Here is a 56,319-nt window from a genome sequence, read left to right on the forward strand (position 1 = left end):
GCCCACCACCCCTTGGCTAGTGAGGAAGCCCAACCATAGCATCTAGGCTCTGGTGGAGGTAATCTCCTCCCCAGAAGGGCCAGACGATTACTCACAGTAGGAGCAGCTGCTGACACCTCGCATGGGGGTGCGGTGTCAAGGCCCACGATCCCTGGCCGAAGACCACGAATATCATGATACCCGCTAGAACCGGGAGTCTTGTGATGAGAGGTATATCCACACGGAACTCGCTCAGCATCCTTAGTAAGATCCCAGGACATCTGTCGCCCCACGGCCTGTCCCCTCAAATGAGTGAAAGAATATTGGCGAGGAATGGAGGGAATGTACAAGAGAGCTCCTTCATCAAGATTCAGCCAGTGTTCCTCGGTAAGGGTCAGCGTAGCAGGGTCCTCGACGTGATCTCCGAACAAGAAACTCGGCTTCCTTAAAGCCTGAGTAGAGGTGGAATCCGCGGTAAAGGAGGCATCCGTAATAAGCTGGCGCAAGCAATGACGCCCTCCTTCCCGTATCAGACGACAAGATTCATCGGAACGATCTCTGTCAAACTGAGGGAGTGGACTGACGGCCTGCCGGATGGAAGCTGAAGAGAAGACCTCCCGGCTACAACCAGTATTGGCATGAGGAGGAAGACTGCTCGAGGGGAACTCGACTGTAACAAAACACAAGAACGGAGTCAGAAAATCCATCTCACAAGAGAGCGAACTAAGTCATCCACGGGGGCAATTGGAGTGACGATTTTGAGTGTCCCACACTGAAAGAACGGTATGCGTCATCACGTAAACAACGTGGTAACATATACCGACCTACAAAGTGTAAGACAACACAATATCGCCCCAATATACCGAAAGACTTGAATTGGCCAGGCAAAACAAGTCCTGAAACCTCATGTCGGTTCTTCCCGAATGACCCGCGAAGGGGCCAAGCGAGGATACAGCAGAGCCACCAAGTCTGAAACCTCGACCCCCGCGAAGGAGGATGTCGGTTCTTCCCGAATGACCCGCGAAGGGGCCAAGCGAGGATACAACAGAGCCACAAGTCCTGAAACCTCGACCCCCGCGAAGGAGGATGTCGGTTCTTCCCGAATGACCCGCGAAGGGGCCAAGCGAGGATACAGCAGAGCCACCAAGTCTGAAACCTCGACCCCCGCGAAGGAGGATGTCGGTTCTTCCCGAATGACCCGCGAAGGGGCCAAGCGAGGATATAGCAGAACCAACAAGTCCGAAACCTTAACCTCCGCGAGAGAGGTATCGGTTCTTCCTTAATGACCCGCTAAGAGGTCAATCAGGGATACAGAAAATGTAAATTCTCACCCCCAAAGGAAAAGTCCGCTAGGAAAGATGTCGTGGGAACCTCTTCCTCGCTGTGCTGCGAACGAGAACGACTCCTACGAGGTCGAGGTCGGCATGGAGACATCGAAAATCTGCAATAAAAAAAAGCAGCAAGTCAGGTACAATCTAAAAATGAATACACGAAATTTAAAAAGAAAATTGAGAACTTGAACTTAAATCCTATGAGTAAATAGGATCTTATAGTTGAAGTCCAATTAAACCTACAAATTTCGTGCACGCAAACATATCTGATCATATAGCACCCCCCGGTACCCCACAATTTTGGTTAAATTTTGCAAATAAACCCTTTTGCAGAATTTAGCCAATTTTGCATAAAAACCCCTCCACAAATTTTGGTTTGGTCTCCACATGCCTTTATCAAAATTTTGATCATGAATTTGTGGTCTAAACTCCTTGGATTTCAGCCATAAATTCGCTGCCTTTTTGCAAATAAGCCCCTCTAAGACATTTATGGGCTGTTTTGCAAATTAACCCCTCAACAACTCTTGCATAAAGCACCCTTCACTTTTCTTGATCAAATGGACATGAATCCAAGCCTCAAAATTTTAGTTCCATCTTTGCATAAAAGTCCCCACGAATTTCAGTCCCATTTTGCAAATAAGCCCCCCCAAATTCCAACCCATATTTGCACTATTCAGCCCCAAAAGTTCAGTCCCTCTTTTTACACATAAACCCTCAAAAGTCCAGTCCTATTTTTGTACAAAAACCCCCAAAAATTTCAGCCCTAATTTCGGCCAGAAAAAAAAAACCCTCAAATTAGCAAACTAGGGTTTTGGATTTTGAATAATTCAAGAGGGGAAATCAAATTGAAGTTATGAAAAAAAAAAAAATCTTACCAAAGCTTGAAGAATCTTTGAAGAGGAGACTTTGTTGAAGATCCTCCAAACCCAACTTTCCTTGCTTGAAGCTTTGAAGAGGATGAGAGCTTGGAAGGAGGAATATGAAAGCTACTTTTGAAACCAAAAGCAAAAAAAAAAAAAGGCGGAACTTTCAAAACCGAAAAAAAAAATGAGGGGGAACTGTAGGAAACAGACAAAACCGAAAAAAATAAAAAAATAAAAAAAATAAAATAAAATATATAATAAAAGAAAGAAGGAGATCGGTTTCTTTTGATTGTAAGTGGATTTTTGTTTTAGTTGAACCGGACCCAAGGTGGACCGAACCCACATGAACCGGATCGGTCTGAACCGAACCCAAACCCAATTTGTTGATTCATACGCGTGTGGGCCGCGATTTGTTGATTTATACGCGTGTGGGCCGCGAAATGTGGGCTCGCGTGTGTGAAGGGGTCCGGGGATAATTCATGTGCATTTTGAACCTCTTTTCGGATATTTTTGATATATTCGACGCCTGTATTTATACTCCAATGAGAATACGAGTTTAAACTGTTTCTCATAGTTGACAGGAAGTTCCTGGAAAATATTATGTATAATATTTTTAAGAATAACCCGTCAACCTCCGATGGGTACACGAGGCTAAACTAATTCCCAAAACTCCCAGGAGCACACGAGTATAAACTGGTTCTCCTCATGTTGGTTCGAAACCCTCGGGTCAACGCCGGTCAACGCGTAGCCCCAGGTCAACGCCAGTCAACGCGTTGCGACCAAAGTCAACGTTTGACGATTCAAAACCCTTGGGTCAACGCCGGTCAACGCGTAACCCTAGGTCAACGCCAGTCAGCGCGTTGCAACAAAAGTCAACGTTCGACGATTCGAAACCCTCGGGTCAACGCCGGTCAACGCGTAGCCCCGGGTCAGCGCCGGTCAACGCGTAACCCTAGGTCAACCCCACTCAACGGGTTGTGAGCAAAGTCAATGTTTGACGATTCAAAACCCTAAGGGTCAACGCCGGTCTACGCGTAACCCTAGGTCAACGCCAGTCAACGCGTTGCAACAAAAGTCAACGTTTGAGGATCCGAAATCCACACAAGTCAACGTTCGACGATCCAAAACCCCAGGGTCAACGTCGGTCAACGCGTAACCCTAGGTCAACGACAGTCAACGCGTTGCAACCAAAGTCAACGGTCGAGGATTCGAAATCCACACAAGTCAACGTTTGACGATTCGAAACCCTAGGGTCAACGCCGGTCAACGCGTAGCCCTAGGTCAGCGCCAGTCAACGCGTTGCAACCAAAGTCAACGTTTGACGATTCGAAACCCTTGGGTCCACGCCGGTCAACGCGTAACCCTAGGTCAACGCCAGTCAACGTGTTGCAACCAAAGTCAACGTTTGACGATTCGAAACCCTAGGGTCCACGCCGATCAACGCGTAACCCTAGGTCAACGCCAGTCAACGCGTTGCAACCAAAGTCAACGGTCGAGGATTCGAAATCCACACAAGTCAACGTTTGACGATTCGAAACCCTAGGGTCCACGCCGGTCAACGCGTAACCCTAGGTCAACGCCAGTCAACACGTTGCAACCAGAGTCAACATACTGTGATCCGAAACCCTAAGTCAACACAATGTGACGGATGTAGTTCAAAGTTGATCCGAAACCCTAAGCCAGCACGATGTGGCGGAGGTAGTTCAAAGTCAACTCAATGACACGAGCCAAACTCAATCCATCAGCTGCAGACTCGAGACTCCGACGACGGCCAAGCGATAAACGCAGTGCCGAAAGAACTTCGGCTATTCGTCAAAGCATCGAATAGATCGAAAATCGAAGGAGCCAAGAGTTGAAGCTAACTACAGGTCCTTACGCCGACTGAAGGCTAGACCAATCACATCCAAAGTATTCCAGCCTCTTCTATAAAAGAAACGAGTCCGGAACGCTTTGGAGGGGGTATCTGTAGGCATCGAAAATTGCATATAGGTCTCCACGAACGGTTCAGTGTTAGAGAGCGATAATCGACCTACGTGAGCTGATAGGACTTCGGAACAACGAAGCCCCGGGCCAATCGGGAACCCGGCGATGTTCACAAAAAAAGGACAACGCCCTTCGAGTCTCGTTCATTCCACAAGCAATCCAACCAATGGAGCTGATAGAACTCTTCGTCCGGCTTCCAACGCACTTCGAATCACTAAAATCCGAGTTCGGACGAAGAATTTACGGCGAAAACAATCGAATGCACCTCAACGGACGTCTCAGGAATTCCAAAACACCCCCAGGGGTGTCTCAGAAATTCCGAGACACCCCAGGGGTGTCTCGGAAATTCCGAGACACCGACACCCCAGAGGTGTCTCCAGAATGTGGAGACACCCCAGAGGTGTCTCCAGAATTCGGAGACACCCCAGAGGTGTCTCCAGAATTCGGAGACACCCCAGAGGTGTCTCCAGAATGTGGAGACACCCCAGAGGTGTCTCCAGAATTCGGAGACACCCCAGAGGTGTCTCCAGAATGTGGAGACACCCCAGAGGTGTCTCCAGAATGTGGAGACACCCCAGAGGTGTCTCCAGAATGTGGAGACACCCCAGAGGTGTCTCCAGAATTCGGAGACACCCCAGAGGTGTCTCCAGAATGTGGAGACACCCCAGAGGTGTCTCCAGAATTCGGAGACACCCCAGAGGTGTCTCCAGAATGTGGAGACACCCCAGAGGTGTCTCCAGAATTCGGAGACACCCCAAAGGTGTCTCCAAAATTCGGAGACACCCCAGAGGTATCTTGGAATTGTGGAGACACCCTAGGGGTGTCTAGGCTTTTCCTAGACACCCTACACCCCTCTTGCCTATAAATAGTGACCCTTGGCCTCACTTTTTGCAGATCTGGAATTTTGGAGAGAAAGAGGCGAAGCCCTGCTGCAGTGAAGAGTGATCGAGCACTTCAGGGGAATTCTTCATCAGATCTTCATCACCCGTGTGTCCGTTCCTTAGTATTAGCCCTTGGCGTTAATACTAAGAAGAGCTAATATCTCGCTTTAGCCGAGATAGACGCTTCAAAGCTTCTAGATCTCTCGCGGATCGACGAAGCTCTGTCCGATTTTTCTGGATCAGAAGTTCCTAGATCCCCTCGCGGATTGACGAAGCTCTGTCCGATTGATCCGGACCAGATCTGATTGCCAGGTAGTCCACGGATATCAACGTCCCCGTCACAGGCCAAAGACCCACGCAAGCAAGAGACCGCAAAACAGCATCTTGTGTTTATTTTCGAAAAGTTGTAATTTTTATTCTTTGTTATTTGAATTCATTTGTAACGATTGAAGTGTAATGATAGAAGTGTAAAACGTTAGGGGAGTTTTTATGAGATACTATAGTTGAGAGGTGTTTTCTAAAATTGCACCAAAATTAAGAGGGGTTATCTATAACACCCCCCCCCCCCCCCAAAAAAAAAAAATAATAATAATAAGGGCCTTTGTTAAATTGAATCAGTTGAGTAGGTTTTTTAAGACAATCCCCAAAGTTGAGAGAGTTTTTTAAAAAAATTAACTCTTCTTTTAAATATGACTTATTTATAATTTGTCCCTCAATTTTTTAATAATTTAATATTAGTCCCTAAAATTATAAGCAATTTCAAAATTTTGAGGGACTAGCGTATAATCATTGGATATTTAAAATCACGGAACTAATATCTAAATAACCTTTACATATTTACTCCTATAGGCATTCTATTAAATATCGGCCGATATATTGCTATATTAGGCAATACATCGGGTTAAAGACTTTATTTCGGTAAGAGTTTATATTTTTTAGGTGATTTTATTGATATATCAACCATTATTGAAAATATGGCTAATATATCCCTTTGAAAATATCAAGAAAATTATGACTTTTTTAATTTGATTGTGGGCTCGGGTTTGGATCTGTTTGAGAAGCAAAATCGGAACCTAAAAAACCCACAAAGGCCACAATTCTTCTCCAAAATCTCTCCAGTCTTGGCTCTCCCAAAACTTAAGCATATATCTTGATGCAAATTCTTATGGTTAAAATTTATTAATATGTTTACATATTATATATTACAATATCATGTTATGTATGGATATTATCTCATATAACACCCAGTATTATATACATATCCCTAATTTTTGCAATCCGATATCGTGAATTCTATTTGTTCAATATTTATCTGATATCCAATAATTTGTAGTAGTCCTTTGAAAGCCTCTTCTAATATTTTCTAAGCGAAGTATATAATTTTAGGAAATAATATAAATTCTTGAGATTCGTTCAAAATATGATGCTTTAATTTTTCCACATCTCCTCTACTATATAAATATAACCTAGCATCTGGCCTCATATTGTATGATGAATATTATTTATCAATATGATCATATGCTATTGTTTATGGATAACAAATCTTTTATAGGCTTAACTGAACTTAAATACCTTATAGTTTACAAAAATTATACTTACATACCTCCACTTGTATATTGTTGTACTTTTTTTATTTTAGATAACGTATCTTGCTACACTTAAATATCCTAATGTTTTTAGGAATTTCTTGTTGCACTTTTTTTTATTTTAGATAACGTATCTTGCTACACTTAAATATCATAATGTTTTCAAAAATTTTATGTTTGTACTTTCTGTCTTGTTACCTAAACATAAGAATACTCTTTGTAATTTTCCTATATGACTTCATGGTATAATTTTAGAACAATTATATGTTTTCTACTCTTTCCATAAATACGTTATTAACATGTAATTATCTATTAATATATTATTATACATTAATAATAATTGATATGATGTAGAGTTTTACAATAACGTTGGAGGTTTTAAAGACCAAATTATACAAACTCAAAGTGAGATATAAAATAATTAATTGACAATAATAATTAATTTAGTTTAATTAGTATCAGAATGTAATATATATAAAAAATGGGGGTAATGTAGTCATCGGAAGTTTTTTCATAACTCCCTCTTTTAAAGGGAGTATGATATGATTAATCATTGGTCATTTATCCATAAAAATGAACAAATATGAGTTAGAACTATGGGCTGCAAAACGAATCAGACACGGATCTACATGATACTTACTAGTACCCGTTTTTAGTCATGAATATGAATACTAACTCAAACATGTCTTAGTAATGAAATCTCATGTTTGTATCTATCAAAATTTGATATGGCGACAGATTAAATCAGAGAATTATGGCACTGTGTGTGGGGGTGGGGGGAGGGGTATGGGAGGCGGGGGGATAGTCAAAATTATAATTCCCCCCCAAAAAAAAACTATTAATCTAATCGTCAAAACAATTGCAACTGCATAAGATCAATATATATTTAGATATTTTCAATACATATATTTTCGAAAGGATTTAGATTCTCTCCACTACAAAGAGAGACTGCTACATTAATCTCAATCATCAATTATATAGCAAATGATTGTGATTATTCTTGTTGTGTGCAAAATATGTAAGAATGAAAGAAATTCATACGGTATGATAAATGTTAAATTTAGAAATCATTATAATTTTGATCATCTTCGTCTTCTTCATATTTTATCTTGAGAATAAAGAGATTGTTTTATTAATAGTAAACTTTATATAGTTTTGCTTAAAATAATCATTTACATTGGAGCCTTTAAAAAAGGGGGAGAAAGATATCATAATTGTTTATGTGATCTAGAATGAATATTCACAAGCATCCACTAAGTAGTCAACAATTATGATTTAAAGCTGCAGTCTCTCTGCTTCTTTCTGATAGCAAGAGAATTCAAATCCCAATATATTATAGATTTAGATCTTCTTTAATGCTGAAATGTAGTAGAGAATTCAATACTTCTCACTTAAACTATTGATTATTTAGTGGATGGTTGTGGAAGATTGTGATTTATTCTGAATATATAAACACGTAATCATATCCTCATAAATTATACACATTTCTATTTTACATTCATGAAGACAAATCACGACCACATATTATACAGTCGGTGGCTAGAGTTAAAAATAGTAATCTCCCTATTACTTATTGGAAGTGGAGAGGATCAGAAATTGTGCATTATAGTTGTCACGTGGAAAGATATGTAATAGTATGTTAACCAAATGATCAATTGTTTAATACTGAACCAAATGATCAATTGCTTAATATCTGAAAATTAGAACTCTTGGTCATCATCACAAGTAGAAAATCAAGCATCCTAGACGGAATTTTCCGTCTAGGATAGCTAGATTTCCATCTAAATTGGTTATCCTAGATGGTATTCCATCTAGGATGTTAGTTTAGTTTGTTGCCGTCGAGAATGCATCATCCTAGACAGAATTTTCGTCTAGGATAGATAGTATCATAGACGGAATAAAATATCGTCTAGAATAGTTCTAGACAAAAAAAAAAAAAAACAACCGTCTAGGATTATCCTAGACAAAATTTCCATCTATGATACTATCCTAGACAGAATTTCAGTCTAGGATGCTACAATAGGGTTTTTTTCAGAATCTACTTTGAGTGAATGTACACAATATTGAACAACACCAAATTATATTCACATCCAACACAATCTAATTATATTCTAATATCAAATCCAATTATATTCAAATAATACATTCACCAAAATACTAGAGAGATACATAAATTATTTACAAACTTTTACATAAATTATTTACAAGGGATGTCAGTGCATCGACAAACAGGTCTACTAGAGGCATGCCACCTGTTAAAACCACGGTCCCATCAGAAAATATTACTGCAATATTACATGGTGACTTGAATGCTCCAACAAGGTAATTCTAGTACAGACAAAGGAATAGTGCAAATGGAAACAAAATGAGCTATAAAAACAAAACAAAAGAAGAAATTAGAATCCAGAATGATCTGTTGTGACATTAAACAGTAAAATAAGCGGGCATCCAAATGCACATAAAAATTAGTGCTAAGGGTGTGATAATAAATCATAAGGATTTGCTAGAAAAAATAAACTTTAATTAACATGAAAATAGAATAATAAATCATAAGGATTTGCTAGCAAAAATAAACTTTAATTAACATGAAAATAGAATAATAAATCATAAGGATTTGCTAGCAAAAATAAACTTTAACATAAAAATACCTTACACCGGCTGTGTCCATTGCGTGACCAACAATCATCGAATCCCAAGCAACAACGTCCTTCTCAGGCATATTATCAAATGCCAAGCACACATCGTGCAAGCTGCCACACTTATAAAATATACTAGTTTTTACACACGTGCAATGCACGTGATTTAATACCATGAGTATTTTTGGCAGTTTGTGCTCATTTTTTTCTTTAAACTCTTACATCCCGATTATTTTTTTATGTTTGTTTAAATGGGATACACCCAATTTAAATTTTCATGTTGATATTTGAATTGACAAAAAACAAATATAATTTAAAAATAATTTAAATTTTCATATTATTTTTGACCGATATGAAACTAAGCTTTATTTGAGAAAGTATAGCATTGCAAAGTGAAAAATATTAAAATAGTGTTATACAAGGAAGGTGAATATTTAAAACCAATATGGCAAAATGATTGATTTAAAGTATGTTAAAACGATGCAAAAGAGAATATGAAGTTTATTCCTAATCATTGATAGACTTCATAAAAAAATATAAATTAAAGATTAATGCTAACTCTAGTATACTTTTATATGATAAAAACATCCACATAAGAATATAAAAGTACTGAAAAAAATTCATGAAACTCCCTTCTAAAGATTCCTAATTTCACTCAAAATAATTAAACTATTCTATAAAATATTCATAAAATATTGTTTTTATTTCTTCTATTTTATTTTTTATTGAGTTAAGATCAATCCTTCTTCAGGTTTATCATTTATCATTTCTCGGACAATTCTAGAGTATTGTCTTCATCATCTACATCAATTGTGACATCAGGCTAATTTTGTATTTTTTATGCTATTATCTTTCCTAGGCTCGTTAATTTTTTATCATCTCATTTAACTTTACAAAGAAGTCAAATGTACTTATGATGTTCAACACAAACTGCTCAAAATATAGACTTTGATTTTTTTCTATTTCAATGAGAATAAATATTAATTTCATATATATAAAATTCTTCGTGTTCCTAATTTATTACTTAAATAAATTAGAAGTTATCTCTTTATTTTCCTCTAAAATGAATTCTTCTGATGTGCATCCAATAAGAATTTCTGTTATTTTAATAATATTACCTTTGCTCTATCCCTGTCATTTTCCATAAAGATCTAAACTAAATACCTGCATGATTCATTACTAATTTCTCTTAGATTATAATATTAACATTAATATTTAATTTGAAGAACACAGTATGGAATTTATGAATACTTACTAATTTTTCTTATGTCTTTCATGGAGATTTTTTCTTTGATTAGGATAAAGTTAATAAATTATTTTTTAATGTAACTCATTCAGTGCTTTATTAATAGATATGTCTTATGTTAATGCCAATTCAAGTGATTCATTGACGTTTTCTGAATTTTAGATTTATTTCCATCACTTTCCCATTTGCAATGGAAATAACTCAATTCTTTTAAAGTTATCTCTAAATATTCTAATACTTTCTCCATATGTAATTTCTTGTATTCTTTTACCCTATAAATATTATTAACGTCAAAGATTAAAGTTTCTAAATTAAAATCAATTAATGAGAAGGTATAATATTATAGTGTTTTATCATTTCTATGGATTTAAACATCTATCAATTAATGTTACGAATGTATTTTGGCTACCCCAACTTATTACTAAAATTATGAAATTACTTTAATTTATATGGTGCCGATAATTTTTAATCTATAATATTTTTAAAAATTTTATTCATTAACCGGATGTTTTTAATTAATTCTTATTGTTTTTGTTTACCAGTATCAACTTAGACTATTCTTAGATCCTGAAAATGGATAGTAAATCCCTAAATTAGAAATTTTAATGTAAATATATATATATATATATATATATATATTGGTAAAATTTTCTAAAAATTTTGAAAATTTAGAGTTTTTTTTACGATTTTTAAATTTTGAAGGAGTTTTTTAAAAATTTTGAGGTTAATTTTGGCAAATTTTAAATTTTTAGGTGTCTAAGGGTAATATCTTGAATTCATCTTATTTTATTTACAAATTTTAGAATTTTAGGGTGGTTTTTTTTAATTTGAACTTTTGAAGGTGTTTCTATAATTTTTGAGATATTGATGGTGTTAATTAAAAAATTTAAATTTAAATGTCAAAAATTTTAGGTGTATCATGGTAATCTCTTGAATTCAATATGTATTGTTTGTAAGTTTTAAAATTTTGAATTTTAATGTGCTTGTCTGTAATTTAAACTTTTGAGGGTGTTTCTATAATTTTTGAGACATTGAGGTGTTAACTGTAAAATTTAAATTTTTTACAAACTGATGTTAATTTTTTAATTTCATGTTTTTTATTTTAAGTTTTGAGACATTTGGATGAGTTTATAATTTTGAACTTTTCAGGGTCTTTTCTGCAATTTTAAAACTTTTTATGGTTTTTTGCAATACTTCATGTATTATAATATGTTATCTACTTGTAATTTCTTTATCTTAACAAACTAATTTTATTTTTATGTTTTATATATTTTATTAATATTAGTTTTTTTAAATTGTTAAGCTAAACATGGTTCACATAGGATTAGGATAAGATATGATTATGATTAGGATAGATTAAGATATAAATAAAATATTCAAAATAGTGAAGGGTAATATTGACCATTGAAAATTAGAATTTGATTATAGATAAGGTAGTTTAAACTATAAAATGGTATATTTGTCTAAAAAAGATTTTCCGAACTCGTGCTTTTAAAGGGAGTATGATCGATCAACGTCGTGCCTACTCTCACACTAAACCCAATATTTCTCCTATGATTCTCAACATAAGAATGCACCCACTTCCCGGCTCCAACGACCCCAACTGCGCCACAGCAAACAGCACTGTGACGGCTGTAACCTCATCCGCATTAAAGCCGGACCTCAATAGCACATAATATACTACTTGTTATCATTAAAATCATGAGAAATGAACCAATTCTCTGATAACTCTAATCGTCAATTGAACCAATTCACAGATAATTTCTAGATTTCTTTAATGACCCTTCCCCTCAGCGTCTCCTTTCCCAACATCTCCATTCCCCCCTCAGCGTCTCCTCACCTAGCTGTTTCTCCTACTTATCCAATGCAGATAAGGCACTGAAAGTTGTTGAGAAAACAATACCAAGATTCAACTTCAAGCGTGGCAACCAAACTAAAGTTTGAATATGCTAGAGATAGATAATGCGAGCAGTTATCCCAACTCGATATAAAGTTTGCATTCAATCATCTAAAAGAAGAGGTTATACAACTTTAGACCTCTCCTTCCATAACATAACCTGACAAAAATTATGACCTAGAGTTAGAATCCACTAGATACATAAGAAAAATGGTCAAAATCAAACATTGAGTAGTCATTTTTGAAAGAATCAAAAGGAAGACATGCTTATATGATTAATATAAAAGTACAAAAAGAATCAGTTCGGCCTGTTTGCATGGACTAAATTATTACTAATTTTTCCCATCATTTGTCATTCTGTGGTGATCCCTGCAGTATACATATGTATGTATAAAAAATGACAGGCTAACAATATTCTATATCAGTGAATCTAAACTCTTCATCTCTAACGCTATTCTAGGTTGGTTAATTAAGAATATTCTCACAAATGGAAACCACAGTAAAGACTGAAGATCATCATAAACATATATAGTTAAGTGTACTACATGAAATTTGCCAAAATACAGTTCATAAATTAAAGCATACGACATGAATTGGAGCATTTGTCCTATCCATATATGTGTATTTATCAAATAACATATAATTGTGTGTATTTTATTTTGCAAGATACTAGAATGGTATAAATTGAAAATAGTGGTTGTAGTGAATGTAATTGGTAATATAAACGAAGAATTAAGTACACTTGTTCATTAGAGACGGTGCGCTGAATTGTACTGCAAACATACTAATAATAACATAATAAAAATTTCAAACTATTGTATATGTTTCCAACAATATTTAATATAATAGAAATGCAAAAAGTAGAAGTAATAAATTTTTATATTACAATCAATTTAAATAATGAAAGCCTAACAAGAAACTTACATAGCCTCAACTTCGGATGCTTTACTTCAATCACCTTCGCTTCAGTTAACAATAGAAGCTTCAAATATAATTCAGTAAAGTTTGTCATTAGATATTGACCGATAATATGATATCGGACAGCTAAATTAAACTCCAACATCATCAACTATAGCACTAAAATTTTCAATTATTTACCATAATTCAGAGGATAAAGATTACTAAACAAATATATATATTACATGATTGAGAACATTAAATACAACAGAAATGTTACTGGGAATAGCAATCTCGCTCGTGCTCCGCGTACCCCATCGATCATCGCGTCCCAACAGACGCAATCTCGCCCGATCGTTCGCTCAAACATCTGTCGCGCGCTCTCCAAATCGCCGGGTTTCGCATAGTAGGTGATCATTACCATGGCGGTGATGACCATCCCGACCGACTCCTGGGGCATGGAGTCGAAGACCGCGCGCGCGGAAGGGACCCCCTTGGCGCGGGTGTACATGTTGAGGAGGGAGGTGGAGACGAAGGGATTGGGGGTTGGGGGGGGTTTCCCTGAAAATTTCGACTTTGGGGATGAACTTCGTGTTGAGGATTTGGGGGGGGGGGGGGGAGTTCCTGAAAATTTCGACTTTGGGGGATGAAATTCGATTTTAGGGATGAAAATTTCGATTTTGGGTGGAAAGGAGGGCGGCTGGGTTTTGATGGGTTAATTTTTTTTAAAAAAAATGGGCCAAGTATCCTAGGCGAAAATTTTCATCTAGGATATTTGACCAATTTTTAAAAAAAATAAATATAAAAGAATCGTCTATTTTGCTATCGTAGACAGAAATTTCCGTTTAGAATGTTTTAGCCTAGACGGAAATTTTCCGTCTAGTTTAATAGCAAACTAGACAGAAATTTTCTGTCTAGTTTAATAGCAAACTAGACAAAAAAAATTCTATCTAGAATATTCCGTTTAGAATACGTGATTTTCTACTAGTGCATAAATGTCAAATTATTTAGGTATTTCCACAATGCACGAATTAATTTTTAAAACGTGGTGAGAGATTTTATGTTCTGCTGGCGTTTCTAAAAACTAAAGACAGATCTCCACTAAAATTTGAGATAATTTGTTCATGTCTAAAACTATGAATATTTGTCAAATTAATTGATAAAGAAGTGCCCTGTGGCCCCATATCCTAATTAACTATAATCTGCCGTGGATTTTAAGATATGAGAAAAAAATTAGCTGGAATAAGAGGAGGGGGGAAAAGTAAGATTATTATTCTTAAACGATCCAAAATTTTAACCCTACGGTTAAAATTTCCCACCCAGCACCTTTACCACACTCATTCCCTTCACGCTCACGCCGCATTTTACCTTCCACCTTCTCCCCCCATCCGTACAGCACACTCCCGCGCGTGCCTCCTTCGGGAAAACACACGCCGTACTCAAAATTCCCAACCCACCCTTCAAACTCTACCTTATCAACCGCCTAATAACCACAAACTCAACGTAAATCAGTAGCAAATTCAAGGGCAAATCAGTCCAAAGAACCATTTCAAAAATTATGCTCCCGCTAATCTCGACACTAACTCAGTCTCTATAAATCCTACTAACTAGATCCCTAATCACAACCCCTAACCGAACGATGTCCCCCAAAATATCCACTCTCATCACCACCACTCTCCTCCTCCTCATCTCCACCGCCGCCGCCCGAAGCCCTCCGGCTCAAACTCATCGCAATCGCCGGTATCTTGGTAGCAAGCATGATCGGCGTCTGCCTACCGCTATTCTCCCGCTCAGTGCCGGCCCTGAGGCCCGGCGCCAACATTTTCGTGCTCGTCAAGGCGTTCGCCTCCGGCGTGATTCTTGCTACGGGGTACATGCACGTGTTGCCCGACTCGTTCGATGATCTGCATTCGCCGTGCTTGCCTGAGAACCCCTGGAGGAAGTTCCCGTTCACGACTTTTGCCGCGATGCTCTCCGCGTTGGTCACGTTGATGATCGATTCGCTTATGATGGCGAGGTTCAATATAAGGCATAGCTGCGGACCTGCGTCGGTTGTGGATCACGAGAGTCAGAAGAGTAAAGAGATTGTCGCGGCGAACGGAGGTGGTAAGGATTTGGCACAGGATCCGACGATCGCTAGGCATCGGATTGTAGCGCAGGTGAGCCAACATTTCTGATATTTTTGTTGTAATTTTGGAAGCTTTTTCATTTTCGTTTTTTTTTTTAAAATTTTGTGGTTGAATTTTTTTAGGTTTTGGAAATGGGAATTGTGGTTCATTCTGTGGTGATTGGGTTGTCAATGGGGGCTAGGTTTTGGAAATGGGAATTGTGGTTCATTCTGTGGTGATTGGGTTGTCAATGGGGGCATCTCAGAGTCCTTGTACGATTAGGCCTTTGGTGGCTGCGCTTTGTTTTCATCAGCTCTTTGAAGGAATGGGTCTCGGTGGTTGCATCCTACAGGTAAGGCTATCTTTAATTTTAATTTCATCTACGTATTTTACTAGGCAGTTATTTTTATAGCATGTACAGTTTGTTCAATCTTTTCAAGTTTATTGGGAAAGTTTTGAAATGGTTAGTACTGGCTACTATTGATTAAAAGTATTTTGATCATATCCTCATTAATTACCATCTTGAAACCACAAGCTGATCATAATAAAACTAACAGCAGACCTGGCATTAATAACACACTTTAATGCTATACCGAGGTTAAATATAACGCGTGATTTTCTATGGACGTCATTCATAGCCAGCTTACTTATAGAAATCGTACTATATATACTCTAAATTATATGTTACAGTATTAGTTTGTTCAATTACTGACACAAACTGTGCGCGATGTTTTAATTACAGGCGGAGTACGGGTTAAAGATGAAATCAATCCTGGCCTTCTTCTTCGCGACTACAACCCCATTCGGCATTGCGCTTGGAATAGCACTGACGAACGTGTACAGCGACAGCAGCCCGACAGCCCTCATCGTCGAGGGATTGCTGAACGCGTGCTCGGCTGGGCTGCTGAATTACATGGCGCTTGTTGATCTCTTAGCTGCAGATTTCATGGGTCCTAAACTTCAGAGCAGCATCGGGCTCCAGTTGTGGTCGTTTGCGGCAGTGCTCTTTGGCGCTGGAGGCATGTCTCTCATGGCTAAATGGGCCTAATATAAGCTAGTTAATTGAATTGTTAGGTGTATCTAGACACTGCTAAAAAACGGAGTATCTTAGACAGAAAATTCCGTCTAGAAAAGTCAATCATCATTATGACTTGTTTAGATCATGAATAGATCGAGAGATTAACATTTTTTTTCTATTTTTTGGCTAGTAAATGTAGTTTAGATTGGGATTTTTTAACGGTTAAGTGTAGCTGTGATGCAGGGATAAATTCACTTCATATTTCAATAATGATTGATTTATCATTTTGGGGTTGATTATGACTTGTTCTGAATATAGAACAGAAATAAATATGAATACATATATGTGAAGGTACAATGATATAGTTATATTTTCAATGAATTATAAATGAATACTTATTGGAAATGGCCTTTTCTATTCTAAAGAAAAGGAAACATCGTACTTCATTTCTTTATATCATATCATATCTGTTGATGCTCGTAAACAAACAGTCGATGAAGGTTTCCCGTTGTCAGATGCAGCTGCTGTCCTAGCGACGATGGGGAAGAAGGAGAGGATGAATGTTGGGGCCGACTCTTCCTTCGACTTTATGCCTGATTCTGAGCGCGCGGGGTGGACTGATAGCCTGCACATGCAAGAATCGCAGGAATACGAGACTAGTTTTTCCCGTGGTACCTCCGGCGGTCAAGTCAGCTGATGAACTTGAGGAGGGTTCATTGAGAGGCCCCTGAGCCATTGAATCCTTGCCCGGGGGTTTAGTTGCTGGAAGTACTAAAAATACAAAAGAAGGAGAAAAGCTTAGGTGCCAAAAGAAGTTGCCAACCTCCTTCGCCTTACCTTCCTTACCTCCCTTTATAGCCCACTTGCCTCCTGGAGTTTGACCCTTGGTTTTTATTGACTATGCATAGGAGGCGGTTTGAAAGGTGGATAGACAGACGGCTGAGTCATCTTTCTTCCTCCAGGTGTCGGCAGGCGACTGTGAGGGAAGTCACTCGGTGTCAGTGGAGAGAAGTCTTCTCAGTGCTCTGGGTTTGTCAGATTAGGCAGGGTGTAGGGTAGGTCGGCTGTGTGGATGTCCTTCTTTCTTCAGATGGCGACTGGCGATTGGAGGAGAAGTCACTCGTGCACAGGAAAACATTATGGCGATCTTCTGGGAAATGACTTGTAAGTCGAATAAACGGCTCGTGCTGGAGATCCTTGTCAGAGCGTATATCTTGATAGGACTGGTCAATGCTGTAGCTTTGAGTGACATTTGGAGTGATCCCGGTCGGATCTTATCCCTTTAGTCAAGACAGGTTGATCCGTGAACCATCGTTATAATTTGGTGACTCGACAGTCGAGTGGACTTCGGGTCAGGCGTGTAATCGAGTCATCTGCTCTAGGAGTCGTCTTAATTGCGAGGGAACGACTGATCTCGTTCTTCGAGTCGGCCATAATGACCTGTCGATCGGAATAAGGCTTGTCTGCTCATCTAGTCGATGAACCTAGCTCTGACTGTACTTTTGAGCCTCTAAAGTTGATTCGGACCATTGCTCGCTTGGGCTTATGCATGTATTCTTCTGATACTCCTATTTTGGTGCGATGAATGATCATAACAATATCATACTCCATTTAAAATCACGAATTCGGAAAAAATCTTTCGGTTGACAAAAATACCATTGGAATTCAAATAATAATCCATTAAGAAAGAGTAAGTTGATAAATTGATGAATTTGTATTTAATATACATAGTATGAAGATGATGATATAGATTTGTTATGGTGTCTAAGTGCGACCCTTTGCTAGCAGCGGATAGTTGTACATCTGCATGCAATGTCCTAATCAAGTTGGTGGTCGAAGACCAATAAGGATGACAACTCAGCCGACTCGCCAAGTCGACATTCCCTCGTGTCGACTCGAAAGGTAGTACTTGTCGCCCATTTTGTCGAAGACGACTCGCAATGAGCCCACTCGACCATCTACTCGACGCCTCACGAGGTCGACTCGAAAAGCGTTACTTCTCGATGAAGCTAGAGGACAACCTCAGCCTCGAGCCTCTCCCACTGACAATGTGTCAGCATCATATTTAAAGCTTGGCAGACACCATCATACCTATAGCCCCGATAGTCTTCATGACTCATCGGATCACGTTAGCACCGTCATGACTCATCGGATCACTACCCATTCAATGCCGAGGTGATCTCTCCTCCAGTCGCCAACTGACACTTGTAAAATGAGTGTTGGCATAGCCGCCAGCCCATATTTCTTCACTTCCATCCTGTGTCACAATGACGATTCTACCCTTTCAATGCTACTATAAACAAGAGGTACTATTCCTTCATTCAAAGGATCGGTAGATCTCATCTTCTCTACAATTTATATTGTACACACAAGAACTCTCAAAGTTCTTTATTTTCCCCACTCAAGCTTACCAGCTGACTTGATTGTCAGAGAAATCATGGGGGAACCAGTCCCTGTCCTCTCACGTGTTTCTACATATGCAGGTTTTTCAACAACCCAACTCAGAACTGGATATTCGGGAAATAAAGCAGCCCATCATCAACTTCAACCCCATCCAACTACAGATATAATTGATTGTGTGATCACCTAACATCAATAAGTTTAAATTAAAATGTAAACCTGAATAAAACTATTAAATACCAAATTTACAAATGTCTACAAGACGAAGGACGTATACACAAAAACCAAATAAATTAACGTGACAAATAATGTTTGTCCCAAAGATCAAACCCAAGAACAACGCAAACCCTACAAATATACATAATGTGGACAAGATATTTACAAAACCCCCTAAACAAATTAAAGAGGTAAAAGTCATTCTCAAAATTCTAAAAAAGAAAAATTAAAACAAACAATTGTGACCTGAGGATACAACGTGACGATCTCTCACCGACTAAAATTCAAGTTATTCATTGTACTGTATAATTAGTTTTAAAGTTTAATTATATTATTATTTAAAAAGAACAATATTTATTATTATTATCATCTCACATGCAATATCACATACCAATATATATAAGTCAAGAAATTACAACAATTTCCATAGCATTTTCATCTCCTTCTATAGGTATGTGCCTTTGTTATTTTCTTTTTATTAGATTATATTAGATTATTTTAAAGTAATTAATTATATTATATATTTAATACTTTTTCCATATTAAGAAATAACAATAATTTTCACAATACTTTCATCTATTTTCTTTCTAATTAGATTAGATTATTTTAAAGAAATTAATTATATGGTATGTTTGATTTTTTTAGATCAGAAATTATAAAATTTTTCATAGAACTTTCATCTCTTTTAACAGGTATATGTCTTTGTTATTTTCTTTTTATTAGATTAGATTAGATTGTTTAAAAATTATGAATTATGAAATTATAATAATTTTCACATTACTTTCATCTATTTTCTTCTTATTAGATTATTTTAAAGTAATTAATTATATTATATATTTGATCTTTTTTCCATATTATAAAGTTTAATTATACTATTATTATTTAAATAAATACTGTTTGTATAAAAGTCAAAGAGAATCTCACACATATCTTAGATCTTAATGCCATTTGTAATACTTACATATATGTATTGGTTAAAATAAATTTCATGTGTAGGCTTAACTTATATGATCGTACTTTAGCCGATTAGATAATTTAAAACTTTTTTACACCCAAACTATTCAACAAAATCAAAAGAGAATAGTAATGTTATAGCTATATATACTCACAAGACCACGAATATCTTGAAAATGAACAAAGAAAACCACAAACCATATTAAAATACTCCCACAAACCCACAGTTTTCAAAACCACTCTTCTCGATCTCCATCTATAATATATCCACATATCCAAATTACGTTTTTAGAGTTTCCCCCTCACCAACTACACTATTGATCAACTCTTCTTTTTCCTTTATACTTAAATTGTATAACATTCATTGTGATGAGGACTTACCTAGGTTCTCTGCCTTTCTTTAACGCATAATAAAAATAATAATATATGTTATAGGGTGTCCCCTATTCTCCGTAAATATGCAATCCTGCAAGCCAACACCTTTACCCACCAGGCAGACTGGCTCGGAAGATATTGTTGGTCGACTCAAGGCATCTCGACCCCTTAGCCGAGCCGACGCGATCTGCCGACTCGGAAGGCAGTGTTAGTCGGTACAAAAATCAGTATTTCAGAGATTCAACACTCCTCGAAGTCGACCTGAAGGACAGCCGAACCGTCACTCCCCCGATCGAGTCGGCATCATTCCTCAAATACGACTTCAGAGGCGGACTCAGTCGATTCTCTTCATATCAAAAGATCGCTATTCAGCATTAGCTGGAACTCCTCCTGAGGACAACCTAGAATATTACTTCTTAATATTATTTAATCTTTAATGATCATCATTATGTCCCTATCCTCAGCCGTCTGAAGGCTCGTCGGCTGTTGGCTCCCAATGTCGTTGAAGTGACCTCCCGTCACTCACAAACCTACTAGACTCGTTGGCTACTGACTCCCAATGTCACTGAAGTGACCTCTCGTCACTCACAAACCGACAAGACTCATTCGCTGCCGACTCCTAATATTACTGAAGTGACCTCCCGTCACTCACAAATCGACAAGACTCATCGGCTGCTGGCCCCCAATATCGCTGAAGTTACCTCCCATCACTCATAAACCGACACGTATAGAACAAAAGCTGACTCAACCTCCAGCTCATTCCTCACCATTGTCTTATAGTACACATATAAAGTGATCAATATGTCCTTGGCATCCTCTATAAATACAGATGTTATTCGCTATAAAAAAGGGATGGGCAAGTCGGCAGGTTCGCAATCTAAAACCCCAAAAATAAAAGCACCTATTGCATAAGGATATATACATCGTTCTTCTTTCACCCCATTCAAGTTCACCAACTGACTTGATCGTCAGAGGTACCATGAGGGAAACAAGCCCCGTCCTCTCACGATTCTTTCGTGTGCATGTTATCCATTCATCCCGAGTTCTAAGAACCAGGCATAAAGTCAAAGTAGGAAGTGGCCCCATCTCTCATCCTCTCACTCTTCGTCATCAGTGCGAAGATCTGAGCTGCATCCATCAGCGGATAGCTCTCATTAGTTGTGTGATATCAAACATCAACAATACTAGGCCTTATAGTTAGTTAATAATGAGATCCTATCATTATAAATAAATTAAGCAAAGATTAATAATTCTTAAGAATGTATTGTGTTCCCCTAGCTTCCACTGCAAACTTGTCAATTGTTTATTCCTGGCTCCAACAGATTTTTAAAATTAATCTTAAGGGTTGCTTACATTAAAAAAGTTATGTTAGAGGGTCTATATAATCTGTTTTATAGTTTAAAATTGCCAACACATTTTATCTCTGATGCATATTAAATACGAGTAATAATATCATTTGATTGATCCAAGTATATCCTAATATATTTTCTGGACTCTTGCCTCACCTTTTACTCTCTATTATACCAACATGGTATCACAATTGATATACACGATGAAGACACTATAGTAAAATTGCCCAGGAAAAAGATAAATGTGGAGAATATATAATTGATACCAGGTCAACTACATATGAAAAAGAAGGAATAAAGGATTTTATTTTTAAAAATATTTTATAGTCTAAGTTAATTTTCTGTGTAAAATTAGGAACTTTAGAAATGATTTTCATGCAAAAGTTTTAATATGCTTATGTGAATGATTTTGTCGAATAAAATTATACTAGAGTCATCATTAATCTTTAGTATTTATTTTTTTTATTTTAAGTCTATAAATAGTTAAGTTGTCTTGTAGTCTTGTGAAAAGTATGTGCTTTGTGCTGAGCTTATACAAACCATCTTAATATTAAGTATTTGGTTATATTTTTATTAACACATCAACAATATATTATTATATTTTTCCAAACTTAACACTACATTTAGTGACTAAGATAAACAAATTGGAAATCAATGATTTGATACGATAAACAAATATGTTACATGAAGTGTGATATAATTTAAAAAATAAATGTTGTGTATGCAAGTATATAAAAGTATATTGATCCTAGCTTTACACACAAATCCATTTTATAATTTTTTTTAAAAAAATGTTTAAATACAATTTATGACAAATGTAATAATCCATATTTATAGAATTTAGCTTAAAATAAATATGACTTGCTTTATAATAAGGAAATAAAAAATAAAAAATAATTTGATATTTAACCACGTGCCATTGTATGTGCACAAGAACTAGTGTGGTATAAAATTGTGACATTTCATATAATTTAACGTGAGAGAAATATCTTATATGAATAAATAGAGCATATCTTTTTCGGACAATTTCATTATGAATCGGCTAGAAGACTATTTTGGTCTCAGTACTAGGATTCCTTACTTAAATTGGTCATCATACTTATTTTTTTCTCAACTTGGTCATTGTACCCTTAAATGTTTTTTTTAAAAACTTTTTGTTAAAAATTCTGTTAAATATAACTTGAAAGGACAATGCTAACCTAACAAATGAGAAGAGATATTCCGTTGAATACTTTTTTTTATCTTCTTGTTTAATTATGTTGTGGAGGTATTAATATTTTCATAATTTTCCTTTTTTTACTCTTTTTTCCTTTCGTCTGTTTAAAAATGGAATATGATCTGAATTGGTATTAAAAAGCATCAGCAAAGCCAGCTTATTAAATAATGAAAATGATGAGCTAACGATTATGCGCGAAGACAATAAATGTTTCACATGTTTGTTTTTAGGCTAAATTTCAGAAAACCTCCTAAATTTGGATGATTATGAGATAACCTTTCTTAATTTTCAAAATATCAAAAAAAATTTAAAAAAATCCCATATTAGGAAATCCTTTTAAATTTAAGATTTTTCCAGAGAAAGCTCAGAAAAGCATAAACCAGAATTTTTATTTGCAAATTATCCCCGATGTTTATTTTATCGACCCATTCAAAAATTGCTTTGCTATGCTGTATAGGGGATTTTTCTAAAAAATCCTAAAGCTAAAAGGGGCTTTTCATATAAGCCCCAGGTTAACGGGTGGTTTCTAATATTGAGGGGGGGGGGGGGTGGTGTAGGTGGATATCTTGATAATGTCCAAATATAAGGGTGTCTTTCTAAAATTTAGCCTCATCTTTATATATATATATATATATATATATATATATATATATATATATTATATATATATATATATATATATATATATATATATATATATATATATATATATATATATATATATATATATATATATATTATATATAGGGAAAAGTGAATCTAAGGTGACACCCTAGGCTCCCATCTAAGGACGGCGGCCTAAAAATCACATCATTCTCTAATTTTTTTTACGATCCGCTCCGTTGAACTTGATTTACACGTTCTTAAACTCAAACACACTAATTTTGGCGTGAACCCGTCATTTTTGACCCTTCATCCACTCGCCGCAATTTTAACGGTTTCGAATGAATAGAACTTTTTGGACGACTCAACGAATGGTCAAAACACGACGGGTTCACCCCAAAATTAGTGTGTTTGAGTTTAAGAACGTATAGATCAAGTTCAACGGAGCGGATCGTAGAAAAATATTAGGGAATGATGTGATTTTAGGCCGCGTCCTTAGGTGGGAGCCTAGGGTGTCACCTTAGATTCACTTTTCCATATATATATATATATATATAATATATATATATATATTATATATATATATATATATATATATATATATATATATATAATGGTGTGCTAGTTTAAATTACTGATGATTGGGTCTTTTGCAATTTAATTTTTTATCTAACAAATTTTTTTCTTAATTTATTATTCTCATACTTGTATCCATGAATTTAACTTTCAATACCTGGCAAGGTATCATCCAAAATAATATTTTGACAGGGTGTCGGAATCCTATTTGAAGTTCCATGGAGCGAAAGCGAGAAGTTAAAAATTTTGTTTATAGTTGTGTATATTTGATGCAAATAGTAGGAGATTATAACATAATCTCATATATACACCGTTCACTACAGAAGGCTATAATGGTAATGTTCGAAAATAATGAATTCTATTGCCATGCCAATGAGGGTAACATGATCATAAACAAAAAAATTAACACCTAGAACTTAGTGGATGTTAAAAAGGCTTTAGTTTAAAACAAAGATACGGTACAAGTTGAGAAAAAAGTAAGTATAATATCAATTTTAGTATGGGCCTCAGTACATGCAACACCAAAATAGCCATTTAGCTTATGAATCAATGAAAGGTACTAAAAAACATTTATTTGAGCACAGAAGCTGTCAGCATTGTTTTGACACTTATATTATGTTTGTTTATTGGTATTAACTACAACAAAATCAATAAACATAAGTAACTTACGAAGTTCAAATATGTCTTTAATATTATGGCTAAGAGGATCTAGCCGAGTTGTAAGCAACTTATGAATAATGCTTTAAGGTCTCATGTTCGACTCTCTCACTCACATTAATTTAATTTACTAGATTACATGAGGCCGTGCGTTTTGGGATGTTCCTTAGCCACGTTTAGGAATTTGATGCGTATAGTCTAAAAGACCGTGGGGAAGTTCCCTCATCCAAAAAAACATGGTCTTTTTGTGTAAAAATTCCATTTACCATATGAATTTATATATGGATAACAAATTTAGGAGGCACCCATACGTTATAGAGTAGTGATAAATCTACCACTCCATGTACTATTTTGACACTATCACTCACAAAAAGTGGGGTCATAATGACTCACCACTACAATTTTTAGGTGTTGAGTCATCATGACCCCACTTTTTGTGAGTAGTAGTGTCAAAGTATTATGAGAGAATAGTACACTTAGGGAATGTTTAGCTCGTTTTATGTAATTCATGGGATTGCGACAGTAATATGAGATTGAGTGGTCCACCTTAGCTTGACACTTACAGTAAAACACCCCTAAAACACCAACTCATGATGGGAATTAATAAAAGGCTGCCAACTCAGCTTTTATCATGTCATATCACATCCTACTTTGCTAAAAAAACACTCTTTTTTAATAAATTAGTGTAACAATCTGACGCCTATAGTATTACACCACAAAAAACATGACAACCAAACAGCCCTTAGGGCATATTCAACCCAGCGTCAAAATGGTGCAAACAATGCATTTTTTGGTACTGTTCCTTCTCCAACCCTACCCCATTTCTTGCGCCATTTTGGTGCATTTGAACAGTGTTGCATCAAATATGGAGTCGTACTGTTCATCGCTTCATTACTGTTCATATTTTATTTAAATTTATAAAACAACCCCAATAATATTTAAATTTTATAATTTTACTCCAATTGTATAATTTGGACAAAATAAATTATTTTTAATTATAAAAATAATTTTAAAATTTAAAAGATATTATTATTAATTATAATATTAAAATCTAGACATTATAATTAAAAGTAGATAAAAAGGAATATGTGAAAAAAATAAAATTTGATATGTTGGGTTAATTGTTGAAATAGTTAAAAATATAGGGAATAGAAAATAATAATATAAAAGTAGATAAAAAGGAATATACTGAGAATATTCTTTTTTGGTGTAAAAAATGTTGCAGTGAGTTAAAGATGAATTAATGTTAGATGTGATTTTTGCAACATTTCGATGTAAAATTTGCACTATTTTGATGCAATGGGTTGAAGATGATCTTAACATTTTTCTACATTACAATCCACCTTAGAAGGCCTACCACAAAATTATAGTGGGACCCACACTTAACCCAAATGGGCCAAATCAATATCGATGAACCCTCACGTGTTCGTGCTTGCCCTCTCCCGATTTCTCCCCCTCTTTAGGTCGCTCCTATAAAATCCAGAAACTAAACAAGGAGCGCTTCGATCCCCCTTCGACTCCCAAAACTCAAACGAGGGCAAAGAAGAACGCCGACCGCAAAAGAAATCAAAACGCCATCGAAATCAATTAAGCGCCAAAAGAGGGGAAAAAAAAGAGAGAAGAGGAGTTTCAGAAACCCTAGCAACAGTGGCGAGGAAAAAAAGGAAATCAGTGGAGGAAATGGGGCGAAATGGGCCGAAGAAGTCAAAAGGGGGCGGCGGCCAGCAGCAGGGCTCTGTGTCGGAGGCCACCCGTATTCGAATCGGCAAGATTCTCGAGGAGTTTCGTGCTTCTGATGCCCAAGGTAATTCTAAGTTTGGTAATAGAACTTTAGTTGGAAGAATGCTTGTTTCTTGCTCTGCGTTATGGTTCCGATCGATTTTTTTTCAATTTCGGCTTAGGGTTTGTGATTTGTTCTTAATCAAGAATATAAATTTGGAGAAATGGCGCCGATTGCTATGGAAAGAATTTTGGTGGAAGTTACAGTGTAGGGTTGATTCTTGAACAGCTTGAACTTGTGGATTGTTTGCTTATAGGAAACTAGTTGACTTTACTATTTAACACGGTCATTTCTTGCCGGTGTATTTGAGAACAACCAAATTTGCTGGTTGCTTAAAATTCTTTGTTGATCTTGGTGCTGGACGCATAGGTTTCGATTTTATGTTTATAACCATATGCATTTTACATGCTTTTCTTTAACATGACTTTTTAGATGTAGAAAATGAACTCTGACACTTATTTCTAGAACAAGGAATTAATCTACACAGCGTTATTAATGAGTTGATACTAAACAGCTACAGTTCAGCTCTTAACGTAAGTATATCATTCTTAAAGGAATGTATTCATTTGGGGAACTACATCATTTTGAAAGGTGTCCAATGATCCCTATCAGTTATTGTAAATTAAATTAAAATCACAAAAACATAGCCCCAATGGCCTACATCCCATATGTTTTCTGAGTTGAGCAGCCCTAGAAATTTGATGATAATCAGCTTTGGCGAGTCTTTATGTTGTAACTCAGGAAATAAGGCACTGTTTCTTCATATGGCTCATTGTTTCTGTGACCTCAAATATAAAGTTTGTGGAAAAAAGTTGAGAACTACACTTTCTCCATCCTCAAGGAAGTGCATATTTTGCAAGCATTAGATAGCGAGGACGAGATTGCTCAGGAGCAGTGGCAGAGCCAGGATTGGGATAATATATATAAACATCAGAAAATAAAAGATTATATCAAATAGTAATTAATGAACAATAGTATAACGAATCAACAATGATGAACACAGAATAACGATTTTGGTTTAAATAATATTCTCCGTCATTAGCAAATAATGATAATTTTTCAATAATATATCACAATAATATATACATCACAACAAGAATAAATAAAGCATTACTATCAAAAAGAGAAAATGGAAAGGGGAAAGAAGAATTGAAAGAGTTACGAGTAGTTTTGGTTAAAATCTATGAGGAGAACAAGAGCAAGAGCCAAGAGGAAGTCTCCTTTTTTTTCTTTCTATCTAGCTTAAAACTTTTGATTTTAATTTTTTGTTTATTAAATATAATTTGAGTTGGGTGGGTGAGGTTTTCTTTCAAATTAGGTGGTTGGTAGGGGGCCAAAGTAACAACTACAATAGGGGGGCATATTAACAAAGTCAATATAATAGCAGTCTAACATCATTAAAAGTAAATTTTTTGGGGTGGGGGTTGGGGGGTTGTGCCCCTTGCGATTGAATGGTTTCGCCACTGCTCCAGAGAAAGGTTCCATAGACCGGCTCACATTATTGTCCTATATTCATAACCACATGCCCCATTTCTTCGTTGACTAGCCCTACTGTTAATGAATTTGTAAGTAAAATCCCCAAAGCTCACTAATCCTCCTAGACAACCTTGTAAAGAAATGGGAGCATTTGAAATTTTGAATTGAGTTCTTCCAAAGATTAAGCATCTTCCATACCCTTAAACATTTATATGAGTTTTTGAGCAATATGTTATTCAATGTGGCAATTCTTCTTCAAGAATGATGTGTTACTTCCATGCCTACATTTTTCAATTCGTAATGGTGTTCTTTCAAGTTATAACATTCATCAATGTCTCCAAACCTCATTGGATAATTTATAGCCTGTTCACCAGTCTTTACATAGCGAAGCCTTATTCATATTGCTTAAACTGCCACCTTTTTCTTTCATATATGTTCACAATTTATCATGGAGGATATCAGTTCCTGCCTCTTTTGCCAAAAGGAAATTCCTCAACTGGCAATAAAAACATAAAATATTACATCACAACACTGGAGAGTTGGTACAATGTCTTGTGGATATATATTAAAAGATATGATAAGAAATGAATGCATTCTAGAATATTAGAGTCACTCTATCAAGGAAAAAAATGAGAGAGAATCAATTAAAATGGTTAGTCATGTGCAATGGAAGCTACTAAATGGTTTAGGAGAGAGATAAGGTTGTAGTTAATGGGGGTAAAGAAGACCATAGCTTGACTGAAAAAGAACTTGGTTAAAAAAAACTAAGAAAGATGTGATAATATCTAACTTAATGGAGGAGGTGAACTATAATGGAAATGAATGGAAACATACGATTCATGCAGCCGACTCAAAAAATTTAGGATAACGACTTTGTTGTTTGTAGTAGATTGTACTTCTTTATTTGCAACAATAGGTTTTAAAGTATTGTACATATTTAGTATAGTATATTGCAATTTTTTAAAAGAATTTTTGAATAGCCTGATGGGCAATATAAATAAGGTTATTAATTATCAAACTATATGCGTATGTAAATGTGTAGATATAGGAAAAACTATTTTTAAAAGAAAACATCTAAACTAACAGGCGGTCGGTAAACAAAAAAAGGTTCTATAGAAATTGTCTTATTTATGTTCTTTTGTCGGATCTATTTCAACATTGCAAAATTATATAATAAATTAGTACCTGTGAGTTAAAATTCAAATGATAAAAGTTATGATATATTCTGTATTAAAGATATTTTTCCGTAATTCATTAATTTAATTTTAGTAACTAGAAGTAAGTTGGGACTCTTGAGTTCCAACCAGTTGGCATCATTGGATGTCACAAAGCATCTCCATCTAATTTCTTTCTTATAAAATGGATCGAAATTAGTTTGAGATATATTTCTTTCAATTGATTAAATAGTTTTTTTTGTGTGAATTTAAAAATTATTTTATTTACTACTAAGAGTACATAGATTATAGTTTTGTCAAACTGAAGAGTGAAAAGATATAAACATACAAAAGAAGCAATAAATAAATAAATAAATAAATAAAACCAATCTAGTGGACATTACTCAAATAACCTCTCGTTATGACCAACAGACCATTGCAAAAGTTTCCTTTTTCTCCCAACAATTTAGCTTTGGTCTCTAAATAACATTAGGTTATCTGAGTATGGTTGCTGAATACACTTTTTATCCATTAGGCTCTCGTCTAATTTACCATAATCTTTTCTTTTATATCTTGGGAATCTATTCGCTTAGTTTTTTTAAAAAGCTCTGTGCACTCATTAAGATTTAAGCATTGTAGCCTTATCAACATTACATTGTTGCACTGAGTTGAATAAAGTTTTATTGGGATGATTTTTATCAGGTTGTTAGTCTGGGATTACTCAAGTTCATTTTGACAATACATAATTTACCATGTGAAATTTACATTTGCAGATAGCATTCTGTTTCTTGACAAATAGCTATACAAACTATTGCTAAAGTCTTTAAACACATGCTTTTATGACACTTATTTATTTAGTTATATTCTCTAAATTTCAGTCCACACATTTGAGCCTGGGATGTCGAAACAAGAACGTGCTGCTGTTCACCAAATGTGCCGTAAAATGGGAATGCTATCAAAAAGTTCTGGGTAAGTTGCATATATCACTCATTGTTATTTTCTAAAAGAAAGATTTAGCATGGTGCCTGTAAGCAGCAAAGCGGTTTATGTTGACCAACAGTGAAGGCTGATCAAAAGTGAATGAAGGCAGCTGGAATGTGAAGGACACCATTATAGATATGCTCATTACCTCAACGTTATTGCCTAACTTCCTAGGAGAGAGCTAGTGAGCGTATTCAGATGTATAGTCATACACATTTGAGCCTTTATCACACTTTCAAATTCTCTATTTTATTTATCTATTTAAAGCATGAAGACTGGTAAGGAGAGCGTGAAACTCTCTGATACATCTGAAATCTGAATGGTAAACAGATGTTCACATATGAAATAACGTGCTATTAGATATTTCTATTTCTGTTAGAACTTAGAATGAACTAAACTTGCAGGTTGAACTCATTTTTCTTTACAACTTTTAACTCTTTATAATCATACTATTCAATCATATCCATTTAGCTTGCTGATACGACCTGAGACCAATGTCATTAAGAGCAATATTTGAACATTATCCATAATTGTGTCAATATCTTCTACAAGAAAACAAATACAGGTGTGCTAAGAGTATGTATTGTCTACTTTATACTCGTAATAACCTATTTATGATTTAAACTTCAAATGTTACTGTGCCATACTTTTATAAGTCTTCTAAACCTTTACATCGTAGTGTATTAGCATAAATTACTTGCGATCTTATAGGTATGGGGATCGACGCTGCCTTTCTGCGTACAAGACCAAGAAGAATCAGAAAGCAAATAAAGATGAAGAAATGGCTACTTGTCTGACATTATCTGAAGAGGCAAAATATGTGCTACAAGATCTCTTCTCGTGTCACCCTCCTGATGACGGAGAATTGACTGAAGGTGCACTGGAGAATCGTAGTGAGGCAGCTAGTAGAGTACGGAAACTAGATTCTAGCTTTTGCAGGCCCAAAATGCGCAAGGGTGAAATTGCTAAGAAGGTGGAGCTGCTCGCAAAAAGAATGAATGGTGATCCCCACTTAAGAAAGGTTCTTGCTATTTAACTTTTTCAGAAACCTAAACTCTTTGTCTGTTTCTAAATTGTTAGTTACTTCCATGGTCTGTTATTTGACTATTTCTGGACAAATGGACTAGCAGATTGCGGAAAACCGAAGTAAACTTCCTATTGCATCCTTCAAGGATGTCATCACAGCGAATTTAGAAACTCATCAGGTTCTTTACTGCCTTTTGCAACTTCTCTTTCACATCCTATTTCGTGTCATTTTTTTTGTTTATTAAGGACATTTAAGTTTTTTTCCTTCTTTTGCGTTTGTGATGTTCTCTGATGTTTTAGCCTTTAGGATTATGAATCTACTTCATATATTACCAGAACTGCAATTCTAACTAGTTAATTGCAAAAAGGGCCCAGTTGCAGCCCATCCAATTGCAAGTGCCCTTGCATGTTTGCTATAATTTGACTGGTTCACATCACATAGGAGGAATTTGCACTTAGAAGTGGGGCTCTAATAGTCTTCTTCTAATGACACTGAAATAAAGCTAAATTTGCTGTTGCAACTGTGGCCTTCCTAAAAATATATTTGATTAAGTGTTGTGGGGACACCACCCATTCCCACTGCACCAATATTTTAGTATAAGTGTATGGTTACCTGTTGTTGAAACACCAAGATATTGTTGCAAATACATTTTATGCCGAGTAAGTATTTATTATTTCAACTTTAAAATGAGTGTTGGTGACACTACAGTTTGTATGGTGTGCATAATGGCACATTAGCAAATTCTAGATATAAATGATTTTCCACTCGAAGTGCACTATTTGTTTGGGGCACGTCGAGGCTTCAACAATGCACTCCAAGCATATTGAGTCTATGAGTATAGTTATTTGCAGAGGGCTGATTGCACTGTAACCAGTTGAAGTGAAACGAACTCCATCTGAATCAGATATGACTTCTACTATCTCTCTTAAGATCGTTGAAATTATTTTATTCAGATGACTTCTATAGGACCACTGTGTTCGATATAATAAATTCACATGTATTTCTTAAAATTGCTGTATAGAGAACAAGGTTACAAAAAGCGCTAGGTGGTCTAGGCAGGAGCATAGGCCTGGCCTAGGTGTTTTCATATATATTTTATTTTTTTAAGTACAATCAATGTTATATAAAAAGCGTTAGGCGTCGCTAGGTGCTAAATTGGCACCTAGCACTTAGGTGTGGGCTAGGAGGGTTTTTTTAAGAGGTGGCGGAGGAGGTTTTGCTGAAGGTCGAAGAAGTTGGATGAGGTGTGCGTAGTTGGTGGAAGCCGGAGGAGTTCAGAGGAGCTTAGAGGACATGGAGGAATTAGTTGAGGTAATCACGACCAAGACCTAAGCGGTGCAATCTGCTAAGTGATACCCACTTACCTAGGCACTCTGAAGACCTAGGTAGGAGCCTAGGTGGGCTAAGCACCTGCTTTTTGTAACATTGATAGAGAAGTATCTGAAGATCATATTTGGAACCAGATATTGCATATCTTGAGCTTTTATTTAGTCATAATGTGGGTATCAAGTGAAACGATACTATCTGAATTGAACATGAACTGAGAAGATAAGTCATTTAGCATACTAAATCATATAGAGGCTATTTGTTACATGGCCCTAAATCATATAGATCATGTCACATGCCATAACCCTTCTCAAGATTGTAGCCAGGACCTGTATCTTGCTATATTAAAACAGAATTTATGATCAAAATTCATCATGGGGTACCTTGTACATTATTGGGTACATCATAGAGGTACAATAAGCGTACATAAGTATTTAGTTTCCAAGTGTTACATATGTATGTGCTGGTATGCGATTTATTGAGGTATCCATTGGACAGATTCAGAAAGCGCTTACATGTACATATATACATCACAGTGCAAGGGCCTGTAAAAAGCATCTAAAATGGTTCCGCAAAGTTTCAAATATTTTAGATTATTTACTATGCTGTAAGCAATTTGGTTGAAATACTTTATAGATACCTTTTAAAATATGAGTAGATGATGGATATCAAGGTAAATTTCTCATGTTTTAAGGATTATTGGGTTACTGTTTGCTGATCAGTAGTATTTTATGCTCCCACTTGATCTCTGATAGTTATCTGTTGTTTTTCAATGACAGAATTCTAGTATTCTGTTTTACTGCAGCAGTCTTTTACGAAATTGAATGCTTTAATATAATTGAAGAATGACGTACTTACTAACCAAAAAAAGGAAACCTTATAATTGCAAGGCCAAGTAAAACAATAAAATATCTTTATGTATGCTCCTGCACCGAGCAGATTGCGTATGGATTTGTAGAAACTGAGGTTTTCATTTTCATGGCGTAGACCTTTGGTTATCTAATGGATTCTCTGCGATGGACTTTTAGATATTTCAGTTCATCTTGATATACTCTCCTGATCATTTTACCTATTATTGTAATTAAGAGAGGCTCTGTGGTATACTGACTGATCATGTTTCTCTGTAATGAAGTTACACATGCATGTTACCTTAGTGAAAACTCTACAAAGAAGTTACACATGCATGGACGCATTAGTCTTCTGTGAAAGAACAAAGATCTGAATTTCTTAAAAGACTCGAGTATAATTTATCTTTTGTTGTATCTTTCAAACCAGGTTGTGCTAATAGCAGGGGAGACTGGTTGCGGCAAAACTACTCAGGTTATTTGCTCTTTAAGCTCTTTTCCGATACATTTAGCATGCCCTGCATGGGATTTTATTGATATACTGCTTGGCTTTTCCATGGTTGCTCTTTTGCTTCACGTGTTTCTGTATTTTTGCTGACAACTGCGAAATTCTTAAATTTGACCTCAAGCTCGAAATAATGCTCTTGGTCAACTTATGTCTCAGGTTTCCTGTGTGTTCTCTGAGTTGATTTTATATATTACGCTTCGAGTTATTTGTGGCCTTGGACAAGTAAGAAAGCATATTAGCAATCAGTTAATCTTGAGTATGCTTCAACAGTATGAACCTGTATGACAGTTTAGTACATATTACGGTCGGTTGTTAGATGACATTAATGCATTTCCTGAAATCTGCAACTGCAGTTTTGATGTCTAATAATTTCGTGTGTGGCGCACTTTTATTCCACAACGTGCCCTAATCTATTATAAAGGAAGAGAATTGCCGTAGCGAGTTGATTACCATCATAGAACTCAACTGATCTCTATTTATTTAAACCTAAAGTGCATATTTTGGGGGCGTACATAAGGTTGACTTCAATGGTGCTGAATGGATGGATTAGTTTTTAGTCGATTTCAAAAGTATGTGGTAAAATGACTATTTTTGTTTTTTTATAAGCCTTGATGTTCTGCACACAATTCTGATCCAGAATGATGTTGAACCATGATTTCTAGCCATTGTCTTATTATGTGATATATTATGAAATATGTTTTTCTTGTCTTTGAAAGTTGTAACTGTAACAAGTGGTGTTTCTTGGAGTTCCTGAAAACTAGGCTAAATCATTTGGTTCTTGAACAGTTTTCATTCTGACGTTGGTTTAATGCTTTGAAAAATATCCACTGCATGGATGGTCGGTCATAGGTATCTGCTGCCTTTGTATGCTCGTTATTATATCCTCTGCATATTTCAGGTCCCCCAGTATATCTTGGATCATATCTGGGGTAAGGGTGAAACTTGCAAAATTGTGTGCACACAACCAAGACGTATATCTGCTATTTCAGGTACTTTATATATATATATATATATCTAACTATGTTTTTTGTTTTAACAAAATATATGCTTATGCTGGGGCTGTGGGTTTGTAGTGGCTGATCGAATCTCTTACGAGAGAGGAGAAAATGTTGGTGATACCGTCGGATATAAGGTACACTTTTTCTTCATATACTTAACACTTTTAACTTGGAATTTGTTTATGACTGATACTTGATGCCATACACCGCAACCACTGTTGCCTATTCATTATGGAAGTAACCCAGTTCCCTACATTATTTTGAAGGACAAAGTTATTAAGTTAAAATTAGATTATACTGAGTACCTTTCTCAATTTTAGCTGAACTAGTGTGCACCCCGTGCAAAGCACACCCCCCTATATTTTTAAGCACTGCATTTTGAGCTTGCCTCTCTCTAAGCTTTAATACATTTGATTTAATTATTGTATGCTTAAAATTAGAAATCATATCTACTCCTCTATACTTAAAAGAAGGATCCAAGGTTTAATACATTTGATTTGTTTTACTGTTTATGATACAATAAATTATTGTAGTATGAATAGTAAATTCAAGTATGGAGGAGATTTGATTCACTATTTATGAATTATGACTGTAGCATGAACAATAACTTGGAGTGCATGATCCACGGTTTATGCTACAATATTTACTGTAGTATTGCTGTAGCATGAACAATGAATCTTTGAATTCTCCTTTTAAGCATGGAGGAGTAGATGTGATACATGGAGTTATCATGCTTATGCTTTTCACTTGCGAAACAAGACAATCTTTGTTCGAAAATATGCCATGCAGATTAGTGTGATTATTACATTGTGTTCCTCGATTTTAATACATGGAAGTGATCGATTGAAATGGACCCTCACAATAAATATCATGAAACTAAGCTTTGTAGGGGAGTTGGCTAACAGAATAATGTCTGAGTTTAGCATCTTTTATCTGAGCATGCTATTCCCAGTGGTTTGCAGTTAGCATGTCAATAGTAACCCTATTCTCTTTAATTTTCAGATACGTCTGGAGTCTAAAGGAGGAAAACAATCGTCAATTATGTTTTGCACAAATGGGGTCCTTTTGAGGTTGTTAATTAGCCGAGGCACAAATGCAACGAATGGAGAAACTGCAACCAAGCCGCTTACGGATGGACTTCAGGGAATAACCCATGTTATTGTGGTATGTGTTGTCTTTGTGGAATGTGTTGTCTTTTAGCCTGCATGCCACTTTCTGATTTCATTTTATACTAACCTGACTTGGACAGTTGGAATAATCCATATCACTGTTATATGTTTTAATATTTGAAATTATTGAAATTAGTTCTGTAACCTTCTCTGCCCATTTATTTGGTGAAGTTGTGCTGTTTCAAAGTCTTGGTTGCAATCCTCATAGTCACGCCCAGGACCTGCGGGCTCATTGGCGCGATGCAAGCCATGGGGCCCACCGAGTGTAATGCATTGTTTGACTCAATCCACAGCCAAAATCGACTAGCCAGTGTTACACTTGAGTTTTAAGCTTACCTATTTAAGCTACTTAATTATTCACTCATTTCCCAATGTGAGAGTAAATGAGGGTCTCACAATCACCCCACCTTACGTGAGCGACGTCCTCATCACGACATGACAATCAACACATCCTAACACCACCCACCAGGTGGTGTGGACTCTAGAGATGGCTCCTATGGGCTCTAGAGGTGGCTCCCACCGTGCTCATGCAATATAACACTTAGCCTCACATTGCACTTAGCTCCATGCTTCCGGCTGACAAGTGACAATTGCTCTACTCCCCTCAACGAAGAAAAAACTTCTTATCAAAACCTTCTTCCCCACCCCAAATGCTCCAATAGAACGAAGTGGTCAAAACGAAATCGATGATGAGACTGTTCCAGCGGAGCTGATCTTCCCTGCTTGCTTGATATTGAATGTCATTGATGCGGCCTGTTTTTCTCTTTCAAAACCTGCTCCCATGGGGCTACCCATGTATGTGCACAGCCTATCTTCCGCCTGATTCTGCTATCCTGACTGCGTACCCTCTCATATGAGACCTGTTTCATTATGGATTGCTCGCTAGCAGACTGCCGCTGTGGACCTCTTGCCTGGTTCTGAAGATCAGGATCAGGAACTAAGATGCTTCCTTCTAGCTGTCTGATGCCCCCTCTCTCATGGTTGCCTATTGGGCCTCTCCTTTCGAGGATGGACATTCTGCTACAGTGATTGCCCATATAATTCTGACGGAAGTGATCCCCAATTCAAAAGCATTGATGGTCACCTTGGCTGACCTCATTGACCCTTGATGATGGCACCTGGTATAGTAGGTCTCCTTTGATACCATTTGTCACGCCCCGGACTTGCGGGTCCATTGGCGCGGTACAAGCCGTGGGACATACCGAGTGTAACATGTTATTTGGCTCTATCCACTGCCAAAATCGATTAGCCGATGTTACACTTGAGTTTTGGACTTACCTATTTAAGCTACTTAATTTTTCATTCATTTCCTGACGTGGGACTAAATGGGGGTCTTACACATAATTTGTTGAAGGATCATATCTGAAGAAATGTGACAGATTCAAATGAGGAAAGTACTTAGATTCGGCATAAAAGATGGTATAACTGATTTTCTGAAGAAGCAATCACAACTTAACTCCATATGTGAGTAGTTAGCACCCAAGTGCATTTATGTTATATTTTAAGTAAAAGGATATATTCTGAAAGGTTTTTCACACAATCCACACCCAAACCCCTCCTTGCATCACCTGTAAAACACGGAGATATACACCAGGGAAAAAAGTTTCACCCTAGTTGTCATTTCTTGTTCTCTGCTGTTCTTCTTATTCTTTGGTGATGGCTGGCCATTCTCCTTATTATTTGATGATGGCTGGCCAAATAAATTGCTACTCTATCCAATAAAGCTGAATTATTGATGATAGGATTAAGATATTCCTTTCCAAGATTTGTTGGGCTTCCAAATCCTCTCTTTTTGTATTCACAGATAATCTAGCATTATGTACAATTAGATTATGATCGAAACTCCAATGTGGTCTTTGAAGCAGGAAGTTGTTTGTAATGCTGCAGGAGCCCATGTTTTTCAATTTTGAGCTTCAGCGGCGCTTTAAGGAGAGTACAACTTTTTCTATTTGTTACTCGCTCATTAGTTTTTCCAAAATGGCAAAAAAATTGCATTAAAAAGCACGGAAGCACCGACTGTCTTGCAAGTTGTGGTAACTTTTTGCAGATATTATTCCACTGTTAGAAGTTTGCTGGATTATTCAGTTGGTAAATCTCTTGTCTAGGAATATAGGTTCCTTTTAAATGAATGCAAATGTAGGTATTGCACTTTTGCGAGACATGTATATTCTTTTTCCTTCTGATACACAAAAGCAGCCATATCCCTAGAAAATTGTATGTTTCTTTCAGCTGCTTTTAACTGAATTACATGCTTACATCTTTCAATTGAGGGTAATATGTACTATTTTTACAGGATGAAATTCATGAAAGGGACAGATTTTCTGATTTCATGCTTGCAATTTTCAGGTACATAACTTTTATTGTTTCATCAATTTGTGAAGCAGTCTGCTTTTATTGTTTCATCAATTTGTGAAGCAGTCTGCATCATTCACATAACGGTTTTCATGCCACAAAATAGAACCTAATGTATTATCATCTGTTTATTCATCCTTTGTGATGATTAAGTCTATGCAACTTGTCTCTTATGGTCTTTTGTTTTGCAGTGAAAAATAATCTACAACATCATATACTTGTATGGAGGATTGGTGGTGCAAAAAATAACATGTGTTACTAAGACACCTTTTTTGTAGTTTAAGGTCCTTGCATGCTTCTTTTCCCCCTATAGTGACAGAAATGAAAATAATTCACATGGGATTTTTATCCAAGTTTCTAGAATTGCGGGTCTATCAAACCTCTTTCTTTCCAATGACAGTTGCAATTTTTTTTCTTTTAATGCATGCACTAGAAGAATATAATGTTTCTTCTGGTATAGACTCTGATTGTCTTGACACTTCCGTGTTGACAATTTTGTAAATGTAGGAAGATGTCAATTAAGATACTAGTTTTGGAACAAGTTCTTAATCCTCATGAACTGTGATTGGCTGCAGGGATTTGCTGCCTGTATGTCCTCATGTGCGCCTGGTGAGCATGATCCTTTGGTCTTGTTAATGATAATTAATGGGAATTTTGGTTGTCATATCTAGCATTGCATACAAATTGTGGAAGTTATTAAAAATTTCTTCCTTCCTCTTTTGCTTTACTATGGCAGATTCTCATGAGTGCTACTATTGATGCTGAGCGGTTCTCTCAGTACTTTGGTGGCTGCCCTATTATTCAGGTCCCAGGATTTACCCATCCGGTAAGAACCGGAACGTTCTTCTGAAATACTTATTTATGCTCGAACAAACTTATGTTTGTCTGTGGTAACTCAGTAGACTTGTTTTGCTTTAGGTCAAATCTTTTTACTTGGAGGATGTGCTATCTATATTAAGATCAGCAGATGATAACCATGTGAATCTTGCTGACTTAAGCAGTATGGAGGACGTCACTTCGTTAACGGAAGATTACAGAGCTGCTCTCGATGAATCAATTGACTTGGCCTTATCAAGTGATGAATATGACCCTTTGCTGGAATTATTATCCTCCAAGCAAACCTTGAAAGTGTACAACTACCAGCATTCATTAACTGGTATATCACCATTGATGGTGTTTTCTGGAAAAGGTCGGGTAGGGGAAGTTTGTATGCTTCTTTCTTTCGGTGCCGACTGCTTTTTGACTGCCAAAGATGGAAGCTCGGCATTGGATTGGGCTCAGAGAGAAAATCAACAGCAGGTTTATGATATAATAAAAAAGCATTTAGAGAAAGACTCATCAAAATTAGCTGAAGAGGAGGAGTTACTTGAGGAATACCTATCAAGTATCAATCCGGAACTTATTGACACTGTACTCATAGAACGCATAGTTAAGAGAATATGTACTGACTCTAAGGAAGGGGCTATTTTAGTGTTTCTTTCTGGATGGGACGATATAAATCAAACAAGAGAGAGGTTACTTGGTTCACCTTTTTTTGCAGATAGCTCAAAGTTTATTATATTTTCTCTCCATTCTATGATTCCATCTTCTGAGCAGAAGAAGGTCTTCAAACGTCCACCTTCTGGTGTTAGAAAAATTATCCTTTCGACCAACATTGCTGAGACTGCTGTTACAATTGATGACGTTGTGTATGTTATAGATAGTGGTAGGATGAAGGAGAAAAGTTATGATCCTTATAGCAATGTATCTACTCTTCATTCCTCTTGGGTTTCAAAGGCTAGTGCAAGACAGCGTGAGGGCCGTGCTGGCCGTTGTCAACCAGGAACTTGTTACCATCTCTATTCAAAAAGCCGAGCAGCATCTTTGCCAGACTACCAGGTTCCTGAAATAAAGAGGATACCTATTGAGGAACTCTGTTTGCAGGCATGTTTTCACTTGATTCCTTTCTAAATCTTTATTACGTTAAACAGTTTTGCCTAACTCTTTCCTCTTGCAGGTGAAGTTGCTCGACCCCCAACGTCAAATAGCAGACTTTCTGCAGAAAACTTTGGATCCTCCAGTTTATGAAACTGTACGGAATGGAATCATTGTTCTTCAGGACATTGGTGCTTTAACTCTAGATGAAAAACTTACAGAACTTGGGGAGAAACTGGGTGCACTTCCAGTTCATCCATCGACCAGCAAGATGCTTCTGTTTTCAATCTTGATGAACTGTCTTGAACCTGCATTAACTCTAGCATGTGCAGCTGATCACAGGGAACCATTTGTTCTGCCCATGGCCCCAGAAGAGAAGAAGAAAGCTGCCGCTGCAAAAGTTGAATTAGCTTCCTTATATGGCGGCTATAGTGATCAGCTAGCAGTTGTTGCAGCTTTCGAGTGTTGGAAGCGAGCCAAAGATAGGGGCCAAGAGTCTCATTTCTGTACTAGGTACTTTGTTTCATCCAACACTATGGACATGCTGTTTCACATGCGTAAGCAGCTCCACACTGAACTGGTTAGGGTTGGATTTATTCCAGAGGACACTTCCGGTTGTAGCTTGAATGCTCAGGATGCAGGTATAATGCGGGCGGTACTCACAGCTGGTACTTATCCAATGGTTGGAAAACTGCTCCCACGTTGCAAACAGAATAAAAGGGCTGTGGTGGAGACTGCTAGCGGTGCTAAAGTTCGCTTGCACCCTCATTCCTCGAATTTCAGTTTATCTTTCAATAAATCTGGTGGCAACCCGCTTATCATCTATGATGAGGTGACTCGTGGAGATGGAGGGATGTACATCAGAAATTGCTCATTGGTTGGGCCATATCCATTGTTGTTGCTCGCAATGGAGTTGGCAGTTGCCCCTGCCACCGTGAATGATGAAGACAGTGATGAAGATCTGGAAGCTTCTAGTGACGAGGAAGACAAAATGGAAAATAATGCATACTCTGGGGAGCAGGGAGGGGAGATTATGTCTTCTCCTGACAACACTGTTTCAGTTGTAGTTGATCGGTGGCTTAAGTTCGAGTCAACTGCCCTTGATGTTGCTCAGATTTACTGCTTACGAGAGCGTCTCTCTGCTGCAATGCTATTTAAAGTAAGAATTACTTTTTTGCTAATTACTTGCATCGTAGAGAGATAATATATCCCCATCTGATTCACTTTTTTGCATTTTCTTGAGACAACATTTGTGGGTGAGTGGGTGTGTGTGTGTGGGGGGTGGGGGAGGGGGTGGAATTTCCTACCCATTGTGTTGTCCGCAGTGCACATTAATCTGAACTCATCTTTATAACTTCCACACTTGGTCCTTTTAGGCTTTATGATAATTGTTGTTGGTTACATATGAAACAAATTTTGTTTGTGAAGGTCTAACTTTAATGGATGGCAAATTCCATGGAGTCTAAATCTCCACTAGCCAATCTATGATCTAACTGTAGGTTATGAGATCCAACTGAAAGCACCCTAGAGGGGGGTGAATAGGGTGAATGCTAATCTAATCTGATTTAATACCAATTTAAAACTAATTAACAATAATATCCTAGCAAGTATGATATTCAAAAGACTATATGCAATGATATGTAAACTAATGGCAAATAAACACGAGCAATGTCAATATAGAATGAATAAACAATGAGCACAAATAAATACGCCAATGCAAACACAAACACAAAGAAATGATCACGGAGTTCGGTCCTTCCGACCTACGTCTCCGCTCTCCACTCCCGGGGAGAATCCACTACACAACCGGGTTTTCGACGCTTACCCAAAAAACGTTTACAACAACACAATCTCGGTTTTCTAGCTCACCGAAAAATTTCACAACTCACACTCTAGCAATCACACTTTACACCTTCTAAGTGTTGGTCTCTAGCCCGTGTCCTTCTTCAAGTGTTCGGATTTCCGACATCTCTTTAGGCTTAACTACCGACGCCACTCTTCTTGGAACCGACCCCGTCTCTCACCACATTTCTCTCGGTGTACATATGTATTACAAAGTGATCTACACAATAAAGGCTCAAATACAAATAATTTGTTCTCTACAATAGATGAGAACACAATGAAGCCCAACTCAATGTTACAATCTCTCAACACTCAAATATACTATGTATGAAAACACTAAAAACTCAAGTGAGTGTGTAACAAAGAGAAAATTAATATAAACTCAATGTAAAATCTAGCTTATGGAAATTATAATCAAAATAATAAATAGCTAGAATTTGAGTTTAAGGAAACTTCTCTATGATGACAAGAGAGAGAGATTGAGATGAAGTTCAAACAACAAGGATGATCTCCTCTAGCTCTTATGAAAATCTCTTCACAAAATCAAACTTAAAACAAGGCTCTAAACACCTTTAAACAAACTAAACAAAACTTTAAACTCTTTGGAAACTCTCTTAAACTTGTTTAAAACATTCTCTTGATTACCCTCAGAAGTTAGAGGGTATAGAGTATATACAGGATCATAGAACAACCCCAAAATTAAGAGAAAATCAAGAAAGACAAAAAAAAATGGAAACCTAAAAAGCTGGAAAAACCAATGTTGAAAATAACGCGCCATATAACGCAAAATAGCGTTTAGCGTGACGTAGCGGGAGGATAACGCTACATAGCGTTCTGAAATAGCGTAGATGAAGAATAACACACGCTATTTAGGCCGTAACGCACGTAACGTAGCGTTTTTGCGTAACGTTTCTTAACCCGCATTATTTGATTAATGGCTAGGATTTATTAAAAAAAAAACAATGGCTGTGATTGACTTGAAATTCAACAAAACCCTAAAAAAAATTGAGAAGCCGTCGCTCAGAATCTAACCTCAGTCCTCGTCGTCGCCTCAGGTCCTCGTCTTCACCGTCACGTCCTCGTCTTCGTCGTCTCAGGTCCTCGTCTTCACCGTCACGTCCTCGTCTCCGTCGTCGTCGTCTCCCACCGAGATTAGGACCTTCGTCGTCGTCTCCCGCCGACCTTAGGGCCTTCGTCATCTTCTTCTTCTCCGGTCCTCGTCTTCACCTTTACGTCCTCGTCTTCGTCGCCCGACTGGAACTTTGTCGTCCTCGTCGTCTTCGGTCGAGCTTAGGAGTTAACGTCCTCGTCTTCGTCGCCCGACTGGAACTTTGTCGTCCTCGTCGTCTTCGGTCGAGCTTAGGAGTTAGGGCATTCGTCGTCGTCGAATTTTGGGGCTTCGCCGAGCTTAGGGCGTCTTCGGTGAGTTTTAAATCTTCACGAATTTTTTGATTTTGATCTCTTGATATTTCTGGTTTTTAACTTTGAATTTTTCTCCCACTTTAATTAAAAGTCTACGGTAGCTTTATAACATGTGGCTGACGAAAAGTTTCTTGAAAAGTAACCAAAATTATTTAACTTTGAACCTGATGTTTGATTAACACTTTAACTTTATTTTGGTGGCCTAAATTATTTGTTGCTGTCTATTCTACTGTTTAACTTTATTAAAATGAGCCTATGAGGGATTGATTTAGTATTTTAGTAGTATGAGCCTATGAGCCTATGAGGAGGACGACTTAGTATTTTAGTAGTATGAGCCTATGAGGGATTGATTTAGTGGAGGATGACTCATTTTGTAGGATTTATTAAAACTTAATGACTTAGAAATGCTTGTTTTGTTAAAATGTCTATGATTTGGTTTCGAACTTGAAGTATTTTATGCTTTTGGATTGATTGTTAAGGCAAACATGATTGATTTTGTTGTGAAATTGTGATGATATATTGATTTGTGAAATTAAAAATTGCAATGATTATTCATATTTTTTTATTTTGAATGTTATATATCTATAAATTATTTAAATAATAATAAATTATTTAACCTACGTTACGCTATACGTTATCGCTATTGTAACCTAACCGGAGGTAAGCGTTACGCTATGCGTTAACGCTATTTTCAACATTGGGAAAAACTAGTCGTTAGAGGCCGTCGGTCGATTGATGAACAATATAAGTCGACTGATGAGCTGACCGTTACAGGCAGCCCACAGCTCATCGGTCGACTAAAAACCTCATCAGTCGACTGGTAAACTCATCGGTTGCAAAAACAGAAACTTTTGATAATTCCAGTCGAGTTCATCAGTCGACTGATCAACTCCATCAGTCGACCGATAACATGTTATCAACCTGAAATGAACAGTAAAATTAAACTTTAAACCCTTTTAAAAATAGCAAATAAATTCTAAAATATATAAAACTTTGGGGAATGATTGTAAACATGATAATAAACATGTTACAAAAAGTCTATTTGGAATTGCACCTCCCAAATGAGAAATCTCTTCATTTTGCAAAAAGATCCAAAACATGAAAACTAAACAACACATATTTTTGACATTTTGACTTAAACAATATTTTAAAACTTTATAAAATAATTTTATAGACTTAATAAAAGATATAAACTATTGTTGTTAAGTCTATAAACCAATTACTCAACATTTTCACAAATTCATATTTATATAAACATGAAAAACCAAAACCCAAAACTTGACTTGAATTGTATTGCTTCATACCAATATTTTCTTTCATCCTCCAATAGATATGATCGTGAATGCTCGATTCCATCTAACATCTGATTTGGATATTTGTGTAGATTACCTAACAATCAAATATAACACTTAACAAACGTTGTTAGGAATTGTTTGTAATCATCAAAATAAGATTAGGGAGTAGGCTTATAAACAAGAGATCTAACAAGGCTAACAATCTTCCCCTTTTTGATGATGACAAACAATCTACACAAAGAGAAAATATGCATGATACTAAAAGAAAATGTAAATCATAAACATCATGCATAAAACCAAAGTTACACTCATAATGTTTCTCTCCCTTTGGCAACATCAAAAATGGGGAAAAACAACAAGAATGAAAGAGAGCGAAGGCTCACCTTACCAATAAGCATGGTGAGTATATAACAAATATAGAAAAAAGCTTCCCCTATCAAAATGCCTTAATGCATATATATAAAATAAAATATAAGGCATTAAAATGTGAGTAAGAAAAACATGAAAGACTCACATTCAAAAAGGCCAAGAGAACACATAAAGATATATCATTATGAAAGAGGTGTCTCAAAGCAACGGTTTAAAAACAAAACCTAATAAAAAAAAATTATGAAATCAAGAGTGAAAAACATGAGAATCATGAAAAAATATTTTCAAATGAAAATGAATCATGAGAACCATGACAATCATGTCACTCATGAGAATCCAAATGAAAAACAAATCACTCATATGAAATCATAAATCAAATAAAATTCCATAAAAACAAATCAATATCAATTTTTGAATAAAAAGGCAAGAGGGACAACCATATCAAGCTCTTGAGTTTGTTTCAACCCATATAAAATTTTTTAGCACCCGGTAAACATGATATGAAAATAAATAACCAATAAATTTGGGGGTTGCTCAAACACAAACCTCTCATCAAAATCAAAGCCAATAAAATGAAAAACAAAAGTATTGACTTAAAAATTTGTTTTATTTTCAAAAATTTTAAAAACATGTTTTTCAAAACCAAGAAATAAAAAATAAAAACACTAAAAAGCTTGGTTTAAAATAAAAGAGATTTTGGCACCTAAACATTCTTGGTGCCGAAAGATTTAGGGACATGACCCCTATCATTTAATCTCAAAAGCCCCAGGGTTATGAACCCATTTGGGCGTATTTAGTGCACTAGCACAGTCAAATAAAAAATTATACGAATGACCTTTCCGATTGCAATAGGTGCAATGAAAATGGTTAAATGATTTGTGTTGATCAAGTGGGCGTTCACGGGAATTATTTGCAAATAAGGATTGTCTTTTAAATTTATTTTGCAAATGAGAAACTCTTTTTAAATCAAAACAAAATTTGCCAAATGACCAAATCTACTATAAAATCATATTTGTACATATAGGCATGTTTATGATGAGCAATTGATGTATGTGCATGTGTATGTGATGAAGAAGAAGCCTTATGAAAATGCACATGGAACATTTGTCTTAGTGGATTTTTGTGCATCATAGCAAAATTTAACAATGTGGCCTTTACGATCGTAAATTGATCATTTGTAAACTTTGCTATATAAGTGTGCATAGTGTGTAGGTGATTTAGAAGTTGTAGCACTAGATTTAGCATATTTGTTCATAAGTTTCTTATGATTATCAATGCATGTATTAAGAGTTAAATCTAAAGATGAAATACGATTTTTAACAATATTAAACTCATCATTTGATTAGACACAACATCATTGATAATAGAAATTGAGCAAACATACTTATTTATAAAAGTATTCAAATTATTTTTGCTAGCCTCTACTTCTAACATGACATTATCTTTCTCATGAGTCAAGCTAGTAATAGATGAGATCAATTTTTTATTTTCCAAATTTAACATATCATTATTTTCTTTAAGCATAATATTTTCTTTTGCAATGATATCAAATTTGGACACTAGCTTCTCATGATCAGATTTTAAGCTAACATGCTTACTTTTTCAATCTATAAAATTATTATGCAACTTAGTGTAGACATTCATTAATCTATCATATGCACAAACGAGTTCATTAACGGACTATGTTACCCCGACACGAGGTTTTTGGTCCCGTACCCGTGTCGGGTACGTATTGGGTGCGGATCCGCACTCAAACGACAGGGACACGGCTACTTCACTCGCGAGGGAGAACAAAAAAAACGAACCTGAAATTTTGTCTTCACCACCTTGAAATACCTAGTGCTCTAAAACGATTCTGCCTTCACCACCTTCGAACCCATCGACTGAAGCGACGACCCCCTCAACGGAAGCGATGAATTTTGCTCCTCGATGACGAATCCTGCTCCTCGACGACGAAATCAGGAGCCTCAATGACGAAACATCTCCTCGACGACGAATCTTGTTCCTCAACGACGACGACGACGATGGTGGAAACCCTAGAGATTAGCGAGGAGAAATGTGAGGAGGCGACGAAGACGAATAAGAAATGGGAGGAGGCGGAAACCCTAGAGGGGCGAGGTTGAGGATTTATATGGGGAGGGGTTTGGGTTTGGGTTTTTTTTCATCGCCCGTTTGTTTTTATATGGGGAGGGGTTTTGGTTTTGGTTTGGGTTTTATATAGGAGGGGGGTTTGGGTTTTATATGGGGAAGGGTTAAGTTTGGGTTTATATAAGTAATAATATTAGTTCAAATTTTTTAATTAAAATAAAAATAGTTTTCTATTTCTTATGCAAGGAATATAATTTTAACTTTTGGAATATGCTAGTTAGTTGTAAGTTTTTGGGATATAGAACTAACTTTTGGAGGTATATTTGCAACTTTAAATAATATATTGTAATATTTTGAGGGATGTTTGTTATATTTTGGGGTATATTTGCAAATGTAATATGTATTTAATTCAATATTGATCTAAAGTTAATTATTTTATATATATACAGTCGTGTCCCCACACCCTACTTTTTACAAATTTGCTGTGTCCCGTACCCGCACCCGTACCTGTATCTAGGCAACATAGTTAATGGATAATTCATTATCGGATTTCGAATAGCTTACCACACTAAGGCTATTGTCTAGTTGCCATGTGCATGATGATGATGTTCCAATAGAACTTGAAGAGGAAACCGTTAAAGCTCGTCGGATCTCCTCCAAGTTTTCTTGATGCGCTTCTAAAAATTTTCACAATGTATAAGCGCTATCAAAAGAATCAAGCTTGTTAGACATAGATGAACCAAATGCGTTTAGTTAAATTCTAACACAAGCTTGTTCATAGTAAACATCTTCTTATCATTTTTACTCCACTTGAATTTCTTCAAAGTGGGCACAACAAAAGCAATATCAATAACTTTCTACAAATCGATATTTATAGATCTAATAAATAGCTGAAATCTAAAACACCATTGAGCATAGGAAAAAACATTGAATTTAGGAACAACACTAGGATCATAGCCTAAATAAGATGCACCATTCATATTCAAGATATATGTATATGTGCAAGTAAAATACAAAAAATCTCAAAACTAGATTAGCACAAATATGAGAACAAGGAACTTTGATTCTAGGTGATTAAGCCTCTAATCAAGAGCACTAAGCTCTGGTACCAATTGAAAGCACCCTAGAGGGGGGTGAATAGGGTGAATGCTAATCTAATATGATTAACTAATTAACAATAATATCCTAGCAAGTATGATATTCAAAAGACTATATGCAATGATATGTAAACTAAGGGCAAATAAACATGAGCAATGCCAATATAGAATGAATAAACAATGAGCACAAATAAATACGCCAATACAAACGTAAACACAAGGAAATGATCATGAAGTTTGGTCCTTTCGACCTACGTCTTCGCTCCCCACTCCCGGAGAGAATCCACTACACAATCGGGTTTTTGACGTTTACCCGAAAAACGTTTACAACAACACAATCTCGGTTTTCTAGCTCACCGAAAACTTTCACAACTCACACTCTAGCAATCACACTTTACACATTCAAGTGTTGATCTCTAGTCTGTGTCATTCCTCATGTGTTCAGATTTCTGACATCTCTCTAGGCTTAACTACCGACGTCACTCCTCTTGGAACCAATCTCGTCTCTCACCACACTTCTTTCCGTGTACACATGTAGTACAAAGTGATCTACACAATGAATGCTCAAATACAAATAATTTGTTCTCTACAATAGATGAGAACACAATGAAGCCCAACTCAATGTTATAATCTCTCAACACCCAAATATACTATATATGAAAACACTAAAAACTCAAGTGGGTGTGTAACAAAGAGAAAATTAATATAAACTCAATGTAAAATCTAGCTTATGGAAATTGATTTGGAAATTATAATCAAAATAATAAATAGCTAGAATTTGAGTTTAAAGAAACTTCTCTATAATGACAAGAGAGAGAGAGATTGAGATGAAGCTCAAACAACAAGGATGATCTCCTTTAGCTCTTGTGTAAATCTCTTCACAAAATCAAACTTAGAACAAGGCTCTAAACACCTTTAAACAAACTAAACAAAACTTTAAACTCTTTGGAAACTCTCTTAAACTTGTTTAAAACATTCTCTTGATTACTCACAGAAGTTAGAGGGTATGGGGTATATACTGGATTATAGAACAAGCCCCAAAATTAAGAGAAAATTAAGAAAAAAGCAAAAAAAAAAAAAAAAAAAACAAAAACCTGAAAATCTAGAAAAACTAGCCGTTAGAGGCCGTCGGTCGATTGATGAACAATATCAGTTAATTGATGAGCTGACCGTTACAGGCAGCTCACAACTCATCGGTCGACTGTCGACTGAAGATCTCATCAATCGACTGGTAAACTCATCGGTCGACTGATAGTTCAAAGTCGTAAAAACAGAAACTTTTGACAATTTCAGGCGTGTTCATCAGTTGACTGATCAACTCCATCAGTTGACTGATAACATGTTATCAGCCTGAAATGAATAGTAAAATTAAACTTTAAAACCTTTTTTAATAATAGCAAATAAATTCTAAAAAATATAGAAATTTGAGAAATGATTGTAAACATGATAATAAACATGTTACAAAAAGTATTTTTGGAATTGCACCTCCCAAATGAGAAATCTCTTCATTTTGCAAAAAAGTCCAAAACATGAAAACTAAACAACACATGTTTTAGATATTGACTTAAACAATATTTTAAAACCGCATAAAATGATTTTATAGACTTAATAAAAGATTTAAACTATTGTTGTTAAGTCTATAAACCAATTACTCAACATTTTCACAAATTCATATTTATATAAACATAAAAAACTAAAAACCAAAACTTGTATATATATATATATATGAAACCAATACTTGTATGTGTGTATGTGATTGAGCTTAAAGTATCTACACACAAGTATAAACCTAAACTAACTTAACCAAGCTTGAAGGTCTTCAATATAGCTTGACTTGCTTGCGGATGAAGCTTGATCTTGTATATGACTTGAATTGTATTGTTTCATACCGATAGTTTCTTCCATCCTCTAATGGATATGACCGTGAATGCTCGATTCCATCCAACCTTCGACTTGGATATTTGTGTAGATTACCTAACAATCAAATATAAACACTTGACAAACGTTGTTAGGAATTGTTTATAATCATCAAAACAAGATTAGAGAGTAGACTCATAAACATGAGACCTAACAAGACTAACACCACCACCATCTTGTATGATAAACATGTTACAAAAAGTATTTTTGGAATTGCACCTCCCAAATGAGAAATCTCTTCATTTTGCAAAAAAGTCCAAAACATGAAAACTAAACAACACATGTTTTAGATATTGACTTAAACAATATTTTAAAACCGCATAAAATGATTTTATAGACTTAATAAAAGATTTAAACTATTGTTGTTAAGTCTATAAACCAATTACTCAACATTTTCACAAATTCATATTTATATAAACATAAAAAACTAAAAACCAAAACTTGTATATATATATATATATGAAACCAATACTTGTATGTGTGTATGTGATTGAGCTTAAAGTATCTACACACAAGTATAAACCTAAACTAACTTAACCAAGCTTGAAGGTCTTCAATATAGCTTGACTTGCTTGCGGATGAAGCTTGATCTTGTATATGACTTGAATTGTATTGTTTCATACCGATAGTTTCTTCCATCCTCTAATGGATATGACCGTGAATGCTCGATTCCATCCAACCTTCGACTTGGATATTTGTGTAGATTACCTAACAATCAAATATAAACACTTGACAAACGTTGTTAGGAATTGTTTATAATCATCAAAACAAGATTAGAGAGTAGACTCATAAACATGAGACCTAACAAGACTAACACCACCACCATCTTGTATGACTGAGTCATGGTTCCTACTATATCCTATATTTATAGTAATTAATTGTTCTGTGCTTGATATCTATATTACCTATGATTTTGAGTCAAAAACTGTTGTATGAATAATATTTCATCATTTAGTTATCATAATTGTTCTTTTTTCCACCGTGATGGTAATTGCTGTTTTTGGCCACAACGTGAACAATATTGGATTGCCTTCTAGCATTCTGTTTCAAGATGAAAAGAATCTCCGTTTAGTACATGGCCGATGTAATATTTTTTAGGACAAATTTTCAATTTCGACCTATTTAGAAAATTTATTGCAAAAATCGACATGTTTTGAATTTAATTATCAAATTCGATCCAGTTTCAGCCACCTGGCTGAAACTGGGTCGAATTTGAAAAAAAAGCTTACGAAACTTCACGGGACTTCAACTCCTGTGAAGTTTAAGCGGGTTGTTACAGTTTCAGCCACCTGGCTGAAACTGGGTCGAATTTGAAAAAAAAAGCTTACGAAACTTCACGGGACTTCAAGTCCTGTGAAGTTTAAGCGGGTTGTTACCTGACTGAAATTGGGTCGAATTTGAAAAAAAAAACTTACGAAACTTCACGGGACTTCAAGTCCTGTGAAGTTTAAGCGGGTTGTTAAACATACAGGACTTGTAGTCCCGTGAAGTTTTGTTATGTACAAAACATCATGGGACTTCAAGTCCCGTGATGTTTCAGATGGAATTTCCAAAGAGCAACAAATTTCACGTGAAGCGGGTAAACAAATTTCACGTGAAGCGGGTAAACAAATTTTACAGGACCTCAAGTCTCGTGAAATTGTGAAAATGTTTAAACCAAGTTTAGCGGGGGCTTAAACTTTATTTCGTAAGTTTTTTTTTTCAAATTCAACCCAGTTTCAGCGAGGTGGCTGAAACTGGGTCGAATTTGATAATTAAGTTCAAAACAGGTTGATTTTTGCAATAAATTTTCTAAATAAGTCGAAATTGAAATTTTGTCCTATTTTTAGCTGTCAACAATGTATTGTTTCACAAATTTAGTTGTTTGAGGCCTTGAGTTTGTTTCAGCGTGCCAAAAATGTTGGACATGTAGTTCAAAGGTTCTCAATACATAGTTTGTGCTTTTACATTGCTCATTTCCATTTCTCTGCCATGACAACAAACATTAATCTGTGTTCTTAATTTAAAATTTCAAGATGTACGGAAACATTGTAATTTTCTTTGGTCTTTGACCCTTGAGTGTTGTGGACTATATGATTTTTATCTTTGCATATTTTTTTTCAACTTTTTTAAACTGACATTCCAGTCTTTGCCAATCAATTATATTCCCCTGCTTATTGAGATTACTGTCTTTTACAGGTGAAAAATCCACAGGCAGTTCTACCCCCTGCACTTGGAGCATCTATGTACGCTATTGCCTGCGTGCTTTCATATAATGGATTGTCCAGCGTATCATCCGGCGATGAATCTCTGGAACCCCAAGCAACAAAGCTGTACCCAGTTGACACAAACAAACCTTCTTCAGGAAGAAAAGGGTCTGCATATATCCCACCTAATGGTTTCTTAAGATCTTTGATGTCAGATAACAACCGGGCAACCACTTCCCATTCTCACATGGGCAGAGGGCCAATTCCTAATGGCCCGCAACCTAAGAGATTCCAGCAGCAAAACCCTAGGAATGAAAGTCCAAAAACCAAAGCAGCTGCTGCTTCGAGCGGCAATGGTGGTTTTGGCAATGGTGGTACTCCTAAGAACAATTCATCTAAAAGACGATGGCCTGGCAAGGGCTAGGATGATCATTGTATATTAAATATAATATGCAGCTCCAAGGCTTTATTTTTTGGTCCCTGCTGTGATTAAGATGTAGTATTTACGTAGGTCCTTTTGGTTTTATGAGGGGCAGTTGTATATGATGTCTGCTTCTGGTGAAGGCGCTGATAAATTGATCTATATCAGTCAATCATTTTGGCAGTATTACATTCAAACCCATGGGTGGTGGTGTTCATTGTATACTTCAAACAAAGCAGACCTTAATGAAAATTTACTTTTGGCTGTAGACATGTCGATCCAAAATTTCTGGTGGATTGCTTGTTCTTAGTTGACATGAAGTGTGTCTCAGAGAGAATATTCCCACCTTTTCTCTGACAGTGAGTGGTAAAAGGACTTCAAAATTCCCATGTTTTGTTCGGACAGGTTATAGCACTGGAGCAGTGGATTATGAAAACATTGTTCATGTTTGATGTGTGATGATGTAACTACCGTCTTAGTTAATTTTTTTTTCTCTTTGTATCTATCCACTTGATTTCAGGTTTTTTCGATGGAAGTGTTTGGTGTGCGCCAGTATGGGAATAATTCTTTTATTAAATCCAAGCTGTGATCATGTTTTTTCTCCCAACCAACCATTCCTCTTCCAGCCACAGCCTACTGTGTGAGAGAGACATGGAGTCATCTCTGATCATAGCAATGAAAGGCCATCCAGGCACGGGCAAATCCACCCTTGCCGGTGCAATCTCCATCTCGTTTCGAGTCCCTCTCCTTGACAAGGGTGATGTTTGAGACTGCAGTCTCTCCCTTCAGGCTCAACGCCACTTCCCCTCATCTTCACTGAAAGATCTCTCATACACAGACCTCTGGCAAATATCAATACACAGCTCCATCTTGGCCCTCTTGGTGATTGACCCCCCCCCGCCCCACCCCCCCCACCCCCCCACGAGAACACCTTGACAAGCTGTTGAGTTGGCTGGTGGCACGTGGTGCCCCGTGTTGTGGTTGTGGGAGTGCGGTGCGAAGGGCAACGGTGAGTGGTGACGGGGCCTCAAAAGACGAAGGCGAGATCGCGGGGGATGAGGGCATAAGCCCTGCACATCGGAAGAGCTGAAGAGGCTTGTGGATGGATATTATGGCCGCCTTGATTATGATGTGGGAGATGTGAAGAGGAATGTGGTGGATACCACTGCTGGAGATGATCAACAGAAGCTTTGTCACGCCCGGGTCCCCAAAAAGGCACATGAGGGCATGTGACTCGGCCGGCGATGCAACTACATGAAGTGAACCCTCTCTCATAGCTATATTCATGCCTCTAGATTAACAATAAGGGATGAGTAAACAATGCCAAGCAGGGAAGAAATGAACACTTGAATAAATAACGGCAAGAATAGAGAGATTTGAGGAGGTAGTGCAGATAGGGAGAGAAATAAGGAAGTTGGGATTTCTTAAGAATAGAGATATTTGGTTAGGAGGTTAAGGATTTAAAATGTACAGATCTTTATCTGAAATCAAACTCATGACATAATATGGAACTTTGGCGTTTGGGCCTTAATTAATTAACTTGACAAATATGTGACAGAAACATTTTATCCATAATAATATTTGTGGACCTTAAGGTAACATCATCTAAGAAAAGAATGAGAAAATTAAGATGTGGGTCCAAAGGAAATAAAACAATTTTTCGATAATAGGCCTAAAACCAACATTAGGAAGAAGGATGTTAAGAAATAAATAGAAGTTTATAGGGCAAGTTTTCAAAGCGACATAAAACATCTACGGACCAAAGACAGATTGGAAACATATGAGGTATATCCAGTGTCGCGCGCCTTTGCGGAAGCCTTGCACGAACTCACAACGAACCTGTGATCACGAGTAGAAGAAAGACAAAACTCTTGCACAAATCCAAGCAATAAAGCCAAATCACTCCAAACACAGAGATATACGTGGTTCGGCAATTTGCCGTACTCACGGGGGAGAGGATGGGAGGAGATTTCACTAAATCAAGGAGAGTACAAAGGGTTACAATCACACACATTCTTCTCAAACTAACCTCAACCAAAGACCTCACCTTTGCTCACAATATCTCCCTCTCACAATGCCTCAAAGATTCCTCAATATTCTGATCAAAAAAACCCTCACAAATCGCTTTCCTATTTATATCAAAACAAAACCCCAATCAGACTGCAAATAGGAAACCTGCGTATGCAAAAAAACCCGTCGTAAGCTCAGACTTAACAGAGACTCACAAGTCGACTTGACAGAGAGAAAATCAACAACTGGAGAACACTTCATAAGTCGACTCTAACAGACTGTTAAGTCGATGCTTGCCATAAGTCGACTTAACAGTCATGCTAAGTCGACTTGACAGAGGCCTAAAATCACAATTCGGCTGCAGATCGTAGTCGAGTCGTGCACAGTGCATGAGTCGACTTATGCCAGTTTTTCTGCGTTTTTCTGATTTTTTTCCTGATTTCTCCACAATTCTCACTCTCGGCGAATTTTTGCCAAAAATTGAGCCGACACCAACACCAAGAGCATCAATGTGTCGTCTCTCCAAATACGGCTGCACCACCATGGTTGCCTACGTACCCTCTCCAAGGGATCAAGCCGGCCGTAGTTCATCACAATGGCCGGTCAACAGGCCTCAACAATCACAAATATTCAACAAGTTTCTGCAATGATCAAACTTGTTGCTTGGAACCACCTTCGTGAGCATATCCGCCGGATTATCCTTGTATGAGACCTTCACAATCTCCACATCGCCATCTTCAAGAACATCTCAAACGAAGTTGATAACGAACTGTCAATGTGCTTCGTCCTCGCATTGAAAAACCTGATTCTTCGCAATATATAGGCACTCATGCTATCACAATGAATAGTGACGGATCGCTGCGATATCCAAGTTCTTCCAGAAGTCCTCGAAGCCAAATAGCCTCCTTCACGCCTCCGTAACTGCCATATACTCTGCCTCCGTCGTAGACAAAGCCCCGTCGACTGTAAGGTGCATCTCAACACACCGGCGCAGCGTCAGGTGAACACATACATCCCGTTGTAGATCGGCGCTTATCCAAATCCCCGGCTAATCCGATCAACATAGCCAATGCATAACTGGCCCACCTGTAGTGCTGCGCTCTAAACCAAAACCAACATGTGAGCGTACCTAGATGTTACCTCAAATCCATCTACGGCATCCCAATGACCCACTCCTGGATCGTGCATGATATCTCGACACCATGTCACTGCCATGTGACAAATCGGCCATCGCTACATACCATTTCGCGTACATTTCAAGCTCCCTAACTGCGTGATATGGAGTCTTCGACATCAACTCACGGTCTCAACTGACTTCGGTGAAGTGTCGCTGAACAGCTTCAAATTGCGGCTCCCAACACTCTCTCTCCT

The 56,319-nt window shown here is 36.6% G+C and overlaps 2 protein-coding genes and 1 pseudogene across 2 annotated transcripts; all 3 read left to right on the top strand.

Moving 5' to 3' along the window:
- LOC109834650 (fe(2+) transport protein 1-like) lies at positions 15,613 to 16,507 on the top strand (the record flags this gene model as incomplete). Its single annotated transcript, XM_020402680.1, has 2 exons — positions 15,613 to 15,759; positions 16,150 to 16,507. Coding segments are annotated over 2 exons (453 nt in total), but the record flags the coding sequence as incomplete, so codon positions are not given.
- LOC109833086 (DExH-box ATP-dependent RNA helicase DExH6) lies at positions 26,215 to 53,208 on the top strand. Its single transcript, XM_020400639.1, has 14 exons — positions 26,215 to 26,575; positions 30,060 to 30,150; positions 30,874 to 31,183; positions 31,293 to 31,367; positions 33,791 to 33,835; positions 34,767 to 34,857; positions 34,942 to 35,000; positions 35,869 to 36,030; positions 38,329 to 38,381; positions 38,963 to 38,996; positions 39,124 to 39,213; positions 39,306 to 40,310; positions 40,384 to 41,460; positions 52,510 to 53,208. The coding sequence occupies exons 1-14, from the start codon at positions 26,452 to 26,454 to the stop codon at positions 52,939 to 52,941; spliced, it is 3,648 nt and encodes a 1,215-aa protein (XP_020256228.1). The 5' UTR covers positions 26,215 to 26,451; the 3' UTR covers positions 52,942 to 53,208.
- LOC109834651 lies at positions 53,547 to 54,364 on the top strand (annotated as a pseudogene).

Source organism: Asparagus officinalis, chromosome 3 (genome assembly GCF_001876935.1).
Source record: "Asparagus officinalis chromosome 3, Aspof.V1, whole genome shotgun sequence".
Lineage (NCBI taxonomy): Eukaryota > Viridiplantae > Streptophyta > Magnoliopsida > Asparagales > Asparagaceae > Asparagus > Asparagus officinalis.

Coding starts and splice junctions, on each gene's coding strand:
- LOC109833086 (XM_020400639.1), top strand. CDS start 26,452: ATGGGGCGAAATGGGCCGAAGAAGTCAAAAGGGGGCGGCGGCCAGCAG. Junction 31,184..31,292: donor GTGATCCCCACTTAAGAAAG/GTTCTTGCTATT, acceptor ATGGACTAGCAG/ATTGCGGAAAACCGAAGTAA. Junction 34,858..34,941: donor ACGTATATCTGCTATTTCAG/GTACTTTATATA, acceptor GTGGGTTTGTAG/TGGCTGATCGAATCTCTTAC.